This window comes from Periplaneta americana, chromosome 15 (genome assembly GCF_040183065.1).
Source record: "Periplaneta americana isolate PAMFEO1 chromosome 15, P.americana_PAMFEO1_priV1, whole genome shotgun sequence".
NCBI classification, from domain to species: Eukaryota; Metazoa; Arthropoda; class Insecta; order Blattodea; family Blattidae; genus Periplaneta; species Periplaneta americana.
The window spans coordinates 26,020,170-26,092,258 of NC_091131.1; the positions used below are offsets into that span (position 1 = coordinate 26,020,170).

Genomic DNA, 72,089 nt, shown 5'->3' on the forward strand with positions numbered 1-72,089 from the left:
CAGAGTTCTACGACAGAGGTATACAAAAGTTGATCCCACGATACGACAAGTGTCTCAATTCTGATGGTGGCTATGTTGAAAAATAGCTGAAACATTGCTGTACCTGTTGCCAATAAATGTTTTCCTGAAAGTGTGTGTTCTTTTTTTTTTTTTAAATAGGGAAACTTACTTTCTGGTTGAGCCTCGTATATGGATCATATGCGGAGACAAAGAGGAAGGCAGAAAATAGGAAACATTGGAGAATGCTGGGTTTGCAGTGAAATATATGTCCTTGGGCAGAAAACAATGAATGAATGAACTTTATGTTGGTCAACATTTTCATAGTTCCACTCGTTTTGTTATAGCTTACGGAGGATTTTCAGGTGTAAAAGCAAACATCTTGAATCCCTCTTGCACGCAGTACAGATATTCAGTGTTACATGCATGAAACAGAAGGTGAATGTTAGAGAAATGGAAACCACCGAAACGTTTAAGTTGATTTAATGGTTTCCGCGGCGAACAGCTTTCGTGATATTCTGCGACTTCTTGCTCTTATTGCTACAGAACAAGCAAGCCTGACTCAGAGCAGAGTTGTGGTCGTGTCTGTGCCTCAATTAAACTTCCATGAAGCATGTAGCGTTCGTTGTATCTATTTACTTTTCAAGTGTTCAAGCTGTAAACGAAGTCTCGTGTCCTACCCGATACAAAAGGATTGTACAGTACTACATCTTCAATAAAAGCCACGGAGACCTGCAGGGCGCGGAATGTGTAATCATAGCGCAAAAAACAGACGAAGCTTTTTGGCGTGCGTGTGAGGCGTTCACGCCTCTTAAATGGACGTGTTGAATTTATGTGTAATGGTTTGCCCTATAGTTAGGAAATTGAGCTCCAAACAATCTGAAGCTTCTCGTTATAGGCTATTCGTTATTTCGTGAAACCAAATGCATGTCTGCGCCGTAGCTTCTAGTAAGAATCTTATGGTGAGGATAAGTAAGCTAGTGGAAGCGTAGCGAGAGAGGGAAGTTTCCCAGTCCACCTTCTTCTACCCCTCACGCGCAGATAGGTTTCATGATATAACGAATGACTATGCCACTCTAGCAGACACAACACATACAATACTGTTAATATGAATACAATTAAAAACATTTGCAATAATTTTGATCAAAAGAATGGATAATATTTTAGTATATCTAAAGACGATTTCAAAAGTATACATATGTATATGACTGCCCCTTCGAAAGCACGGTGCTACGGGGCAGATTTAATATTACGCCAGAATAACAATAATAATAATAATAATAATAATAATAATAATAATAATAATAATGATACGTAGTAAGAGGGAAATATACAGGGCGATTCACGTGGATTTATCGCCACTTACGGAGCTTATTTCTAAGCAAAAAATGTCACTACGTAAAGATTAATTTTTCGGTCCTGTAGAATATATCTGTTATGGTAACAATGGCTATTAGAGAAGAAAAGTTCGCTCCGGTGTCGGGGATCGAACCCGGGTCCTTTATTCTACGTACCAACTGCTTTAATCACTGAGCTACGCCGATGTTCAATTCATAGCATCGGATGAAATCCCTCTCGTCTAGTGTTTTTCTCTTTGTGGCCTGACTCCAAGTTCGACATACATGTTGACATATATTAAGTCAACAGTTATTATACTTACTGGCTTTTAAGGAACCCGGAGGTTCGTTGCCGCCCTCACACAAGCCCGCCATTGGTCCCTATTCTGACCAAGATTAATCCAGTCTCTACCATCATGTCCCACCTCCCTCAAATCCATTTTAATATTATCTTCCCATCTACGTCTCGGCCTCTCCAAAGATCTTTTTCCCTCCGGCCTCCCAACTAACAATCTATATGCATTTCTGGATTCACCCATACGTGCTACATGTCCTGCCCATCTCAAACGTCTGGATTTTATGTTCCTAATTGTGTCAGGTGAAGTATTCAGCAGTTATTATAGAACCAAAAAATTAATTTAGGTTATTCGCCCAACAGTGCATAATACTGTGGAATCCCAGCCACCAAGTCACTCAATTGAGTGCTTTCCTTGTATAATGAAAACATTTCACATAACATAACATTTCAAATAACACATGTCAAAACTTGATTATCTCATTCCTATGTTTCTTCAGAAACAGCAGCCTTTTGTAATGTTTCTTCTGTTTTCAGCTGTTCGCACTCAGTCACCACTGCCAATTGAATAGTTTTAAAACGTTGCATGTCATTGACTACTGACCAATTAAAACTAATTGTGATTTTAATATGCTTCTAACGACTCAACGAACAATGTTATTGGCCCTCTTTCAAGCAAAAAACGACGAGTTTATCAATGTAGCCTGCTTTCGAAACTACGATAAAAATGAAAATTTAAAAAATCATGACAAAGCCCTTTTAAAAAATTTAATTCAAATGTGTTCTCCAGCTTTCTTTACAGCCTCCTATATATATTTTTTTTTTTTCGTTTAAACTATAACATTAAGGTCTTCTCGTACATTTTCATTCCTTATTTGATCGTTTTTTTTTTTTGCTTCACCCTTCGGAGAAATCTCATTTCTGCCGGTTGTATTTTGTTTTTATCCCTTTCTTTTATTATCCAAGACTCACTTTCAAACATAATAATTGGAAAGAATGAAATATTTTTTAAATATTACTCTCGTGGAGGTCGTGAACCCCTTTGTACCACAGCAACAGTTTCGTATCTCAAGTGCATCGTAAACGGACATTCTGCTGCGATGCACAGAGCAACTCAGCGACTCGGTACCGCTTGGCGTGAGCCGTGAACTTGAGCGTGACACAACTGCAGTTTCTCCTCGCACCAAAAAAACAACAATTGCTTGCGCATCCTTCAATCATGGTCCATTCAGTCACGTCCGCAGCTCTTCTTAGGCACTTAATGGCTGTTCGCAGTCGGTGATACCGTGACATTGCGGTGGAATGCTGTAATTCTACTATAAAGACCTTTTCCAACCAAAGGATAACATGGCGATGATGGAGCAATTGTGTAATGAGACTGGCAGTAGAAACTGACACACTCTTAACAAAACCTATCCTCGATTTACGGGATCTCTAAGGAGAAAGTTATATAGGATATTGTTAGTCAATGATGCAGCACAAAGAGTAAATATTCATTTAGATGAAATACTATTAGAGTCGATATGAAGTAAATATTCATTTAGATGAAATACTGTTAGAGTCGATATGAAGTAAATATTCATTTAGATGAAATACTATTAAAGTCGATATGAAGTAAATATTCATTTAGATGAAATACTATTAAAGTCGATATGAAGTAAATATTCATTTAGATGAAATACTATTAAAGTTGATATGAAGTAAATATTCATTTAGATGAAATACTGTTAGAATCGATATGAAGTAAATATTCATTTGGATGAAATACTGTTAGCGCCGATTTGGAGTAAATAATATCTGTTATTAGCGTATTACTACAAGATTAAAATTATCATGCTTATTCTACAAGAATATATGCCATTTCTCTTCCACTAATTGAACCGAATCTGCTTTGGGACGTAGTTCTGATTTTGGCCAAGACCATAAAATTCTTTTATTAATAATTATCCACAGATGACACTAACGAAAATTTCGGTTTTAAATAAGAAGTGTATAATTATTTTTGCAAACCTTTCTCTAACAGAAAAATAGGTTCTTATAAATACAGAGTGTATCAAAAGGTCGGATCAATTCTTAAAGAGGTGATTCAGGACCTTATTTGCAACAAAAAAATCCTAAGACACTTTTTCAATATTCATTCCCGTTTCCGAGTTACACGAATATCGCGTACCTATCCCCATTTGATTCCACACCTAATGGACCTATCAGCTTGAGAGAAGGTAGGTTAATTGTCAGTTGTCTAAAGCAGATGCTCAAAATGTCCCCCTCTCGCTGCACATTACCCAGGAAATGGGACCACCCCTTCCAATCCATCTACCTGGAAAATCGTGATCTAACCATTGGCGTACTGGAAGTCTGAAATGTGCTGGAGCACTGTCTAGTTGATACCATAGTTGCCTGGCCAGCCCGGTCCCCAGATCTAAAATCATTGGATTTCTTTCTCTGGGGCTGCATGAAGGAGAATGTGTACCAAACGAAGATAGCAAGCAGAGAAGAGCTCGTTGCAAAGATTAACACGGCTGCAATGGAGATACACCAGCACGGATTGGATAATGTGCAGCGAGAGGTCAGACGGCGTGCTATCGTGCAAGAGGGGGATATTGAACATCTGCTCTAGACAACTGACAATTAGCCTATCTTCTCTCAAGTAGACAGGTCTATTAGGTGTGAAATCAAAAGGAGATAGATACGGCACGTGATATTCGTGTAATTCGGAAACGGGGATGAATACTGAAAAAAAGTGTATTAGGATCTTTTGTTGCAAATAAGGTCCTGAATCATCTCCTTAAGGATTGACCTGACCTTTTGATACACCCTGTAATAGCCTTCACTTTTATATTACAATTAATCTTATTTCATTTTGTGATGTACTGTACATAAATCCAATGTCGCGGAGTATCAACCATATCCGTAACAAGCATCGTCCGAACCGAGACGTTAAGGTATCTCAGTTCCATTTATAAAATTTTCCTTCTCAAATTCTTTAAGGGAAGACTCCTATGAAAATCATGAACATTTTTCCAAATTTTTTTAGCTATTTCACTTATTTAGACTTTATATTCTCATACCCCAAATGGATTCAGCTCAATTCTGATTACAAATACTCGTATGTTTACACTTTTTAAATTAAGGCTGGAAGGGGGCGTGGAATTTAAAGAGCTGTCAAAATTGTTTTTCATCGAAGAATTCTTTTTTAAAATTTCTGATTACAAATCTAGTAACTTTTTGTTGGCTCCCTGAAGTTACTAGATGAATGTAGCGGAGGAGAATATTAATTTACATAAATATTCATTTTATTTTCAAATCTATTTTTCTGTGTTCATTTTTGTTGATTCAACACCAACTTTCTTATGCCAAATATTAATCAATCTGGATGAAATTTTTACTGCAAGTATTTATGAGGTAGCTGCAAGTTTCTATGCATTTATTTTGTGAGAAATGCTGCTAGTTTATTTTATAAATATTTTTCTTAAGAAATAAATGCATAGAAACATGCAGCTACCTCATAAATACTTGCAGTAAAATTTCATCCAGATTTATTAATATTTAGCATAAGAAAGTTGGTGTTGAATCAACAAAAATGAACACAGAAAAATAGATTTGAAAATAAAATGAATATTTATGTAAATTAATATTCTCCTCCGCTACATTCATCTAGTAACTTCAGAGAGCCAACAAAAAGTTACTAGATTTGTAATCAGAAATTTTAAAAAAGAATTCTTCGATGAAAAACAATTTTGACAGCTCTTTAAATTCCACGCCCCCTTCCAGCCTTAATTTAAAAAGTGTAAACATACGAGTATTAGTAATCAGAATTGAGCTGAATCCATTTGGGGTACGAAAATATAAATTCTGAATAAGTGAAATAGCTAAAAAAATTTGGAAAAATTTTCATGATTTTCAGTGTAGTCTTCCCTTAAGATTTCAGATAATAGTATGCTAGTACAAGCCCAATGAAACATAATGTAGCATATAGCGAAATACTGAGGCCATCGGAATCTAGGAACCCAAGAGGAAGCAGAATCTGCTGCCTCTCACGCTTTTTGTGCGAGTACTGACCTCTCCACTGGGAACCTCAGCTAAACATCGCAAAACGTGTAATTATTCTAATTCGTGGTGCAACTCTCTAGTAATTACACAGCCGTGACTTTTATGTCTTGTTTCTGTGTCTCTCCTTATACAGGCCGTCCAACCCTGCAGCATCTGTATTCACGCCAAGAAGATGTGCTATGAAATTAGCTTCAATCCAGACTGCACAACGTCTTAGGTTAGAACTGACAGTATTAGAGTATTTGAGGAACAAACTTTCAAAATCTGACATATCTATTTTCAGAAAATGCTACAAATATGTGTCTGTGTAATAGACGAAGATTTTTATATGGTGAAATTTTATTTGACTCTGTAGCAAATAATAATAATAATAATAATAATAATAATAATAATAATAATAATAATAATAATAATAATAATAATAATAATATGGGAAATGCCTGTTATTATTCGGTTGAGAGCTTTTGTCATCTAGTCTGCTGTCAAAAAATCTGAAAGTTATAATATATAAAACAGTTATATTACCGGTTGTTCTGTATGGCTGTGAAACTTGGACTCTCACTTTGAGAGAGGAACAGAGATTAAGGCTGTTTGAGAATAAGGTTCTTAGGAAAATTTTTGGGGCTAAGAGGGATGAGGTTACAGGAGACTGGAGAAAGTTACACAACGCAGAGCTGCAAGCATTGTATTCTTCACCTGACATAATTAGGAACATTAAATCCAGACGTTTGAGATGGGCAGGGCATGTAGCATGTATGGGCGAATCCAGAAATGCATATAGAGTGTTAGTTAGGAGGCCGGAGGGAAAAAGACCTTTGGGGAGGCCGAGACGTAGATGGGAGGATACTATTAAAATGAATGTGAGGGAGGTGGGATATGACGGTAGGGACTGGATTAATCTTGATCTGGTTAGGGACCGATGGCGGCCTTATATGAGAGCGGCAATGAACCTCCGAGTTCTCTAAAAGCCATTTGTAAGTAAGTAATGTTTAATATTTGACCAGAGAAAATAGTTTGTTCAGTGCAGATATGTAAGCGTTTTGTATCTGATGTGAATTTTCTGAAAATGGACATGTCAGGTTTTCAAAGTTTGCTCTTCATTTGTATTACAATGAATTTACATATTATACAATATGATACACGTGCTCCTTTCTTTTCAGTTCTATGTAACCGTGCATTTTACATTACCTGTGTCCTGGATTTAAGACACAGTCGCATTTGTCGCATTGTGCTATTCGACTTCTAAAAATGTTACAAACTTTCAACGTAAATGTGTGCAAAAATGCAACAACCACATAGGACTTAAAAAGTCTTCATAAACAAAGATGATTAAATAGAGAAAATTAAATCAGAGATGTGAATGAACTATGTAATTAGTTCTAGATAATAAAAAAGTAGCTCAGTTGGCTAAGACGCTTGCCTGCCGATCCGGAGTTGTGCTCGGACGCGGGTTCGAGTTCAGCTTGTGTTTTTCTTTCCGAGGTTGTCCCCAACCGTAAGGCGTCAATAAATAAGCAACTAAAAAAAGTGAAGTGAACAATTTCCTCTAAATAATTTAGTTATACAGTATGCTGAAATAATTGCATTGCATATATAATGTAAATTATGAGCATAGTTGTGTGAATTTTGTAAAAATTTAAATTATACTATACACAATTTTTCTATAGTTGAGTTCTGGCGCCTTGTCAGCTCATTTGAGTCGTGTGGATACAAAAGGAAAAGGACGTTGTCGTGTATAGTTCCTGGGGTAGCTCAGTCGGAAGAGCGTTCGAGCGCTAAGCGAAGGGTCCCGGGATCGATACCCGGCCCCGGAACAATTTTTCCTTGAAATTATTCAAACCTGCTTTACAGGGAGCTACTACCTGAAAGCCAGATTTGTATAATAAATTTAATGACTTTGTGGACAGTCGTAAAGGGCCCCACACTCGCACAGACTTACCTGGAGATAAATCGAGGGGAGTCTGTGCAAACCCAAATCCACAAGCAAGTCTCTTTGTATATGGACGAAAAGTATCAAGGCTTTTTGGCCTTGAGACAAGCCTTTCTAGGACTGCTTGAAATTTTCCGACTGTAGCGCTCTCCAAATCAGGCGAGAGAAAAAGTAAACATAGAAACAAATGACACTGCAAGCATCTGGTTGAGATTTAATTGTTACGTTTTGCAGTTCTGTGTAGCGAAATGGCGGCACGCTGTGAAAGCTAAGATTTAAGGAACTATTATCACGCATTTTTTTATAATATACAGAAATTATTAAATCTTTTCCATGCTTATGGAAAATTTAAAAAGTTATAACACTTATATAGCAAAACTATAGCTACTCTATTTGAAAATAGTGCAAAGAAATCGCTAACAAATGAACCATGGAGGAATTGTATTTCTCGAGTGGTCGCATTTCTCCATGGGAAATAATTGACTTCAACCAGGGTGCGAATTAAGATTTCTGATGAGTGAGGGATAGAATCCTGGTTAGAGAATACCATACATAAAATTATTATTATCCTCATTCGATACGGCTCAACGCTTGGTCTCACTTAGTTGCTTGTCTTTCATCTTGATCATAATAATGATTATATCCATGAGCAGGCTTAAGATAAGATGTGCAATTCCTAAGTTATTGATTGTTGTTAACTTGCCAGTGATGATAATACATCAATATTATTTTATTTGTTTACTTTATATTTATAAAGTATACTCGTATTAAAACAATTATATTTTGTGAAGGGGATAGAAGTGATCCCTGGCAGGGATGTTAATATGAATTTATGAGAGGGGGATAACTTTCCAAAAGGGGGGAAATCTCCCATTCCCGCCGTTAATTCGCACCCTGACTTCAACTTAGCTTCAACGCCCTCTTACGTCTTCTTGGTGAACTATAAGTCTAGGAGGTAAGTTTGAGCAAGTATGAGCAATATTCCAATTCAGACATACCTCCTACAAGTTGTGTTTTTCCCTGGTCTGTTCTGTTTTAAAATACTTGCTATACAAAGGCATTGCTTTTAGTGTCGTTCACAGCTTACTTGTTCTCCACGGATGCTACATAATGCATAATTATACATTTTTGTTGGTATTGTAAGTCACAATGTAAAGTAACGACACAATTTCCTCGTTCTGCATGACAATAACTTCCCAGTCCCAGGTGTGAAACGTGAAACAGCAATTCTGAACACTCTACCGCTTCAGTTTCAATGGTAGCGCAATGATTCACACTAAATGTGAGATTGTAAAGTAGGTAACAAGATTTATAGCACGTATGACCTTGATATATGAGAGGTAGTCAAATGAGAAAGGGTCAGATGCCAAAAAGTATAATAGAACATTTATTACTTCAAAAGTAATCTCCAAAACTGTTTATACATTTATTCCACAAGACGATCAATTCCATTGTTGAAAAAGCTTGTGGACTGTCTACTTGGACTACTGTTTACTACTCCACTGTGGACTTGGAGTGAGACAAGTGGCCAACAGGCTTGGAGCCCACATATTCAGTTTTTCCCAGCCCCAAAATTCCCGTGTAAGGACGAATTTTCGGTTACCCTTTTAAGTGTTTCTCCTCCCATTTCTCCCTTGGATTGGTTGATTGATTGCCGTAGACCAGCGGTTCTCAATGTCGTAGCACTATTTTTAATTTAGCACATTATCTGTACCACCAACCAAATTTATAATGAAAAATCGTCGAGTGTCGCTCTCGGTACCACAATAAACGTTCCTATGCTCCAATACCAATAATTGATTGCTTTGTTTAGGCGTGTTTAATTAGAAACACCGAGCGGGGCGGTTCATGCATTAAGCACGGGACTCGCATTCGGAGGGTCCGCGGTTCAAATCCCCGGACCGACCAACATGATTGTGGTTTTCCACAGTTACTTAGGGAAATGTCGGGTTGGAAATTTTATTGCAATGGTCCATTGCCCTTTCACTTCCCTGTAGAGAAAGAATTTAGATTTCATATCATATTATTCATTCCATAAGCATATTCAGGTCATGACGCATATTTTCGTCCGCTTGCTGGAGGGATGTCCTCTTCGAAACTCTCTCTGGCTTCCAAGTCTTTCGCAATATCTCTGCCAGGATTCATTCCTTAAAAGCACTTCCGAGGACGCTTCGACACCTTACAAGGGAAGGGTTTCAGCTCGAACAGGAATTTCGTATCCAAAATTTGTATACAGGCCCATCTTTACATCTCTTTAAAGCTCCCAAAAGCATTCGTTTGTGTAGTGTTTGGTTTGTCTGTTAGAGCACTGTACAAGTTGAGGGATGGGGAGAGCACTGCACGAGTTAAGGGGATGGAACACCTTACCCGTAAGCCTAGCCTAGCCTAGAAGCTAGTGCGAGTGGTAAAATGTTTAAAGCCCATTTAAGAAATTTTATCTCCAACGTTCTTTCTGAAAATATTGCAGCTAATCAAAAGTGTACATTGTTGTGTGAGTCATTGAATGCGCACAAGGACGCAACCTTAACAAATGAATCATTCCAAGGCTAGGACAGGGAATGTGTGATCATTCCACCTAAAAAAACTAAATAGGCTATATCCAGCCTTTGAATGTCTATTTCCTTAGACAATACAAAATATATGCTCGGAGGATAACAGATTACATAAGGACTCTTGCTGAGAATCCAGAACTTAACTTGGGAAATCGAGTGTTTATAATGAAAATGCACTCTGTTATTCATAACCACTTGTCTGCTCCAGTATACTGCCCTATGCTTCAGTATTCCTGACAGTCAGCTGGTTACGTGAATTCTGAACAAGTCTCGGACTTCAAAAGTGTAATTCAAGTGGCATTTGATTTTTCAGCACTGGAGTGTGGTTCAGAAGATTTTTCAGGTGTTGCTTCTGTGTGTGTGCTTATTGCTCTGCTCCATGCATTTTATAGAGAATTCTCTTGTACATTTTTAAAGAAGTGTATTGACCAATACCAACCAAACGGAGAATTACACAAATGAATGCTTTTACGGTATTCATCACCATTGTGAGGTAAGCGCCTGTACAAATTTTTAACTAAAAATTCCTGTTCGAGCCGAAACTCTTTTCTTGTTAGAAGGGCTGTGGGAATAGATCCTGTGCTGCTTGGTCACTTTGGCGGTATGACTTTAAGGTGGGGGGGGGGGTGTAGGGGGCGCGTGGGGTGAACAGAGAAAGGTCTCATGCGGCCGGTAGGCTGGTACACCTCATTCTCATTCATCCCATAATTCGAGGTGCACAATAGACCACTGTCGAGTCGACGTGCTGAAGGGTCGTCCCTAACCACTCAATACTACTACTACTACTACTACTACTACTACTACTACTACTACTACTACTACTACTACTTAATTAGAAAACAGTTACTATTTTCATTGATATACTGGTGTATTCCATAAAATATACAGAAAACAGGTGTATATGTTTATGTTTTATGATAATTTATATTTTTATTTCACAATTTCAGTACCATCCAACAATGGGTGACGTACCACCTGTTGTACGCGTACCGTACGTTGAGAACCGCAGCCGTAGACGAAATTCCAATCCTTGACTGGCTTCAACGCAGCGTTGAATAGACGCCTTGACCATCGACTACACTACGAGTGACATGAAAATTGTGTTAATTGCATCACCATGACAACGACTCGAATTTGAGACTTAAGAAACAAACAAACGAAGCAGAGAACTGCTCAGTGCATCCATCACAGTCTGCCGGAAGTGGGAAATTGAGATCGCGGCAACAATGAACAATTGGGTAGCACAGTGCCAAGATAACTTGGTGGATTACAATGAATGATTAATTACTGCAAGAAGTGCAATTGCTGGCAATAAATTGTTTCCAGCAGACTTTCAATTTGTTTACTTTTGAATACTTTATGAGTGCACACGCTGTTGCAGAAACGTTCTAACATACTTTGTTTGTCGAAAATGACGTAACATCCAAATGAAAAGGATGTCTGCCGACCTGTTTGTCTCTCCTCCCTACCTCATCCTCCCGATATCCTCTGTTTTGGCATATGCAGTAGCTTTTGCGTCTGTAAACACAACGTAGAACTGCACGCATTGTATTCTGCACCTAACATAATGAGGAACACTAAATTCAGACTTTGAGATGGGCAGGGCATGTAGCACGTATGGGTCAATCTAGAAATGCATATAGAGTGTTGGTTGGAAGACCTGAGGAGAAAAGACCTTCTGCAAAGCCGAGACGTAGATGGAAGGATAATATTAACCCTTTGCAGCATAATGGTTGTTCAGAAGAACCACCGTTTTCTTTCTTTCTAAATTATATGGCAAAGATGTTCCACCAAGGAATCATCTCTTGAGTATAGACTACAAAGAGGTGCCATCTATGTTTTGAAATTGTGTGCAGAGTTAAAATGTTGAAAAAAATTGATCGAAGCTTTGTTATGATCTATGAAATGAAAAACAAAAAATTAATTTGTGCTGCAAAGGGTTAAAATGAATTGGAGGGAGGTGAGATATGATGGTAGCGACTGGATTAATCTTGCTCAAGATAGGAACCGATGGCTGATTTTGTGAGGGCGGCAATGAACGTCCGGGTTCTTTAAAAGCCATTTGTAAATAAGTAAGTAAACACAACGAAATCCTAGGGTCAATTTGCTAAGCGTGGGTGAAACAATGAAAGAATATCTGAAAAGTTTATAGCTAAAAAAGAAGGATATGATCGGGTCTTATAATATGGCACTAATATAAAATATATTAAAGGAGATATGTTACAGTTATATGAACACTTTGTAAGTTTTTTGAATTTCAATACACTTATAAAGTGTTCATATAACTGTAACATCTCCTTTAATGTATTTTATGCTCGACCATGCCGAAATGTAGTAATTATACACCTGGTAGCAGTCCTTTAATGCATGTCATTAAAGTACAGGTGTTCAGCCAATGACAAGTCAGATTTGTACCGTTATAAAACCGCAAGTATCGATTATTCTCGGATATGCAATCGAAAGAGAATTAGCGAAAAGTCACGGAGGCTGGAAATCCAATACTGTCGCAGAAGGTTATGTTCTATTACTATAATAATTAGCGTTAATTGTAAATAATATTCAAATAAATTCAATTTGTCATCTTGTTTTTCAATGTCGAATTCAATAATCAAGGTTATATCAAGTTTAACGGGATTACATCAAGGTCAATGACATTATTGTTCCTCGGAAAAAATCAATACTTTCGCGTCTGCGCACATCTCACAATTCACGACCTAGAATAAGGTCACTTCCGATCTTGTCAGATACAAATAAAATGCATTTGTTTTATTTTAGTAGGTTATTTTACGACGCTTTATCAACAGCTTTGGTTATTTAGCGTCTGAATGAGATGAAGGTGATAATGCCGGTGAAATGAGTGCGGGGTTCAACACCGTAAGTTACTCAGCATTTGCTCATATTGGGTTGAGGGAAAACCCCGGAAAAAACCTCAACCATGTAACTTATCCCGACCGGGAATCGAACCCGGGCCAACTGGTTTCGCGGCTAGACGTGCTAACCGTTACTCCACAGGCGTGGACAATATAAAATGTATACATCTGAATAATTTCAAGTTAGAAATATGGTCGAGCATAAAAAGTCGTAAGAAACTTGCCTATAATGATAATTAAGACGCTCGTATGAATATTATGAAACTCGCTTGCGCTCGTTTCATAAATATCCATACTTGCGTCTTAATTACTATCATTATAGGCTCGTTGCATAATGTACTATTATCGATTTTATTAACACTGTAATATTAACCAAAAAATGTGTACTTTATCATTAAGGCACTAATATATTTTTGACATTTAAATGACGGCTTTCGTAAATGGAAAAATAATATTGGAAAGGACTACAATAAATACACAGTATTTTTCCTTGCCTTGCAAGGGAATTTGGAGCTGAAGTTTAAAATCATCGTTTAAAAAATGATACTAAAGCACTAAAAAAGAGAATATTTTACATTTAAATATGTAGTTTGTTACATATAAAAATACTGATAAATTTTTTGACGACCTACACCAAATTAAGAAAGTCTTTCACGAGGAATCACTGTCTGGAAGTTAAGAGTTTAATCGCTATTAGTACATTTGCTGTGAAAAAGTCTTTCTCTTGAGTTAAGTAATCAAAATCCTTTATTCTTTCGTTTCTCAATTCACATACAAAAACAGAATGAGTAAGCAAATTAATTCAAATTGAATAAAAGCACAAGTAAGCAAGAGAGCGGATGCATATGGTAACAATTGAATGAGTGGCCCAATGCTTGAGTAAGTAGACTGTACTTAGAACAAAAGAAAAAGTGTGTGAATGTCTGAGAGGAAATTGAAACACTGTAACAGTGGCGGAAGCTGCCGTTATGTAAGTCTACCGTCCCCATAAAAAAAACGATATATTAAATGTATTAGAAACATTACAGCATCATCTGAAAGGAAAGAAGTCAGTCAAGTTATTACTTATTCTGTGATGTAGTTTTTTTACGAAGCAAACAGTGTGATTTCTTCTAGCAATAAAAGGTTACAGTCCACACCTGTGGACTAACGGTTAGCGCGTCTGGCCGCGAAACCAGATGGCCCGGGCTCGATTCCCGGTCTGGGCAAGTTACCTGGTTGAGGTTTTTTCCGGGGTTTTCCCTCAACCCAATATGTGCAAATGCTGGATAACTTTCGGTGCTGGACTCCGGACTCATTTCACCGGCATTATCACCTTCATCTCATTCAGACGCTAAATAACCTAAGATATTGATAAAGCGTCGTAAAATAACCTACTAAAAAAAAATGAAAAAGGTTACAGAAAAAGATAACATTTAAAATGTGGCAAATCTTATATAGAATGAAAAGTAAGAGTATCTGACACATGAATAAGAGATTGTCACATGAATTTAGTGGTCCCGGATTCGAATTAGATACAGGAATTACTATTTTTTCTCTCCCATAAGGAATGGCCGAGTTTTCCTCGTCTTGCTTACTGGCACTGCATCATGCTAACCCAAAAATCGTCGATGAAGTAACCAAAGAATGCAATCATTGAAAAATGATTGCTAGGGGATGGATATTGATGACTTAAAAATAACTGAAAAATGACCAATAAATTGCCTTTACATTTATATAAAAATGCCCTAAAAGTTTAAGAAAATTATAAGTTAATAAATTGAAGACAGAGGACTGTAGATGGACAGATAATAACAACAAAAGAGCGGATAGCCTTCCAAAGAAATCAGAATTAATCTCTTGTTTCTGCTTTTCTTGTATTAGAAAATTAATTTTTAATTAATACAAATTCACGTATGACTATAGGCCTGCATTTTATATACATCTTAATACACATGTAATAGATAAATATAGGTACACCAACATACAGTACACATGCATATACTCATATACATATTAATTTAGCTCATTTAATTCTGCATTGTATGGTAAGATGTACAGCATTAGACACAAAAAATGACCGATCTCCTGTAGCGTGAGTTCGTCTTAAGTCGACTTCGGGAAGCGCTTGGTTCACACGACTAGAGAAAGGATGTTTATTTTGGACCCAATTTATTACTTGAATACATCAGATTATTCATAACACTTGACCTGTAAACACACAGAAAAAGCAACAAACAAACAAAATAAAGAGAAAACAGCGGAGTCGTGTATAAGAAATTCCTTCACTTATAAACCTAAGCTCTCACGGAATCAACCGAAGTCTTCCGACGGGGACTCAGCGTATAGCAGCTGGTAATTTTTTTGTCAAAGACTGTACATTATTATTATTATTATTATTATTATTATTATTATTATTATTATTATTATTATTACTTAGCGTATAGCAGCTGGTAATTTTTTGTCTAAGATTGTACATTATTATTATTATTATTATTATTATTATTATTATTATTATTATTATTGTCCCGCGCCGTAGCGTCGTGGTCTAAGGCATGCTGCCTGGGACTCGCGTTACGGAATGCGCGCTGGTTCGAGTCCTCATGGGGGAAGAAATTTTTTCTCATGAAATTTCTGCCAGTGTATGGGACCGGTGCCCACCCAGCATCGTGATGAACTTGGGGAGCTACGATAGGTAGCGAAATCCGGTTACGCAAACCAGCTATAACGGCTGGGGGGGCTCATCGTGCTAACCACACGATACCTGCATTCTGGTTGGTTGACCGTTCATCTCTGCTTCGGCATGTGGCCGTGAGGCCAGCAGCCGGCTGGTCGGTCTTGGCCCTTCATGGGCTGTAGCGCCACGGATTATTATTGTTATTATTATTATTATTATTATTATTATTATTATTATTATTATTATTATTATTTAGCGTATAGCAGCTGGTAATTTTTCTGTCTAAACGTGTACATTATTATTATTATTATTATTATTATTATTATTATTATTATTATTATTATTGGTTTATTTTATGACTCTTTATCAACTGCGACGTTTATGTAACTTCTGAGTGATATGAAGCGAAATGAGTTCAAGAACCAGAGCTCTTAATACTCTTCATTGGTTGAGAAAAAACGTCAACCAGGTAACTTGGCCGAACCAGAATTTGAATCTAGGCTCGCCGGTTTCACGGTCAGAAATGCTAACCGTTACTCCACAGCTGTGGATTCTAACTCTTTATATTTTGAGAGATATATAGCAAATAAATTATTTCTAATGCATCACAGATTTGATAATGAAACCCCTGAAGAATCTCCCTTACTTATTGCGAGTCATATTTTCTACCTATATAGGCGGAATGATAAAATACAATATATTTAAAAAAAAACTTTCGAATATCTATATTCCTTGATTTTCAAAGCAATATTTCTTCAGAACAAAATTATCATAGTCGAATATATTTATCAATTATTACACGTGTATTTCCTTTTCTCAGACGCAGAACAACGTGTTAAAAATATTACGTCTTTTTTCTAGCTATATCCTAGAGCAAATCTATGGTGTTTGGTCAAAACATAATAACTCCAAAACTGGCCTTATTTAGCTGAAAGCGCATCCCGCTATAAAACCAGTCTTCTTTCGTTTGGTAAAGTCGTGATATATCCATCTAATCGTATGTTATTTTAATTCACATTTGTATGTAAACTGAAATTATGATTGAAATAGGAAAAGTTAAAATGAAAATGGTTATATCTCAAAACAGGGTTTTTGGAGTTATCATGTTTTGATCAAATACTACAAAAAATTTCATTGAGAGAGAAATGTCTGGGTGTGAATTGCATTCTTTCTCTCACTAATTGAACGAATATTTTACGACTAGAAATCGATCTGTAAAAGCCGTGGAATAAGTTAATGCCTCGGTACCTAATAGAAAAGTCAAGAAGCATTAAAATTTCGTCTTTTTAATCCAAGTTGTTGAGACTTATGGATACTGCGTTATGTTTTCTTCCATAAAAATTAATGATGTCATATTTTAGACTTTTACAGTGATTGTGCTATGAAAAATAATTCGAGATCATCAACCGTATCTTGAGATTAGTTGCATCTGGCTATCAAAAACAAATTATGTCGATAATAAAACCCGGATCTGATGAATTTCTAGCAGAAACGTGTACTACTTTAGCTATTCGGAGCACATTAAAATAACAGTAATGTTTTTTGGCGTTTAATTGTATATTGAAGCAGGTTGAACATCAACAGCTTAATTATCACAGAATCGCATCTCACACTGTTTGCAGCGGTCTGTATTCACCACTGATGGTTGCAAATGAATTGAGGTAGAACAAATATTTGCACAAATCTAGGAGCAAAGCATGAAATGGGATTATCGAACTGTGGCGTGAGGCAGAAACGGAAGGAAGTGTGTATGCAGTCATAACTACGTATCTTTGAAACAGGAGTTACTAGTAGCAGTATAGTGGTAGTTAGTAGTAGTAATGGTGATAGTAGTAGTAGTAGTAGTAGTAGTAGTAGTAGTAGTAGTAGTAGTAGTAGTAGGAATATCAGAAATATTGTAGTAGTAACAGTAAAGTAGTATTAGTAGTAGTAGAAGTACCGGGTCATCATTTTGTTTTTACTAACATGTCTAATATTAACCTGGCTATATCTTTGGATTAACGGTTGAGAACCACAAACACTATGTTACCCCCTTCCACGACCGGAGTTTGAAGATACTAGAGTAAAATACAAACAAATAAATTTACCAAGTAGCCTATAGGAGGGAAGAAAAGTAGTGCATCCATTTACGTAAACTAAGAACCATTACGATTTTCGGTTTGATAATTTTCATTAGGTTTTTATTTACTCAAAATACAGTACAGTATTAACAATAAGTGTTTTTACTCACTAACTGAACTATCCAGGTGGACGTTTGAAAATGATGACCGTTCATTCCTATACGGGCTTCAGTTCTTTTGTGTGCATACTATCAAAAACGTTTTAGTTCTGAAAATGAATGTATTGTTTCTGGAATTCAATTCTTTAATTCCTCTATTGTTGTAGGATGTTTAACAAACACAACTGTTTTACAGTAACTCCAAAAGAAATAATGCAAAGCATCAGTCGACATGGGGGGGGGTATAAACCTCTGCCTCTTGAAATAATAATTCTGTACCTACTCTATAACAAAGTACCTTACTTACGTATTGTAATCACTTCAATTCTGCCCGATTCGCATAGATAAATTTAGTCAGATTGCTGTCTACTGTCCGTCCAAGTAGTTAAATCTCAGGGTCGTAGAAAGGGGAGAAATCACGTGACAGTTACTTAACGAGGCCCTTTCATTTAAATGATTTTAAGCAGTTGTATAATATTAGACGTCCAATTCCTGACAGCAAATGTTTTCAGAAAAGAGCTAAGACAGTCAGCCACTAGTCTTAACAGAGGGGCCAGTAGAAACGGATGTTGGAAACAGGGAAGCGAATAACCAAACGGATACAGTACCTGTGCGAAAATATGATTCAATAATGAATGCACTTTATTCACTGGGAAATACGACCACATTTCTGGAACACACTATACTCACTCAGTACTGTATACTGTGGCCGTAAGACGACTTTGCATATGCGGCCTTGGATGGAAGTTGACTAATAGAAGAGTGAAGTACATTTAAAAATTGAAGTAAAAATAAAGTGATGTCCCTGTAGTAGTAAATGTACAGTAAAATCTGTCTATGACGGAATCTTTATAAGAAGGAAACCTGTCGATCCGGAAAGAAAATCTGAGAACGAAACGATTTTATACATGAAAACGACTTCTATAATATACCGTTTAATACGAGAAAAATTCGTACTGGCACCGGGGATCGAACCCAGGACCTCTCAGCTCTGCGCGCTGAGCGCTCTTTCCAACTGACCTATGCCGGGACACGATACACGGCGCCGGCCGAACCCCTCTCGTAATGCTACTTCAGAGTAGTCGTGTAATATTCAATGAGGTGGGCGAGACCTCATACATAATGAATATGTGATGTATTCTATAATATAATCTGGACATCCCCGTGAATCTTCTCAATACATCCCTATTTCCCTTGTTTGTATCAGAAAAAAACTGCCCCATTCGTACAAATGTCAGAAGGTATACCCACCCAGCACTTATGTACTATGAATTCCACTTTCTCGCAGAAATTCGAACCCGATTCACAGGCGCGCCAACATGCTATTCCGAATTCCAGTACACGCGAAGAGAATTTCACCTACATCGACGTGCCATACTGCCAAGTCGGGTATTTCCCCCTGTTTGTCATTCCGAGCCATGCAAATCTCTTTATACGTGCGCACAACCTTTCTCTCGTCCTCTGTCACTCCCCCGTTTCAACAGTCGATTAGCTACAATTTCTCCAGCAGTCGTCGCCGCGTGTGAATTTGTGATGGTCATCACGGTGGGAGTCAAGATGCAGACGAGATCGTGACGATCGTCGAGTCACCCTTTTCTCTTCACAAGGCTTTCTCTTGGACACAATATGACTTTCAAGATCCTATTCAACAATAACGGAAACGCATATCAAATGAGTTGGTGTATTCCTCAATCCAGGACTGTGTAAACAGTTGTCTTCAGACTGTACATCTGTTTGCATAAAACAATTTGCCTTCCATTAGACATTCCTGTCATGTTCTTGGTGCTCGAGTCAGCGGTCTTCCTTGGCTACTAGCCATTCTTTATGATGGAGTACTAACCATGCGGGCCATTAAATCTCAGGATCGCCACTTCAAACCCTTTCGAGAGCGATGCTTATACTGAATGTTAGCGAAAGTTCAAATAATAATAATAATAATAATAATAATAATAATAATAATAATAATAATGTATTTTATTTATTTATTTATTATTAATATTTGTGTGCTGAACAACAGCCAGAGGCCAATTATAGTTCAGCACAATACACAAACAGAAGATACAAAGGTGCAAAAACAAATAAATAATATCTTAAATAAACAAAAACATACATAAATAAAATTGAGAACAAGAACAGTAAATACTAATAATCAAAAGGAAACTATACTTTAAAAGGATCTAAATTGTGCCCATGCAAATTGGCATATTTTATGCATCTACAGACTGGAGAAAGTGATTTTGAATTTCTGTTACAAACATTTTTTTGAAATCTTAAACCTTTTGTAGGAATACGAAGGCTAATATTGTTTATGATAGATTCACAATCAATATCACCCTTGATAACTTTGCAAAAAAATTGATAATCAAGATTTTGACGTCTAGAATAAAGGCTACAACAGTTAAAATATTTACAGGTAATCTCATAGCTAAAGTCAGAGGAATTGGGTATAAATCGAAAAGCACATAAGGAAATCAATTTTTTTTAAATATTTTCCAATTTAACCGAATCAGTTGAAGTAATGGAATTCCAGGCTACAGATGTATATTCAAGTTTAGATCGAACCAAAGTGAAGTATAGAATTAATAGTGACTCTGGAGTAGAAAAAGAATAAGTTATAGACCTTATTAAACCAAGCATTCTTATTGAATGATTATAAATATATTGAACATGATCGTGAAAGTATAATTTAGAATCGAGTAATACACCAAGATCTTTAATAGAATTTTTCCTAATAATACAGACGTTATTAAGAGAATAATTAAATTTTATGGAAGTAGTTTTTCGTGAGTACGAAATGACAAAAGTTTTTGTTTAATAATAATAATAATAATAATAATAATAATAATAATAATAATAATAATAATAATAATAATAACAATACTAATTAATCAGAGTTCGGATTTCTAGAGGATATTTTGTAGGAAAAAAGATGCTAAAATAAGACAAAAAAAAGGAACAAAAAAGTGCTGAACTATTTCGGAAAATGCTCTTTCTCTTATTTTATCTAATTCAAATAAACTTACTCGAAAAACGGAAATCTCTACAATACAAAATGAACCGTAATTAATGTCATTAATTTCAGGGGTTATTCATTGAGATCCATGTGTTGTGGGTCCCTATAACCACGGCATGGCGCGTCCTCAGGTTGCGGATCGAGGAGACGGCCTCCAGATATGGAGGGTAGCTTTGAATATATTGAATAAGCAGTCGCGGACAGCCGATGAGGGGTGGTCCTCCAGCTTGGGGGTTGGGCGAAGGGCTAACAACCCATCATCGTAAAAAGCAGCTTGTTACGAATCCTTCAAATAAGCCTCGGAATGGGACTGATTCTCTGGCACGACCACAGCAAAGGAATAAGGTTTAGAGATTTGGTACTTGGAGCACGTATGGGCGAATCCAGAAATGTATATAGAGTGTTAGTTGGGAGGCCGGAGGGAAAAAGACCTCTAGGGAGGCCGAGACGTAGATGGGAAGATAATATAAAATGGATTTAAGGGAGGTGGGATATGATGATAGAGAATGGATTAATCTTGCTCAGGATAGGGACCGATGGCGGGCTTATGTGAGGGCGGCAATGAACCTCCGGTTCCTTAAAAGCCAGTGAGTAAGTAAATATTCATTGAGATATTTCAAACAAAAAAGTTTAATACAATTTTACTCATTTTTTGCTTCCTTTTCGAGTTAAAAATTGTTTTACATGAAACATTTCATAGCGTGATTCGGGAAAGCTATTGATTAGATTCTCGACAGCTCAGTCAATTTAAGAGAGCAATGTATTATGATAATAAATGATTGAAAGAATTTCAGTTTTGTCTTTCAAATATGCAGAAATTTGATCCAACAAATGTATCTTTTCGTTCTGAAAAGGAATTTAAAATGAATTTGAGGTTCGAACCTGTCTTGGAATAGTTGACTAAACAACATGTTAATCAGTTCTTCTATCCAAATTGTCTTATTTAACACTTGAAAATTCCGTGTAAAGACATCAACATTTTGCTGTTATTATTATTATTATTATTATTATTATTATTATTATTATTATTACATTTTTTGTGTTGCTGTTAAATGTGCTATGTATTTTTATACTGGTTGAGTGAAAGAGAGGCCTCTTGATCTTAAGTCTGCTAGCAAAAATAAATTAATTAAATAAATGAACAAATAATTTAAATTGTAGGAAAGATCACCGTAGTATCAGTCTTTATCACTAGAATGCATTGCAAACAGTCTATGAGAACTAGTTTTGAATCATGAATAGAACGTCAACTGCATCACAAACAGGACGCAAGTGTTCCCTGGTAGTACCTGTGGTACGCCGCAAACATGACGTCAATAACCTTATTTCCGTATGTCCTGGGCCAAAATACGGTCCCCAATTATGAGTAATAAAGAATCCGTTAAGTGAAAACAGGGGATATGAGTCCTATAGTTCCTAAACGTTTCATCCCGAAAAATCGAAAATTCTACTCACTCTATGATCAATACACGATATACTGTCGTAAAATGATGTTCCAAAAAAAATCTTCTTCAACTCAATTTAATAGGAGAAATATGGTTGATGTTCCAAAAAATGTCTTATCTTCCAAAAATGTGTTCCATAACTTGCTAACTTAGCTACTCCATACTCCATAGCAGTGTTGTCAAAAAGGGGACAATATATTTTTTTTTATATTGAGCTTCAAATTATTCACAAAGGGAACATCATTATAGAAACAAAATTAAATTATGTTAACAACCTTCCAACAAAACATTTCGGCGATGGACGGAAAAACCAGGCCGGATTACCTTTCTACATGAACCTCCTGAATGCAAATCGTGCTGAAACAGATTTTGCTTGTTGTGGTGAACTCGACTCTATCAGTTCATTGTACTTAAGAACATTTGAAAGCTTTTTCATTATGATATTATTTTGAATTTTTTTAGTAAGCTGTCAGTTTCGTACCAATCATTGACCTTAAACTACTTCATTAGCAATGTATAACTTTTGATTTCAAGCCTTGTTATACAAAATTTTATTTACATTGATTTTCTAATTATGACTATTTTGAGTTTTTTTTAGTAAGCGTTCAGTTTTTTTTACTAATAGACATTAAACTACTTCTTTAACACTGTATAACTTTTGATTGGCCAGACCTATACTCTGTTTTGGTAGTGAAGCCTGGACGATTCCTAATATTGATTCACAAAGATTAACGGCGGCAGAAATGAGATTTATGTGTCGTACTGCAGGATACACGAGAATGGATCACATTAAAAATTTTGACTTTATGAAAGAACTGCAGATTGAACCGATTACGGAATACCTACAGAAATACAGGAAAAACTGTAGATCACATGTCATCAGAATGCCTCTTTCTAGAATTCCACGCCAAATTTTTAATTACCATCCTGTGGGCAAGAGATCCTTGGGCAGACCGTTCAAGCGTTGGCAAGAGACCGTAACGGGCTACTAGGCCCAATACATGCAAGGATGATGATAATGATGAACTTTTGATTTGAAGTCTTCCAATACAAAATTTAATTTACATTGAAGATTTTTGTGTTTTTCCAAATCATGCCTTATCCAACTATGTTGTTTCCAAAACTTGCCTTCTACCAGGTATAGTTCCAAAACTTGCCTTCTCCAACTTTTACCTTAAAAACCTTACTGAATAAAGTAACCTAATGAGCTTCTATTACCGATCTATATACTATAAAATATTTATTTTAAAGGGTGAAAAAATTCTTATTTTAACATAACAAACGAGATAAATGTTTTTCCTGATTTGTGAAAAAACATAAAAAGTGGATAAGACATATTTTGGAACTATAGGTCTCATATTTAAATTTGAGTAAAGCTGTCCTAACACCGTGTTCATTCACCGTGTTAAGTTCCAATTATACTTGCAGGGATTTTAATCCCAATTACCGGGATAGAAAGGAGACGTGCTGTCTAACGTTGAACACTGTTCACTAGTGACATGCACTTGTTACCCTGACACTTTTACTTTAGAAACATCGCAGTCGTGTGAAGGTAGCCGAGGTTTATGTAGCATTACCCATGCAAAATATGAGTGCATCTGTAATATAATTACGTCCGGAATGAATATTGTTTCGAGAACAATGGAAGCTGCGTTTCTCTCCATGCTACTGTCGCAGCATGTTAGAATGTTTTCCATCTCAGCGACTCACAAATGTCTCTGTTTAATAGAGCGAAATTAATAAGATTTAATTAAGCACTTGTCGCATCCTTGGTTATCAGACATTGAAAGTGAAAACGCGATTCTGAAAGCACTAAGATGAAACACATCTTGAATCTGTGTGAAGCAATCCATGAGCCATTCCTTCTGCGGAACATATTTACAATAATATTGAGATTTGAGATTCCTCTACGGAATTTGAGTATTCTGTAGTGATTATGTTCTGGTACAAGTATTGGGGTCTGTTAGAAATTTTTTAAAACAGACAACACTGAAAAGATGATGATGTTGTTGATGATGATGAAGATAATAATAATAATAATAATAATAATAATAATAATAATAATACTCATCATCATCCCTGAATATTTATAACATATACGTATTTGTGTACATTTCTAATTAGGACAAACAATTGATCTAACAAACAAATAAACCAGTGGGCACGATGGACCAAGAAGGATGTCCTTTCTGAGGTAACAAACAGATGACTTCTATGTGGCACGCAATGAAATCTGTATTCACGTGAAGTTAGAACGATAAAATTTATAAATTCCTGTCTTTCCATAACAGTGTAAAAAAAAAAATAAAAAAATATAGCACAACCCCAATTTCTTGTTCAAGGATAATCTATATTTTTATGAACGAGACGCAAACCTATGCATATCAAGATGTGGTACTTCTCGACAGAATATTGCATTCCTCCCGACTATTATAAAAAGTGGTAGTATAAAAATTGAAGACACGTGTAACTATTTTCATGATACGTTTAGAAGCAATTACTTCTGGGTAAGCAGTTTGAAATATTGTATGGTGTTAATTTATATTTCCAACAAGCTACCTTTGCAATGAATTCAATATGTGGGCTATAATGTCAAGGATTTGGTTTGTTAGGCTGTGTCAGAAGATCACTGATTAGCCGAAGTTCCCGTACTGGTAATACTGAGGCAAATATTGGTATAAATATTCACCGGAATTTATAGAAACATCTGTACTACGGAGACGACGAAAATATATTTGATATCACGAGATTGCATCAACTGAAAGTGAAATGAGATATATTTTTAAATGCTTAAAGATTCAATGAAAAAATACATTTTTGTTGTATAATTTTAATTTGTACTCACTTTGCCTACTAGCTAAATAAAAAAAATAAAAATAAATAATAATTTTGAAAGAAAAAATGAAAGTTGATTGCTAGATATAGAGGACAATGTAATAACGTAGACAAGGAGACCAATAAAATGAGTATATTGACAGGATAAATTGCTTCCTCCCTGGTATTTGAAACTACTTGCAATTGAAAGCAAAGAGAAGGTATTTATATCAAAATGTTCACGACATTCGAGAGTATTTGCAAAAACGTCGAGACTGCATTTGAGGGTTAAGAGCCAAATATCACAGAGTTATTGTATGAACTCCTGTTTTACTTTATTATTTGAGCTAAAAAAACTGAAAAACAATATGGCAGAATGCTTTGTAAAGCAGAGGAATAATGTGGTAAATTCTTATACAGAAAATCGTTAAGATAAAACACTAACACAACATAAAGATAGACTGCAATAGAATAAAGGATGGATTTAAAGGAATCATTGAGAGAAGGGAAAAATTAAGAGACGATATTATAAAAATACATTTATTGCCACCGTTTTCTTGCAAAAAATATCACTAGATAAAAAATATATTACAAAATATAAAAAAGGTTCGTATACATAGAAATATACGTTCCGCAAGGGACACATTTGCAAAAGCAAAGGTGTGTGAGGCACGAGGATGTTGTATCGTGCAGAATTAGCCGTTATACGCATAGGCCAAGTTCGCATCCATCAGTATCGTCAAAAATTCCGTTGAGAACTCGCAAGTACCCGTAATATTGTTCTTAAGAAGCCATAAATGCTTGTTTTCACCTTCCACTAGTACCCTGTCCTTCCAGTTCCATAAATGAGCAGGTCTTTCCAAGTTGAAGTTCGAACTTTGGACCACCTTATAATATCACGTGGTACTCTGATGAAACAGAATGGTCTCTCTCTTCATTAAATATTTCAGACTTGCCAGATTACTGCATTGCTTGTGGGACGCAAGAAACCACAAGCAATCCAAAGATGATAACAGAGAAAGAGACAATTCTGTGTGGAGGTGTTAGGCTTCCCTGGTCCCCATGGAGACCGTGCGTGCTGGTTGCCCAGGAAACGAACCAGCCACGGTTGCGATTGGCCAGTGTCGTTTCCCCGTATCGCCGTTTAGTAAGGTCCGCCGCCGCTGACGGGAGGCGCGCCGTAGCTGGAAGACACTCCGCCGCCTCCGTGACCACCGCCGCCACCGCCACCGCCATGGCCGCCACCAATGCCTCCACCGATGCCACCTCCAATACCGCCGCCATGACCGCCTCCGATGCCTCCGCCGATTCCGCCTCCGATTCCACCTCCGATGCCGCCTCCGATACCGCCGCCATGACCGCCTCCGATACCGCCGCCGCCGCCTGCTTCTTTCTGTGTCTTGTACCTGATGAAATAGACCTCGGGTTTGCTTGGGGCGGTGGGTACGGGTGCAGGGATGTTGATTTCTGGTGCTTCCTCGGGCTTCTTGACCAAGACGTAAATGAGAGTCTTCTGTTCGTCTTGGGCGAACTGAGGTATGACGGGTGCAGTAGGAGTGGGCGGCGTGGGCGCCTTGATGAAGATGATCTTGTAGTGCTTCTGTGGGGGCGGCAGAGGCGCGATGGGTCTGCTAGGTCTATCAAACTGAGGCTCTGGGGGAGGCACGTGGACGTAGATGTGCTTCTGGACCAGAGTGCCTCCGCCTCCGAATCCTCCTCCTCCGCCGCCTCCAAATCCACCTCCGCCTCCGAAACCGCCGCCGCCTCCAAATCCGCCACCGCCTCCGAATCCACCGCCGCCTCCGTGGCCACCTCCGAAACCGCCGCCGCCTCCGCCGCCGAATCCGCCACCGCCTCCGAATCCGCCGCCGCCTCCGTGGCCACCTCCGAATCCGCCACCGCCGCCTCCATGGCCACCTCCAAATCCGCCACCGCCGCCCCCGAAGCCACCGCCTCCTCCTGAAGGAGCGCCGTAGCTCGAGGACGGGGGACTATACGAGTAGCCGGCTTCAGGCTTGGCCTGTGCCAGCACTCCCAGGGAAGCCACCAGCTGCAACGAAGAAAATACAAGTGTGGAGCTGTAATTTTCTGAATTGCTACTCACTACCAAACGGGTATTTTGAAACTAATGTTTGGGTCTTACGGCAAACTCGATTTTTGTTTTTTCTAACCTGGCATAGAGAGAACTTCATCGGCATGTATCCACGTTTTCTAATGAACACAATATTGGATATTATTTTGACAAATATCCATGACTTGAAGAGATTCTAAATTACAAATTTGTGGCTGCGATTTGAAGTAATTTTTTCACCTTTTCTCCATTTCTTTCCCACACTATCTATTCAATTTTTATTTTTTTATTTTTATTGGATTATTTTACGACGCTGTATTAACATCTGAGGTTATTTAGCATCTGAGTGATATGAAGGTGATAATGCCGGTGAAATGAGTCCGGGGTCCAACACCGATAGTTACCCAGCATTTGCTCGTATTGGGTTGAGGGAAACCCCCGGAAAAAACCTCAACCAGGTAACTTAAGTATCTGCAGAATTGGAAATACTGAAGCAATAGCAATAGAAATGAAAGGCAGTGAATTTAGAAAAATAAATAAGACATTATGGCAATCAGTGATGTTTCGCAGAATATAATGAACTAATCAAGTTCTTTAAATTATTATTATTACTAATATTTATAATAGGTACATAAATTATCAGTAAATTTATAGTGTTGTAATTATAAATAATTTTTATGGAGGTTGCGCTTGGGAGAGTTTAGAATTTCCGCTTGGATCGATTACCTGGTTTTTTTTTCCGAGTTTTCCTCAACTGTGAGGCCAATATCAGATAATCTTACTGTGAGTCATCCATTTCATCTCGCCAAATACGCCACATAATCAAGTAATTGATACAGCATCGATGAATAACAGTATATTACTGCCCAAATTACATCTGAGAGTTTGAACAGTAATTTCAATTATTTATTTATTTTTTTTTTTATTTTTTTTTTTTTTTTTTTTAGAAAATATACTGAGGCTAGAATTCCTATCGGATCTGGCATGTAGACAAAAAGACTTACAAGAAGCAAACATTTAAGATTTCCTCAAAACGCTTCTTCTGATAATCTGAATTCTGAACTAGTTGAAGTATGTGGGTTTGTAATGTTAAACTGTTCATTACAATACGAATACTTGTTTATTGTATCATATCGTAATGCAGCAGTCTCCGTAGAATGTTAATGTAATTTCTACTTTCTTTTAATTACGAGAAATGTCGCCTACTTTCATTGACAAAACGAAGTTACGCTGCACACATACAAACTAATTTGCTCATGTCAGTCTTCTGTCCTCTTTATAGATTGTCAAATTTTTATGCAGTACCAAAGTTACTGTTCTAATAAATACACACTTTATAATATGACCTTTAAATTGCAAAGGCTATTTAAGAGTCCGTAAGTTAATGATATCGTGTTAATGGACTGAAGGTGGCAAAGAAAATATTCTAATAAAATCAGTTACATAGTCCCAGCGGAAAAAATTCATGACATTGATAGCATTAATTATACAATTTGTATTTAATAAAAATTTTAAAAAATTGTTTTTGTTTACACGATGAAACAGGAATTGTAATGATGTCTTACCGACTGTGCAATCCATAATTAATTTTGCAATGCATATTAATGAAGATCCGTTATCTAAGTGCTTATTAACTCGTAAAACTGAAAACGAAATCTGCTACCTGTCTTCACTGCAGAGAATTCAATTATAAATACCGGTTGCGTTCCGGTTGAAAGAGCCAGGAAGTGTTGATTTTTGTCTACCTTTAATTATTCTATTAAATATACTTCAGCTGTGTTAAAACTAATAAGGTGAAATTAACTCCTATTGCAATGGAAATTGACTCATGTATATTAAATACACTTCTGATTTAAAAACAAACAATAGAAAGAAAAGAAAGTTGAAGTCTACATAATCTCATTTCTTACTCAGTATCTATATTAGCAGTTATTTATACTTCAATAAAGTATCAGACTAACGTCAGGAAACTATTTTAATGAATATTGTTATTATAGACAGGTCTACATGTTTATTAAAAATTAGGATACTTTGTAATCTTTGAAAATGTTAAAAATTATATCCATATAAAAATAACACGACCATATTTCAATGACAAAAGAATGGAGTATAACTTCTAAATATTCCCTTTCCTTTGTTTAATTTCATTTGGTTTGGAAATGTTTATTTCAAAACGTAACCAAAGATACCAAAGCAGATATTATGTAGTTACTGATTTTTGCCTAAAATTTATTACTCCAAGAAATATTTTTTTTCTATACCTATCTGAATTAACCTTATTTAGTAGTTTTAGAATTGCAATGGAAAATAGCTCTAAAAGTTTATAGATGTGACCTCAACATCTAACTTCTGTTAATATCTGAAGAACAAAATAGCGGTACTATTTAGTTTTGTATTAATCACTTCTTATTTGATTAAATCCACTCTTTTATGAATAGAATAGTTATTATGAATCTTGATTTTAGCATGTTTTCAGCGATTTAAAAAGTATCCTGGCTTTATTTTAACAACCATATACATTTCGAAAGAGAAACCAATAATACGAGTAATTCAATTGTAAGTATATTTTATATTCTTAAGAACATAAATAGATATATCCATACTGCGTTTATAAAGAGGAAAAAAATTTACATTCGGATTACTAAAATTTCCAAAAATAGTAACTGCGCTGCCATTATAAATACAATGGGTATTTAAATATGTCCTCAAGGGAATTTTAACCTATTAACTAATATCTTAAACTACAAAACACTAGAATTATTTTCTTAACTTTTTTTCCAAACTAGATGACAACAACGAAGAAATAATGGATTGAGAATGGAAAGCCAAACCGAAATATTGGCCGGAAAGTGAACCGAGGCCACATTTCTCAGTACAAATCCCATAATATCTGCCGTAATTCGAACCCAGTATCTTTGGATCAAGTCAGCGCCTGTATGGAATAAGTGTAGTTTATATGGAAAGCACTTGTACTATATTATTATTTGAGGTTCTCCAGCTTTTAATTTGCAACAAATATCAAAGGATCGACCGGGAATCGAACCCCAATCTCATTTCTATGAATGTGTCGGCTGAGTGAACTAGGACTGACATAAGCAGTAGGCCTACAGAAGTTAATTTTATCATTTACGTTTTGTCCTTTAGTGACGCTTTTCAAATAAAAAAGGTTATTCTAACAATTTTCTACAATAAATTTCACATAATTCACTAGGAATCGTTTGACTAGCTTAAATTTTATGCAAAATACTGGAAAAAATTAATTGTAACCGGCAGTGAATTGCATATAAGGCGAAATTTATAATTCAGGTATGATTCTGTAGCTTTTCAACTAGACCTACTAAGACTATTGGCTAACAATAACTCTGAGAGCAGATAACAGAAGGTTTATACATTCATTTTTATGTAAAAGTAGCAGTTTATGAATCACAGTCTGACATAAATTAAATATGACGTAAAATTTATGTTATAGTTATTCTTTCAGCAACATTTTTCAACTACCTACTCAATTAAAAAAAGAAAGTCAGAAATAAGGAGAATCGAACGCCTGTCTCTTTAATAGCAAGTGGGTTCTGGAGTAAATGGAATTTATTTACTGTTCTTTAGCGATATTTTCCAACTTCCGAATGCAAAACACATCATCACAACATCCGCCGGAGATTTAAATCAAGTTCCTTTAGTGTATTTCTTAGGTTATCAAGAGAACTGTTATTTAACATCGATGAAATTGCTGGTATCAAGATGGTATTGCTGTGATAGCAACCTGAGGTTTCGTCATGAAATTATCTGATATTCTCTTTACAGTTATGGAAAACCTCGAAAAAAAAAAATTAATTACCGATACCTCAATTTGGATTCGAACTCAGCCTTGGAGCAAATAATGCTCGCTAGTTTCTAGACAGTACTAGTGCCGTTCCTCGATGTAAACCATGGAATTACCTGATGTTCAACTTACAGTTATGGAAAACCACGGAAAAAATAAACAAAAAAGTTAATTATCAGTACCTCAATTTGGATTCGAACTCAGTCTCAGAGCTAGTAATGCTCGCTAGTTTTCAGACAATGCTGGTGCCTTCCCTAAACCTAAATACTAAATTCAATAGGTCCCTGTTTAAAAATTATAAAAGATGAAGATGTTTCTGTGCTTATGGTTCCTTAGCAACCCTTTTCAACTACCATGTCTATTCAGTCGCTTCGTTCACCAAAAATCTGATACAACTTGCCGGGAATTGAACCCTTGTAGCTCTAGTAGAAATATCGTATTAGAACTGAGGCCTGCAGAGTATTAAATTATCCGAACAGGCAGACTTCTCTCGGTAAAGGTGTTTAGCAGTGTGGAAAATGTAAAATATGTCGTGACATAAGGCTCCATCTCTTCACGCCACCTGACTCCTGGCGGAAAGGACCCTGACCGTCATCTACTGTTCGCGGAGGATTCGAACCGAACACGCGGAGGCCGAAGCTACTCAGGACCTCTTCTTCTGCACTTACCACGAAAAGCTTCATGGCTGATGTGTGTTCACTGCCAACTGTTAGATCCTCTGAAAGGTGCTCTTCGGAGGTCCGATGGATGCAAACTGATGCTCTAACTGTGAATCCAGAGGGTTTATATGGGTCCCCCCTTCGCGATGAGAGAGTCGACAGTGGGATGGAGGAGATAGCAGTCACTCGGTCTCAATAGCCCGCCACTCTCCCACTCTTTCTTCTGTATGTACTGGTTTTACTTAAGGCAATACCTATAACAAGCAGTATTGAAATGAAGTCTTCAAGACTCTCTTTCTATGCTATTTTTTCTCTTTCTCTCTCGCTCTCAACAGCCATTCTTCTAGAATTGCAATCGTTATGCAGTGGCTATGGTTTTCTATTTCCCATGGACACGGTTCGAACCTATTTTAGGTCAGTTTATTTCCGTCTTATTTGAAGTCGTCTTCAACTTGTAATTTAATGATGCAGTTTGAAATTGCCTCTCGCTCTGTTATTTTTGTTATGTCATAAAAGTGAATGACTTTTCTTTTTCTCCATTATTTTATGCTGAATACTCGTATGCGAGTCTCAGAATCGGACTAGATAGCTTCCTTACGGAACGCCGATCTATAATCAAAGATGTTATCGAAGAAAACTGTTGAATTGTTTAATCAAAAATTAAAATTCATTTTCATTCTATTATACATTCACTTCATACGAAGTATTTGCTTCAACCAGCTTCATATATTTATGTACATCTATTTCTCTACACATAATAACTTAACACAAAGGCGTTGCATTTATTTCATTTGTTTATTTACTTATTAAAATTTGTTTACGTAATTACTTTACGACATAAGTTCGTATGCATTTAATTTATTCGGTAACTTACGTAGGTCTATACATTACTTTCATCCATATTGTTTAGGCCTATACATTGTCTTAATAACAGCTATTTTATGTTTTATTAATGTGTGTATTTATTTACCTATTTGTTGAATTCTTTATCTATTTATGTAGCCTGCCTGAGTGACGCAGTCGGTATAGTGCTGGCCTTCAGTTGTGCCCGAGATTGCGGGTTCGATCCCGGTCTAGGTTGATGGCATTTAAGTGTGCTTAAATACGACAGACTCATGTCAGTAGATTTATTGGTATGTAAAAGAACTCCTGTGGAGTAACGGTCAGCGCGTCTGGCCGCAAAACCAGGTGGCCCGGGTTCGATTTCCGGTCGGGGCAAGTTGCCTGGTTGAGGTTTTTTCCGGGGTTTTCCCTCAACCCAAGATGAGCAAATGCTGGGTAACTTTCGGTGCTGGACCCCGGACTCATTTCACCGGCATTATCACCTTCATCTCATTCAGACGCTAAATAACCTAAGCTGTTGATAAAGCGTCGTAAAATAACCTACTAAAATAAAATAAAAACTCCTGTGGAACAAAATTCCGGCACACCGGCAACTCTGATGTAACCTCGGCATTCGCGAGAGTTGTTAAATAAGACATAATTTATTATTATTGTTATTATTATTATTCTATTTATGTGTCTATTTATTCATCTATTCGTTTGTCTGTTTATTTATCTATTTATTTAATCACTTATCTGTTTGTTTATTTCTTTACTTATTCTATTATTAATTCCTTTATTCCTTTTTTATTTACTTATGTACTTATTCACTTATTTATTTATTTATTTATCTATCTATTTCTTTATTTATCTATTTATTGATCCAGGTATTTATGAATCTATTTATTCGTCTACTCGTGTGTTTCTATATTTATCAAATTTACTTATGTACTTATTCACTTTTTATATACTTACCTACTTATTTATATTCTTATTTATTTATTTACTTATTTATTTACTTCTTTATTTATTTTACTTACTTACTTACCTACTTACTTACTTACTTGCCTACTTATTTATTTATTTACTTACCTATTTATTTATTTATGTATTTATTTATTTATGTATTTATTTATTTATGTATTTATGTATTTATTTATTTATTTATTTATTTATTTATTTATTTATTTATTTATTTATTTATTTATTTATTTATTTATTTATTTATTTATTTATTTATTTATTTATACGTCTGATAGAGTTAAGACTTTCATGCCTTCTCTTCCACTGAACCAGAACCAAGCACTATGAACAATACAGAATGTTTTATTTTTATTTATTTTTCCATATTTATTTAACGACACCATTTTTTGGATAGCTCAGTTGGTTTGGCTTGATTTTCGAGAACCGGACTCGTGACGGATCCTTACAATCAGGCTTCCTTTGGTACATTGTGAGCCCAAAAGGCCTACATGCGAAGACTAAATTTCAACGGAAGGTCCGGGTGATACCCGTAAATCCTACGCTGACAGGTGAGCCATCTTGTCTCAGTCGTGAGACAGCCAGGTCCCATCTTTGACAAGTACTAAATATCCCCCAAGCCAGGAACCTGAAGTCCTGCCTATATCAGTATCGGAAACCCGTACTACTCTCAAAATTTTACCCCAGCTAATTTTTAACTATTGCAGATGATAGATGAAACGAGGGGATGGTGGAGGATGTTGGCAAGATGAAAGAAGGAAATGGAAGTACCCTAAGAAAAAACTGTCTCCAACATCTGCTTTATCCACTATAAATTTCATTACGACTGGCCTGAGATCCAATTCGGACCTCCTGGATGAGAACCCAGACACTTCAGTCACAGACGCTGTAGACCAGTTGGTAGAACAACAACAGTTGTGTTACGGCCTGAAAAACTTCCAGAACGGCCCCGAAGTTCATTCAGCCTCCCGTCAAACTGACTACTGGATCCTTCCCGGGAGTAAAAGGCGATCGGAACGACCACACCACTTCATTTGAGTGCCGAAATCATGAAAATACGGAGCTCTAATTCCATGCCACGACGCTCCCCATGGAGTGCAAGGGATACCAGCGAATAGGGATTATAAAGAATGGACACTGAGCGAATTTTCCTGTGTTTTGTTTCTCTGTGCACCAGCGTATAGTTCCACTTTCAAGCGCTAGAGGTAGTGTAATCGAGCATATGCTTAGATAATAATTGATAATAGAGTTGAGACACAGGATCCAAATATCGCCTACCTTATTGCATAATCCAGTAACGCTTTGCTTCAAATAAATTCAAGTTAACAGCTTTTCCTTATTTCTCAGTGACAAACTAGTTGTAATAATAATATTTTATATTTCAGATATCATAAATTATATTATAAAATAATATAATGCATTATAAAATTAAGTATCGAATTCGTTTAATATTTGTATATAATGTAATATAGGTATATGGTTTTACTTCTCGTAAGAGTTTTGTTTTTCCATTTTCAGCGCTATCAAATCATTACATATTTTAATTGTTGTTGGGGTCAACGTCTGAACTCTCATTATAAAGGAACTCTAGAGTCTAGAAATTGCAGTTAATGAAGGATTTATTATTTTATGGATCCAATTTATTTTATTTGAGTACATAATGTACCTAGATGTATTAATTGTATGTGTTATATTTCCGCTGTGTCAACTGCTAGCTGGTGTGATGTCAGCGCCAACTTTAGGGAGAATGCAGAATCTGACGCCTTAGCTGGCTTAAAGGTCATTGAAATCAGTCCGGCTACATCAAAGGTACCGACGCGAAGTGTCCATTCTTTATAATCCCTATTCGCTGGGGATACCTTTTATTTACTTATTTAGGTAAGGAAAAAGATGTGTAATACATTATTTACTTATATTCAGTAGTAATAAATAAATAAATTTATTCCAACATGTATTTTATATATGATATAGGCCTAATATGGTGTGGTAATGGTATGGAATGGTGTTAAAATCGGGAAAATATTTTTGTGCTAATGATTGGAAAATATGTGACAAAAAAGCAAAAATATTTAATTATGTTCAATTATTTTATGTGAATATAAACAATATGCAGTACTCACCAGTATAAATTATGCTGTCTCTCCAACTGCTGAAGAATTACAATGAGATTCATCCTCAAGTTGTCCATCACAAATAACTGACGATTATCGCGGAACTCTGCCTTGTACTGGGAAAAAGAGTGCTCTGGCCATTGAGAAACAACATGCACAGATAGATGATTCTGAGAAACAGTTGCCAGCTGTCACGTCTAAGCAACTGCACTGAACATTCGGGTGAACATTAATCTGAAATAGGGCTTCTGTGGAAAAATATTCGATGAAAACTGTTTTTTTTTTTTTGTATTCTTATGTGAATATTTAAAAATATGTATTTATATAAACATTTCAAAACATTATGTTTTTCATGTAAAATAAAATTGAAAATACGAGTATATGGTCAGATGACCTTGTCTGAAACTTAAAACACAATTGAAGTGGTGACATCAAGTCCACTTCTGGTCATTCATTTTTTACAAATTTGAAATTAATTTTGAATATTTCCACAAGTGTTACAACTTTAAAAGTTGGTATACTACTTTTGTCTTGATCTCTAAAACAACCAGAAATATTACGTGCAAAAAATAATAATTAGGTAAGAAATAATAAAAAAAAGGTTTTGCATTTTTCTCGAAACTTGTGTAAATGGACTTGAATTGTTATTGATCTCACCGCTTCAATTACAAGTTTGTATTACAGTGCAAATAAAATATTTATTTACCTAAGAATCCTAGCCCTAGATATGATATAGTATGTTATGGTATGGAATGGTAAGGTATTGTATGGTCTAGTATGGTGTGGTGTGATGTGATGTGGTATGGTATATGATATGATATGATATGATATGATATGATATGATATGATATGATATGATATGATATGATATGATATGATATGATATGATCTATGATATACCTATATTTATTTATTTTTTTATTTTTTTATTTTTATTTTGCTAATAATTGTAACATAAAATATAATATATACAGAAAAACTTTAGCTCGCCCCTGAAAGAGTACAACTCGTGCTCAGGGGCAGATTCCTGAATTGAAATACAATACAATATAATTTGTCTTATGTTTACTATGCAATTATAATATATAAATTTAAATTTACAATTTTTCAAATTTTAGAAAATCCATACATAACTTTTTAAATTTAATACTAGAATATTAGAATTGACAAGATTAGGATATTTAAATATAAATTTGTTATGTATACTTGGGCCTAAATTACTACCACGATTAAATACTGTTATATGACATGATATATAAATAATAATAATAATAATAATAATAATAATAATAATAATAATAATTTTATTTGAACGATAATAATAATGGTACATTTTTGGTTGGGACTGCCGATGAAGCAAAATCTTGTGGCCGGGAGTGGAGTTTACATTGAATAATTAAAAAGTAATATTATAAGTTTAAGCCTACACTAAAATAATTATTTTATTGTTTAATTTAAATAATCAAATATATTTAAGCAAAAGTAAAGTAATGAATATCAAAATAATAATATGAGAAGTACAATGAAATTATATCAAATATATGTAAGCAAAATTAAGTGATGAATATCAAAATAATAATACAAGAAATACAATGAAATTTATATGATATGATATGATATGATATGATATGATATGATATGATATGATATGATATGATATGATACGATACGATACGATACGATACGATACGATACGATACGATACGATACGATACGATACGATATGATATGATATGATATGATATGATATGATATGATATGATATGATATGATATGATATGATATGATATGATGTATGCTGCAATCATTTTCAATTCTCAGTGATGTCGCGGTCCTCAAGCTAGCCGTTGGATCAGAGATTCGCGGTTCAAATCCGGCCAAAAGAATGATAAAATCCTTAGCTTATAGCCCAATCCTCTTATACCTAGTCGGGTTATTAAAAATGAACTACATTAGAAGTGAGATGGTGGATTGATAGCGGACTAAGAATTGAAAGTAAAAATCTTTCGATCTTTGCTCCACTCGAAAATTTCTATGTAGGCTTACTTACTTCTTTTTAAACATCAATACCTTCTCCGACAATAAAATTCTCAGACGCCTGTATTCATTGCTACGGTTAAGTTATATTTTAACCGATTTATTAAATCTGTAAGAGCTTTAAAGCAGCATCTGAAGTTTTGGTGATTTATTGAATGTAGTTTCAGCCAATAATTTTAGAAAGTGAGAAATTAAAATAAAGAACAGAAAAACAAAGCAAATGCATACATAATTTTCTGACCAAAAGCAGGTATTTCACTGCAAACCCAACATTCTCCAATCTTTCCTATTTTCCACCTTCCTCTAAATCTCGGCATACGATCTGTATATCTTAATGTTGTCTATAATCAGATATCTTCTTCTGCCCAGAACTTTCCCGTTCATTCCTTCCAGTGTAACCTTCAGAAGGCAGTTCCTTTCAGCCAGGACTTCGTCATAATGTCCATGTTTCTGCCCCATAAAATACCACACTCCACACAAAGCACTTCACTAGTCTCTTCTTCAGCTCTTTTTCCAGAGGTCCCCAGAAGGAAAGGAAATTAATATGACTATTTCGTTTATATGACGTCATTCCATTTTCGACCAATGAAGTGTAATGAAATTTTGAATTCCAACCAATCACAGTCACACTTTGCGATAATTTTTGCAGCTAGATTTATCGCTATCAATTTATCGCATGGTCGTTCTTTTGTTTAGTCATTGTCGCCAACTGTTCCCGTAAATCGATGATCATGAATACATTAAGATGCAACTACACGGTTAAACTTTTCTTTCAACTTTAAAGCAATGATTGCAAGATTAATATTTAATATTAATTAATATATTTTCCAGTGAAGACGACGTTCAAAACGGCGCTCCATGTAGACATAAAATCTTCATGCATCTTAATTTAACGTACGTTTTAAACTTGATTCTTTCAATATTCTTCCCAGATTGCATGCATACGCGATTGGAATATTGGACTGTGTAGATGCAGCCTTAGTTCCGTTACACACTACAGCGAGAATGCGTTTGTCGAGCTATAAAAAATGCTTTCCTGTAGCACGTAGTAACGGTCGAAATAAGGCACAGCTGACACTGGTCCTGCTCACACAGGTAATCTAAGCTATAACTGTAGCCTATAAAATACATTTTCATCTTCCAATTCCATGTCCATTGTAGGCTATCTGAAAAAAATTACATTCCTTCATTCAGATTATATAACTGCGTTTTCAACAATTCTTCATTTAATTGATGTAATAATCAGGTTACTGTAATTATATTATAAAATTTTTAATTAAATCATGATTTCAGCAGATAATGTATTTATATTATAATAATAAGAGAGAAGTGCATTACATGTAATTAACATTGTTAAACCTGTATTTCGCTTTTCGCAATTGGCATTACTGAATAATAACACCGAATTTCTTTATTGCAGTAATCGATATTCATCTATTTCAACTTCACAATGTCTGAATAGGTTAAGTATTCGTAAATATACAATTATTAACATTTTGTGATCGAATTTTAGGGATATATTATTTACATTTTTATTTTATTCACGAAATAGTCCTAATAAATGTCACTCGAGGTCTGAGATTTCCCAGATAAATCCACTCGCTTCGCTCGTGGATTTATTGACAGATCTCAGACCTCTCGTGACATTACTACAGATAAATAGAATATGCTCAACTTCTTCTTTGAGAATTAACAGAGCCGACATTTGTCACTGAACTCATTGCTGAAAATGACAGGAAACTAGAATTCAAGTATAGAATAATTTAGAAAACTTCAAAGTTCCGTGAATTTATATTATTATTATTATTATTATTATTATTATTATTATTATTATTATTATTATTATTATTAAAAATTCACGATATAAAACGATACATCGATGCATTATTGTTACTTTTCGTTTATAACTTGAATATTCTGGCACTGCTCAGACAAAATAGTTTCAGCCGCCACTGGTCTAAGCCACGATCAGTGCGACAATTTCTCTATATCAGGTTCCATTACCTATGTCTGAGCTTCGATACTCAGTACTACAACAATTTAACTATGCATAAAAATAGGTCTATTATCTAGGTAGCTTTGGTTTGAGATTTTTATCCAGGCCATTATCCTTTACGAGATCAGATAACTGAGGGCGAATAATAATTTGTAAATTTTATTATCTGTTATTTTTCATCTCTTCAATAGTGTATGACCGAATTACATACACTTTGTTTTCCAAGTGCCCCCACAGGAAATAATAACACGCTGTTAAGTTAGGGGATCTGGGGGGGTCAATCAATGTCACCATTCCTGAGATGACGCTTCTGGAAAATTTGGCGCCCTCCTGAGTCCTTAGACATTTGTTGTTTTGTTTTTAAAATTCAATATAGTTCTACACTTTAAAAACAGTCACCGACATGAGGAAAAATGCTGAAAAAATTCTGCAGATTACAGTTAGGGCACAAATTCAGGTATATTATACTATACTTCGGATCTCTGCACATACAGTACATCTTGCATCATATTCATGTATGAAGTATGATACAGTATACTATACTCTGAGGACTCAGGAGGATATAAATTCTCTCTGAATGCTACGTAGCCCCGTCTTGCTGGAACCAATATGGCTTCTGTGTAGGGAATCTAGCATGTTCCCGTACGAAAAATATGTTGATACCATGTTGGCATACCTGACGGAAGTTACCGTGGGATAGGACCTTTTCTTTTGATATTTAAATAATGCCGATATTCCCTTCAAACAGCAGCCGAACTATTACCGTTTTTATAAAACGGTTTAACAGTTATTGCTCGTTGAGATCCATTCCATTGATCCATGTTTCTGGCGTAGTATTGTTAAACAGGTGACAATCAAACATTGTTTCTGCAAATGGCGTAGTAGTGTTAAACAAATAACGGTCAAAAATTGTTGGCAACATCAAAAGAAAAATTAAAAAAAAAAAAAATTTAAAAGCCCGCTTAGTTGAGACTCCTTGTATTTTAAGACAATGAAGTGACACATTTTTCACAATGAAAGCAGCGAAGGAAATTTACTGTAATTGCCCGACAAGATCTATACATATTTTACACAAATTTATTTCAACCTTCAATCTTTATACATAATATCATTTCCAATTAAATTAAATTAATAATAACCTTTATTCAGAATTACAAAGACTACAGACTACAGAATATAATTACAACAGTAGAAATAGAAATAAAATAATAGATAAATATGAAAAATATAATACAATAATATTAATAAAATTTGAGGACCGAATGAGCAGCTCTCGTATTCAGTTGGAGTTCACATATTATATTTTCAATATAAGAGAAATATATAAATAAAATAAAATAGGAACTAAAAGTAAAATTACAGCTACAATGAAATTACATAATACAGAGTGATTTATATGCAACTAATACATTTCTTTTTTTATTTATTTCAAAACGAATGAAACTAGCCACAATTTGTTGTACCTAAAATTTAGAGTATCTTTGGGAGATTAGCAACCTCTATAGCAAATGTTGAAATTGCTTTATTTATTCGGCTGGAAATTCACTTAATGACCAGATTTTAACGTCAAGTTAAGCAGGAGTTTTTATTCCCTGTCACGAGATGAGCAGATGTTTACTCTTTATTCTGTATATTTACTGTCATCAAATTAATATTATTCTTTTAGAGATCCAATTGTTTTCAATTTGTTTACCGGTTCCAGTATTGTGTTTCTTTGGGGTGGGTTACGAACAACAAATTCTCTCTGGTATGCCCTTTGAGTAGCTATAATTGAATTCGTAATCCAGTATTGCTTCACAAGGAAGAGTCGTTGATTTAATGTGTACTGCATTTTAGTGGCTAAAACAAAATGTCGAAAACAGCTGCCAACAAAAGGAATAAAGAATAAACATCTGCGCATCTCGTGACAGGGAATCAAAACTCCTGCTTAGTTTGACGTTAAAAACTGGTCATTAAGTGAATTTCAACATTTCCTATAGAGATTAGTAATCTCCCAAAGATAATCTACATTTGGGGTATAACAAATTGTGGCTAGCATCATTCGTTTTGAACTGAATAAAGAAAGAAATGTGTTAGTTCTATATAAATCACTCTGTAGAATATTAACATAGAGAAGAATAATAACGTACGTGAATCAGGTAGATCTATGACATTGTTCAAAGTTAATCTTAGAGGATCGAATTTTGGTGTTCTCTGGTATCATCAGCTGACTTTACTATAGCTTTCTTGGCAGACGTTAAAAAACCACAAAAGAGAAAGGATTTTGCATACGATTATGTTGAAATTTGCATCGTTTTCGCTTTGTTGTCGTTTAATAATCCAGTACAAAAGAAGAGTAAAAAAACAAAGAAACAAAAGCAGATCGTGGTCTCATACTCGTAGGCAGGATGTCTCTCGGGATATAGCTTAACAAAAACAATTGAATAATACAGAATGCACTAAAAGCTACCGAGATGTGGAATAGAGTCAACACAAGGTTGTTAGTATTCACGTTCATTGTAAAAATAGTTAGAAACACTTTCTCCTGCTGCATCGTGCGATCGAATTAATTCAGCTGCAGCACAGTGGATAATTCGAGAGCGTGCTTAGCAATGATCTATTCCGTAGACGTTTATGCAGTTCATGTGATGTCTTCCTGCAACGACTTGGCTATCACTACCACTTTGACAACGCATCTTGAGAGCAAGGCAGATGTTACAAAAGTTTCTGCTGCACTGGTCAGCTTTGAGACAATACTATTCTGAGACAGGAAAGTCATTTCAGATTTTTCTTGGTGAAGAGGCAAGATTTTTTTTTATATTTTAGTAGGTTTTTTACGACGCTTTATCAACAGCTTAAGTTATTTAGCGTCTGAATGATATGAAGGTGATAATGCCGGTGAAATGAGTCCGAGGTCCAGCACCGAAAGTTACCCAGCATTTGCTCATATTGGGTTGAGGGAAAACCCCGGAAAAACCTCATCCAGGTAACTTGCCCAGACCGGGCCACCTGGTTACGCGGCTAGACGTGCTAACCGTTACTCCACAGGTGTGGACGAGAGGCAAGATTTTTTTAGAGAAGGCCTTATGGGGTATATCTTTCCTCTATTGACTATTGACCGCTGGGGTTAACTTGATCATAAAAAGAAAGGATTTAATTTAAATCCAGTGAAATTGTTGCTTAGAAACATGAAATTTATTTCTTGTGATTGGTTATGCAGCAAGATTGTAGAAATTGGTCTGTCTAAAATGTTCGACTCCATTTTCCCAAATTCTATTGCAGACAAAGCCTAAATATTTCAATTTCCACGAGTGACGCCTGAATATTACACGAAACAAATACATCATGCACTATTTGAGAGTATTTTTAAGTATGGATTACTGTTGTATGATAAAAGTAATAAATTAAAAACTGAGATTCTACTGTTTCAAAAGAAATCTACTCGAATTTTAACCAACTTCTATTCTAGGAAATCCTATAAGCCTATCTTTAGACAGGGAGGAATTTTAACAGTGGAAAATTATTAGATTTCAAGTTTTATTATATGCACATAAACATATTATTATTGAATTTCCAAGTTTATAGAACCCTATTTTACCCGAAGGTATATTAGGGCTGTAATTAAATCATACATATTATAGCCCTGTACAAATACTTACATAAATGTTTATGACTATAAAAATCATATTTATATTATACAAATACATAGATATAAGATCAAATAGATATAATATAGAGAACTAGATACACAATATATGAAATGCAGACATATTACATACAGTACTTTGCCAGGACATATCACACACAGACTTGTTACTTAAAAAATTAAGTAAGCATTTCGTAGAAATATACATATTACTCTTAAGGACGTATATGACATAAAAATTACGTGAAATAGACATGACATACAAATGCATGTTCAACACATAAGACATAGTACATAAAAATATTAACAACTTAGTGTTGATAGACGATATATACGATTATAACAGTAGAAACAGTGATCAATTGAAAATATCGTATACATTAATAGATAAAGTTAAAACCAGTCACTTCATTATTAGTAGGCCTATTAGACTTTTAAACAAATTGTTAACTGAAATTAACGAAATAAATGGAAGTAGTTTTAAATTGCAGGTTAGGTCATGGTTACGTAATAACCAATTTTGCAACCAGACCAGAAAGTAAGATTACCTGGGTCCGTTAACAGAAGGAAAACACAATTTCATGGAAAGACTTAATGGAACAGATGCAACAACTGTTGAGCTATTTTTAAACATACTCCCCACCGGAATTGAGACATATGTTATACCGTGGAATCAACTTTTGTATCCCTGCGTCGTAGAAGTCTACTACCTGGAATCGGAAACCAGTGTGTGACAGCCGTCTGCACCTCTCTGCTAATCTCACGGTATGACAAATGTTTCAATTTTGATGGGGAATATGTTGAAAAATAGCTCAACAATTGCTGTATCTGTTCCAATAAATTTTTCCAATGAAATTGTGTTTTCCTTCTGTAAACTAAACCAGGGAAACTTATTTTTTACGGGCCTTGTAATTGCGCTCGAGGGCCTAAATTTGTGTAAGTACTTTTTTTCACATTATTGACATGTATTTAAAAATTGGCTTAAGGACTTTACTAATAGACGGTAATTATACACAGTATTTAAAGGATGTAAATGATATTTTGTTTTTGAAGTGTTGTATCAGTGAAGAATTATGTTGTGTCAGTGAAGTGTGTTGTGTAAGTGAAACTTGTTCCTGTCAGTGAAGCTTTATAGTTTATAGTGGTAGTGCAATGTTTTTGAAGTGTTAGTGTTATATTCATATGTATTCATTCTTTTTTTATTCTTTTAAGTTAATACTTGTATACTAGAATGTATTTTTCTGTTTGTGATTATGTATTCAGTCTCTTCTTTTTATTACATATATATTTTTTTATTATTGTTATTTAAAAGTTAATACTGATTGTGTATATGTATTCAATCTCTCTTTTTTAGTTAATTATGTTTATTATTATTTTTAAGTTCATATTTGTATACCGGTATGTATTTTTTCTGTATGTGATTTGATCCTGGTTGAGTGAAGAGAAGGCCTGATGGCCTTAACTCTGCCAGGGAAAATAAAACTATTATTATTATTATTATTATTATTATTATTATTATTATTATTATTAGTGAAATCAGGATAGAATCAGTGAAATGTGTCGTAGTTCCAGTGCAGTGAGTGAGTTGACAGAGAAATGAGTGTAGTGTTGAAAGGTACTTGTGCAGATATGAACATATCATACTCGTGGGTCTTAGTTCGAACTTAGGTTTAAGATACAAATTAGATTGACTTTAAATGTTATTTTAAGTGATAGTGCTTCATTTAATTTAGGATGTTCCCTGTTATTAATATTATTATTTATTATTATTATTATTATTATTATTATTATTATTAATTATTGTTAGTATTAATTATTACTATTATTATTAATTGTATTTTTAATTAATAAGTTTATTATTGTCATTATTGAGTGTAATTAGTTACCACTGCCACCGGGTATATACCCATTGCAGTGTGAATAAATACATACATACATACAACATGGTGAAAAAAAAAAAAAAAACTTTTTTTTATCTGCCTCCATCAGAATGTTTGCTTGTAAGGTACAGAAACATATTCATATAGAAACAAAAATAACGTTGCATCAATTACTATTTCGTTTATTAAATAAAATATTCCATGAACAGAAATGAAAACAGTAACAAAATCTAGAAAAAATTATAAAATCTAACAAAACATGACTGTGAAGACGCAACCTGACGTTACTGAAAGAAAGATTCAATCACGTTCAGGTGCATATTGCAACATCTCATATAATCACTTGCCAAACCAGTAACATGTTAACGAATAAGATTTCTGTGGAATGTTGGGCAGTTGCAGATGCAAGCATTTACACACGCTACATTCTGGGAAGGGGAGTGACGACGGCGCCCAAGGGATGCTAGGCTGATGCGTGCGACCCAGAAATCAAAACATCTCTACAGACGCAAATGCCCTCTATCGAGTTTCGAAATTCGGAACTTAATCCGTAGGCAATATCTTTAGAAACAATAATGGGTTTTCCACGAGGCAGAGAAATAAGATTGCTTCAGTTATTTTATTTCATAACTTGTCCCACGAGTACAGACGTAAATTCTATTACAACTTAGAAATGAGCATACAGATTGACATGAGATTTGAGGAAATCCTATGATTGCTTGTAAAGTCTTTATAGGATTTAGGGCATGGAATTACGATAAATAGCTAAGTACACTTTCCTGCAAGATTTAAGTGATCTAATGAACGAACTGAAATAAGTTATGAGTAACAGCGAATCCTCGAATAATAATAATAATAATAATAATAATAATAATAATAATAATAATAATAACAACAATAATAATACTTACTTATGGCTTTTAAGGAACCCGAAAGTTCATTGTCGCCCTCACATAAGCCCGCAATCGTTCCCTGTCCTGAGCAAGATTAATCCAGTCTCTACCATCATATCCCACTTCTCTCAAATTCATTTTAATATTATCCTCACGTCTACGTTTCGGCCTCCCCAAAGGTATTTTCCACTCCGGCCTCCCAACTAACACTCTATATGTATTTCTGGATTCTCCCATACGTGCTACATGCCCTGCCCATCTCAAACGTTTGGATTTAATGTTCCTAATTATGTCAGGTGAAGGATGCAATGCGTGTAGTTCTACTTTGTGTAACTTTCTCCATTCTCCTGTAACTTCATCCCTCTTAGCCCCAAATATTTTCCTAAGCACCTTATTCTCAAACACCCTTAAGCTATGTTCCTCTCTCAGAGTGAGAGTCCAAGTTTCACAACCATACAGAACACCCGGTAATATAACTGTTTTATAAATTCTAACTTTCAGATTTTTTGACAGCAGACTAGAGGACAAAAGCTTCTCAACCGAATAATAACAGGCATTTCCCATATTTATTCTGCGTTTAGTTTCCTCCCGAGTGTCATTTATATTTGTTACTGTTGCTCCAAGATATTTGAATTTTTCCACCCCTTCGAAGGATAAATCTGCAATTTTTATAATTCCATTTCGTACAATATTCTGGTCACGAGACATAATCATATACTTTGTCTTTTCGGGATTTACTTCCAAACCGATCGCTTTACTTGCTTTACTTTAAAATTTCCGTGTTTTCCCTAATCGTTTGTGGATTTTCTCCTAACATATTCACGTCATCAGCATAGACAAGAAGCTGATGTAACCCGTTCAATTCCAAACCCTGCCTGTTATGCTGAACTTTCCTAATGGAATATTCCTACACTTTGCTGCAAGATTTAAGTGATCTAATGAACGGACTGAAACAAGCTATGAGTAACAGCCAATCCTCGAATAATAATAATAATAATAATAATAATAATAATAATAATAATAATAATAATAATAATAATAATACTTACTTATGGCTTTTAAGGAACCCGAAGGTTCATTGCCGCCCTCACATAAGCCTGCCATTGGTCCCTATCCTGTGCAAGATTAATCCAGGCTCTACCATCATATCCCACCTCCCTCAAATCCATTTTAATATTATCCTCACATCTACGTTTCGGCCTCCCCAAAGGTCTTTTCCACTCCGGCCTCCCAACTAACACTCTATATGCATTTCTGGATTCGCCCATACGTGCTACATGCCCTGCCCATCTCAAAAGTCTGGATTTAATGTTCCTAATTATATCAGGTGAAGGATACAATGCGTGTAGTTATACTTTGTGTAACTTTCTCCATTCTCCTGTAACTTCATCCCTCTTAGCCCCAAATATTTTCCTAAGCACTTTATTCTCAAACATCCTTAATTTCTGTTCTTCTCTCAAAGTCAGAGTCTAAGTTCCACACCCATACAGAACAACCGGTAATAATAATAATAATAATAATAATAATAATAATAATAATAATAATAATAATAATAATAATAATAATGTCTGCCGCAGTAGTAGACGAAACGTCTGGGAACATCACCACCAGTAGACAACGGCATCTTAGCCCGAAAGCTCCGTTTCAACTAGACACCGGCCGGAAAAGCCTGCATGCTAATAATAATAATAATAATAATAATAATAATAATAATAATAATAATAATAATAATAATAATAATAACAACAATAATAATAATAATAATAATAATAATAATAATAATAATAATAATAATATGCGTTTTATAATTTTACAATCAAACCATAGTTGCTGCTTTTTCACTGAATATATTTTACTTTGCTAAGAAAACTAATCTTCATTCGGTGGTTATAATGATCCAATAAGCTGACAAAGAATATAATATATTTTGTGCGAGATCGTGCGTATTTGCTTGGTTTCCGCACAAAACCAATCCGCGGAAAGTCTAAAATTCCACATTAAGTATTCCCAACTAACATACACAACAATTTCCCTCTTCTTACCGCTTAAATGACATATTCATTTTACTGCTTTAGGCTTTTAACATATTATTTTTAGAGACGTTCAATATAGTAATAATTATAAATTGGAAACTTACCACTGCAATTTCACCTAAATTGCACTGTTAATTATCGTTTTTAAATATTTGCAAAAATTAAGTAAACTCTACAACTCCACTAAAGTTACTGCATTCGTGATGCAAGTAACATTAAGGAAGCCGTGAAAAAATCAACAAATCAACTTGCCGATATTATTACTGCAATATGTTATATAAATAATATTGTTAAAATATTAAAATGAAAAATAAATCATTACATAACTTTACCGTTTCTTTTAAGTTCGCATTTATAGACTGGGGGAAAAAAAAGACAGACGTATATCACGGCCTGCTGGAGTATAGTAAACACAGAAAACATTTGAAGAATGTTGAAGATAGATATTTTTGTTTTGCAAATTTGCAGTCATTGAACAGAAACCAAGATGGAGATTTCATTGCAACTAATTAGAAATTCCTCTTTCAGGTATGTAATAAACGATCTTCGCACAAAATAATGTACGATACACGAGCGGTATGTTTTCTTTCAATTCTCGGAAATTAAAAAAGCTCAACTACGTTTCGCTTTTTCAAACTTTTCCTGGAACATGAAAACTTCAACATACCGCTGTTGTAACGCATATTACTAGCTGGAAGTACAGAGTTCACTAGACCCTCCCACTATTTTTCAGCTCTCGGCCCGTAAGCACGTACAAACCCAGCGATGGAAGTTTCTTAAAATTTCCTTATATCAAGAGTGGGGAACAGGATGTATGGGTATTGGAGGACAGTGAGAAAAGAAAAGAGTTTAAAATTTTTAACTTCTTATCAATTAAAAAAAATCCTGTTTTAGGATGATGTTAAACTGTACAGCGTTATAAAATATAACTTCATTGGTGATTTTAATAATTATTTTCTTCTGAATATAAATTGCATTGCATAAATGCAAGTACGCCATATTATTGCCACGCATTACGTAATTCATTAATGTTTCTATTACTTAAAATTTTAACGGGCAAATTTTCAATTAGTGATATAAATAATTAACATACATATTTTATATTTTTAATACTTACTTTGTTTGTGAATTTGTTTTAGTTGAGAATTATGTTTTAATAAAAGAAAAACAGAGTGTAATTTCGATTTCTTTTAAACACCTCTATTTAATATCTGATAATATTTGATTATTATTTGATACCATTCAAATTTATAAAAATGTCTTATTGCATTTCGTACATAAAAACCCAAATATATTTAATCTGTATTCACATAAATATAAAATTAAAACATTAGACAACATATTGTGCTTTACAGAACCTAAATGTACCACAATTGTAGCCTTTAATCAAAGTCACAACTTCGGCCCAAGGCTCTATAACAAGATAACATCTAAATTCTCAAATATTCAATTTTAAAAAATAAATTAAACATTTTTGTTTATGAAGGAAATATAAAGTTTCAATATTATAGTAATATCTGTGTTTTTTTCTCTTTTTACTTTTTATTCTACTGATTAATAAAATACTTCTCTTAAAATTTTGTGGAATGCCTCCTGTGCACGAGTAGCCCCATGTACTCTTTCTGGAGATGCTAGAGTGATTTTTATAAAAAAAAATACTGTACCTTCCTCCTAGCAATAATTTTTTTCTTAAGCTGATTATTATTTTATTATTATATACATCCTCTGCTTTCAATTTATTAACTTCTAAGACTATTTAAAGGGGTTAAGTACAGCTTGCAACAGTAAAATTTTGGAAATATTCAACATTTTTTTCCTCTATTACTGTATCTTGTACAATAATGAAAATTAGTATGTGTAAAACACTGTCCTTCTGCTATATGAAAAAAAAATATTTTTACAGTTAAAAAAAAAATATATATTTTTTTTTTTTTTCAAAATTCAGTTCACTGTGCAGTGAGGATGCGTTACTCACATAACTCAAAAACTATCCAACATTCTGTAATGAAATTTTCGTGTGTATTTATGTATGTCATATCTACAATATTTATTTATTTATTTACTTATTTACTTATTTATTTATTTATTTGTTTATTTGTTTATTTATTTATTTATTTATTTATTTATTTATTTATTTATTTATTTATTTGTTTGTTTGTTTGTTTGTTTGTTTATTTGTTTGTTTATTTGTTTGTTTATTTGTTTATTTATTTGTTTATTTATTTGTTTATTTATTTATTTATTTATTTTTGCAGTGTAGGCTTTCACGGCCGGAAAGCCTACACTGCAAGATTAACCGCCTCTACGGGGAGGATAAATATTTATTTATTTATTTATTTGTTTATTTATTTATTTATTTATTTATTTATTTATTCATTTATTTATTTATTTATTTATTTATTTACTTATTTATTTATTTATTTATTTATTTATATATTTATTATTTTCCTAACAATTGAAACATAAAATATAAAATGTACAAAGAAACTTAGCTCGCCCCTGAAAGAGTAGAACTCGTGCTCAGGGGCGGATTCCTGAATTGAAATTAATAATTAATATGATGCAAGATCACTCCTCTACCTTTGATAGATTGTCTGATAAAAAATAAATTCATTTAAAAAAAATGGTTAAATATCAGTATTTCCTTATAACACAAAATAAAAAAAATATATTAAGGAATGCAGTTGAAAGAGCATGATATTTTAAACAACTACGAGTAAAATAAAAGAGAGAAAACATAAAAAAGTTTTAAAAAATTTGAGTTATGATAGAAACGCTTCATGAATGCACAGTGAACTGCCTACATTTTGAATTTTGAAAAAATAAAATGTAAATATTTTTTTTTTAATTGTAAACATATTTTTTTCATACTCGTATAGCAGAAGGACAGTATTTTACACATACCAGTTTTCATTATTGTACAAGATACAGTAATGGAGGAAAAAAATGTTGAATATTTCCAAAAATTATACTGCTGTAAGCTGTATCTAACCCCTTAACTTTCAGGACATTCTATTTGTCATTTTTTCAGCCATTTTTAAGTCATCAACATCCGTCCCCTACTCATTACACACGACAGTGTGATTTGCATTCATTTTACATTTATGGGCACATTATCTTCGTGACAGAGCATTGCTTTCCCTCAAGCACTCTAGAATGCTGTCTGGCTGTACCCAGGAGAGGGGAAAAGCGCTCTTCGACGTTGTAATATGTCGAGTGGGAAATCACTGCTCCAGTTAAACCAACAGAGTAGTTCCTAACTTGTACGTGTGAGCAAGTGCCCAGACAAATGTTCTCTCGCGAGTGCGACCACCCTCAAGTAGTGCAGCTCAAACACGGTCGTTGAAATATCCTATCGCTCATCTGTCGATGTACCACAATTACTGACGGTGACGAATCCATTTGCTCCGTGAATGACACAGCAAATCTTTAATGAATGTGTAACAAAGCGCGACGTGCACTTCACACCTGAGATGCAAGGCTCGCATTCTTTGTTTATGTATTATTTATGTCGATAAACAAATAAACCAACCTTTTCTACAGCAGACTGTGACACTTATGGGATTAAGCCGACCGAGGAATATGTTTGTGAGCTAGGTAATTCAATAATAAAGAGGCATATCAAAATAATTCAGTAGGCCTATATAATTAATTTAAAAGCCTGTAACTTTATTCACTTTCAATACACATCCTCTTTACAAGCAAATATTACTTGTCCTATCTCTTTACAAGCTTTCTAATTTCTACAGATAAGAATATTTGCCCTATTGACGTAGCTTCTTTCGCTTTTGTTTTCACCTGACCATTGTCGTCTAATTTAATTCTTCTGAGGACATAATATTTCATGGGATCAAATATGTGATAATATGAAATCTCGACTTTAGGGGTTTGTGGCAGAATATACAATCTAAAAGTTCAATATACAAGGTGAAACGTAAGTAATACCATTAATTTCATGGGGTTATTCTTTGAGATACGAGGGGGATCCAGGAAATAACGACCGTTCGCGCATACCCGCAGCGCAGCTGACTCCCCTTCCTTGTTTGAAGGTCAACTGGCTTCCTTAACATGTGTTCTCATAATGTTGTGAGTACTGGTTGCAACAAGTCGCCATTGTGCATTTTGTGTTACTTCAAAATGAACGACGTGATTGATAATCCCGCCGACTGTGAGGTGAGGAGTGTGATTCGATTTTTGAATTCCCGACATTTGAAACCTGCAGAAATTTACCGGCAATTGAAAGAAGTGTATGGTGATACTGTAATGAATGAAAGAAATGTGAGAAAATGGTGCGAAATGTTCAACAATGGACGAACAAATGTCCACGATGAAACTCGACCCGGACGCCCATCACTCATCACAGAAGACCTGAAGACTAAAGTGAACGACAGAATCTTGCAAGACAGGCGCACATCACTCGACGAATTGCATATTGCCTTTCCTGACATTTCTCGTTCTTTGCTTGGTGAAATTGTGTCGCAACATCTTGGCTACCACAAAATCTGTGCCCGCCCGCACACTGCTGCTTCAACTCGAGAATTGCTGGATCAATTCGGTTGGGAAATCTTTGATCATCCGCCCTATAGTCCAGACCTTGCTCCTAGCGATTTTCACCTTTTCACTAAGCTGAAAGACTTTCTGGGTGGTACGCGTTTTGGAAGTGATGAAGAGTTGAAGAAGACAGTGAACACCTGGCTTAATGAACTGGCGGCAGAGGAGTATAACACGGGAATTCTAAAGCTAGTGAACAGATACGACAAATGTTTAAATGTAGGTGGTGATTATGTAGAGAAGTAAAGGAAGCTTCAGTTATGTAACAGACTTTGTTTTTTCAAATAAATATATATTTTTTTAATTATTACAACAAAACAGTCGTTATTTCCTGGATCCCCCTCGTATTATTTACTTACTTACTTAATGGCTTTTAAGGAATCCGGAGGTTCATTGCCGCCCTCATATAAGCCCGCCATCCGTCCCTATCCTAAGCAAGATTAATCCAGTCTCTACCATCATATCCCACCTCCCTCAAATCCATTTTAATATTATCTTCCCATCTACGTCTCGGCCTCCCCAAAGACCTTTTTCCTTCCGGCCTCCCAACTAACACTCTATATGCATTTCTGGATTCACCCATACGTGCTACATGCCCTGCTCATCTCAAATGTCTGGATTTAAAATTCCTAATTATGTCAGGTGAAGAATACAATGCGTGCAGTTCTGTGTTGTGTAACTTTGTCCATTCTCCTATAACTTCATCCCTCTCAGCCCCAAATATTTTCCTAAGCACCTTATTCTCAAACACCCTTAACCTATGTTCCTCTTTCAAAGTGAGAGTCCAAGTTTCACACCCATAAAGAACAACCGGTAATATAACTGTTTTATAAATTTTAACTTTCAGATTTTTTGACAAGCAGACTGGATGATAAAAGCTCCTCAACCGAATAATAGCAGGCATTTTCCATATTTATTCCGTGTTTAATTTTTCTCCCGAGTATCATTTATATTTGTTACTGTTGTCCCCAGGTATTTGAATTTTTCCACCTCTTCAAAGGATAAATTTCCAGCTTTTATATTTCCATTTCGTCCAATATTCTGGTCACGAGACATATTCATATACTTTGTCTTTTCGGCATTTACTTCCAAACGTATCTCTTTGCTTGCTTCAAGTAAAATTCCCGTATTTTTCCTAATCGTTTGTGGATTTTCTCCTAACATATTCATGTCAACCGCATAGACAAGCAGATGATGTAACCCGTTCAATTCCAAACCCTCTCGACAAACAAAAAAGTTTAATTTTTGCTCGTTTTTGCTTCCTTTTCGAGATAAAAATTGTTTTATATAAAACATTTCACAGCGTGTTTTGAGAAAGCCATTGATTTAATTCCCAACATCAATCAATTTACTCGTAAGAGAACAGTGTACTATGATTGTAGATTCAGAGATGATTTCTTGTTGAGAAGCGGCTATAATTTAGTGAGTCTTGAGTAGGCCAGTTTAAGTTTGTTGTTAATATGTTTTCATGACAGACGACGATCTAAATGCAGTCCAAGATATTTTACAGCTTCATCCTTTGGTTTCCACGGTATTGTATTGGTAGCAAGATTTATGCATGAAGGATTAGCAGAACGACACAGAGTAAATATCATTGCTTCGCATTTGTTGTAGTTTATAAATATACGTAAATTGTCCCATAAGACGAAATTTTCAGGAGAAACAAAAAAGCTACAGATATATTTCCTTTCTTTCTCTTTATGTATTTAATCTTGATTAAGAAGTGTTTGGTCACCCTCGGTGACCTTCTGGTCATTGTGTTCACAAGTGAGATGGTTGAGAGTTCAAGCTCGGCAGAAGTAGTAGGTTATTTTACGACGCCTTATCAACATCTTAGGTTATTTAGCGTCTGAATGAGATGAAGGTGATAATGCCGGTGAGATGAGTCTGGGGTCCAGCACTGAAAGTTACCTAGCATTTTCTCATATTTGGTTGAGGGAAAACCTCGGAAAAAATCTCAACCAGGTAACTTACCCCGACCGGAATCGAACCCGGGCCACCTGGTTTCGAGGCTAGACGCGTTAACTGTTACTCCACAAATATGGACTCGGCAGAAGTAGATATGTTAGGCTTTAAGTAGCGATAAAATCCTTAGAGATAGAAGTAAAACTGTGAGTCCCGTGTCGTAGATTTACGGCAAATTGACTGTGTCTGATACAGGGCTCCAGGAAAAATTTGCCGGTCATTTCCTCTCATGCTACATTTTGACGCTGAGTAACCCCTGCAGATGAAAACGTCGTTAAATAAAATTCTACTACTTTAGGCACTACAACATTATCGTTCATGTTTTGATCTCATTGAACTAACATTAGACCCTCCACATGCCAGGGCCTCCCTACTGCTACTGCTACATTACAACATCTATATATATATATATATATATATATATATATATATATATAATTTGAACTGGTAATGGAAATTACGGGAAAACGGCTGAACGGATTTTAATGAGTGACCCCTCATTTTCATGCCTGGCATCCAAAGTTTTTCGGAAAAGTAGTAGTTTTCAGTGAAATGTCAATTTTCCTACATAATTTTCCTATTTTCCAAAATCCATCTGTTGTCAGTTTTGAGAACTAATTTTATTGAATCACGGCCGACTTGATTGAATTTCAGAACAAAACACACACTACAATAAACAATAGGCTATTACACGAAGGCCATGACCTGCAGGATTGCCGACATATTTAGAGCTCAGTTCAATTTATTATTAAAAACTGATTCTGCAGTGTTCAATTTTCTGAGTAGGCCTACAGCTGTGTATTGGATATTCAAATCTACGAAACTTGAGGTGGTTTGATGACATTATTACCATTATAAATTAAATATTATTATAGTTAATATCATGATCCGTCTATTCTTCATTAATTGTACATAATATTTATGCTATATTGATGACATGAAAGTGAAACGTTTTGAGGTTATGTAAATAAATGTAGAGAATATCTTAATTTAGATCTTCATTTCTATAATTTACTAAGTGACTGCTATATATAACTACAAAACTTAAGTAAGATAATAATATTGTTATTAAAAATCAAATATTTTTATACTTATTAAACCAGTGGGGTTGGGTCTTTTTCATATACTTAATGGCGGTGTAGTGTAGATATTGATATGTGTCATTGTCTTCAGTATTGGATCGAGAGAGCGCAAAAATTACAGTTCCTAAGGAAAAATAAAAAGGTAGGTACTGATAAAATAAGAGGCCTAGAAAATTTTGTAGTCTCCAGATCATTTCAGCAAGATCTCTTAGGAGGAGAAAATGATTTTACGCTCTACATTTCAAGTTCTACATGCAGCAACTATACGAAAATGCTATTGTTCGAAAGCTTAGCAAACCTGACATTTTTTTAACTTTTGCCTACAATCCACAATGACCTGAAATAGCTACTGCTATCGTCCTGACATTGATACTTGCGTTTTCGCGTTGAAACTCAAACTGAAGTTGGATAGGTTCAAGAAAAAGTATTTGGCCTAAAAAAAAATCCATTCAGAGGGAGTATGTTTCATTATTATGGAAGCAAATAACTATCAAAAAACAAGTATTCTTCATTGAAAATAAATCTGAAAAATTTTTATTTGAACGTCTAACGAACTTAGTCTGCAGCAGCATTTACTGCACAAGCCACTAGTTTATATTTATTATTTACAGATACGTGAATACAAACACGGTGGAAACCACAAGGAGTGTAACTTTCTAGAACGCCGTGATTGTTTTCTAACCAACTTGTTTAAGAGCTTATCTGTATTTTCACATCACAAAAGAAACAGAATCGACTTTGTTACAGAATGGACGTTAAAATACTTATAGCAACTCCTGCAAACATTCATAACACAAAACAGTATGTGGTTTTTAGAGAGTCTGCTTCAGAACTTCCTGTGCGGAAATCGCAGACTTTGAATCGACGATCTTAAATGAAATTACAGCAGTGGAAGAGGCAACAACAGGCGGTCACGCTCGGTTAGCTGCTCAATGTTGTGTTTCCTCATCTACTCTTAAGGGCTCCTCGGAACTTTGAACTTCTAAACTGAAGAGGCCGTCCCTAGAAGTCAAACTTATGTAACACAGTGGAGTAGAACAAAGGGATCTGTGCTTCTGCTAATAAATTTAACCAAGAATTCATTCACTTACTTATCCTGTTCTGTTTCCAAAATATAAATTACATGAATGGCATAAGATAAATCACAAGTACACAGTCAGTTAAAGCGGGAGTGAGCCATTAAGGCTGGTTCACAATAAACCGGGAACGGAAACGATAACGATAACGAGAACGGAAATATTGTAAAATAAATGTATTTAAATGTGAGCATTCACAATTAACTATTGTGAATGCTCATATTTAAATACAGTTATTTTAACATTATTTCCGTTCTCGTTCCTGTTATCGTTTTCGTTCCCGGTTTATTGTGAACAGGCCTTTACTTTTCTGCCCGTAATTCGAAGTTTCATCGATAAGGAATGCATTCCGAAGCGTTCTCATAGACATTAGATCCAGAATGTTTGGAAAAATGTCATTTATTACTGGGTTCATATACTACAGCGGTGACCAAAGCGGGTATCGTGATTACATCGTGTAATCACAGACATTCAAACGGGTACGACGAGCTTCCTGTACATTGCTGTGTGTTTCATTCACGTACTAAAGGCAAGCAGTGGCGATATCATGTCGCTCTACAAACTTTGTCTCTTCAAGCAGTAAGAGATGGTTTCGTAAAGAATGAGAAGGAGCAATTTTTTATTGTTCTGTCGGACAAAATGTAATATGTTTACTTTGCTCAACGGTTCAATTAGGAGTATATAGAAACATTAATTGCCACCCTGAATAATGTATTAATATTAATATTCATATTATTATTATTATTATTATTATTATTATTATTATTATTATTATTATTATTATTATTACTGATCACTAAGTATGTGTTTCTATAATTTGTCTGTAGGCGCACGAATATTGATATTTTTAGATCTTCTCCCCAGAAGGATATAATTATTAGGTTTCATCTCAATTTTAATCTTCTTAATCTTTAGATGAGGGTAACTCTTTATTAGTTATTTATTTAATAATAATATTGTAGAACAACTGATTCAATCTTATGTGCTAACGAACTGTTAAACGCTAGGAATTGACATGTCTTAAATCATAGCCAGGAAGAGAAAGATGAGATAAATAAATGTAAGGAAATCAGCTACCTAACAGTGTTTGAAATATCTCGTGCTCTAAAACCTTTTAATAGAATAGAATTTCTTAAAAGAGTAATGATTAAAATAGCTTAAATAAATTGTCCATAAGAAGTTTTTAATTTTGAAAAACTACGAATTTCTCGACCAAGTATTTAGAGAAGAATTTAGAAAATTCCTGATTATATTCAAGAGAAAGGTTAAGAAAAGAAGCAAGAGAAATCGTATATTATTCACTGGCTCTTGATGACAGTAGTGACATTACTGATACAGCAAAGCTTGAGATTTTTATCCGCGGGATTGATCAAGATGTTAGTACAGGAACCACCACTGGTTGTAGTTTTCATGCCAAGTACCTTTCCTCCGTCTCCTTACTTCATAGGCTGTCTGTCGCATGTAATCACTGCAGCTCGACTTTTGGTCACCGCTGGTATACTATGTCCAATTTATACAGATTTAAATTAATTTCGAGTTATTTATGAGTGATGACTAAAGATGAGGGGTTTGTGCGCGGCACGAAAAACACGTTGACTCGACAGGGAGCATAGGTGGACAGACAGGTGAACAATTACGACCAGTGCAACCAAAAGAAATGCAACTACACGCTATCCATTTGCCTACTTGCCGTCTTTTCATAACAACACGGAAGGAACACAGACCTTCATAGTCCAATGCACTGCAGTGGTGAGCGGACGTAGTGAGCAGTGGTCACCTACAATGACGGAAACTAAGCAAACAATTGTATGCATCGTATGTGAGTATGAAATTACAATATTATGTAGGAAGTATTACGTAGAAAGACGTTGTAACAGCAGAAAATATAAAGACAATATTTCACGCGCTTTAAAGGTGATGATTCCCTCAACATCATAATCAGTATCAAACGCAAAATTAGAATTTGCTAAGGATTATGTGCGATGAAGATTAAAGCAAATATTCCGTTCGAGCTGATTTGGTTATGAAATTTCTAAAATTAATATTGGTAATAAACTATTATCTATTAAATTTTATGAAAACATTTAAAACCACGGACCAAAAAAAAAAAACTGAAACATTAACCTCAACCTATAATAAAATTCTCATTTTTGGAAAAATATACCAAGCAGCGCGTTCCGAATCAGACATCTCTCCGTAAAGACTATGTATCTGATTGCATAGCAATAATAAAAGAAATGTCAGAAAAAATCAAGGAAGGACCTCCAGGACCTTGCACATGGAGAATAAAGAATAAATAACAGAAAAATAAGAGCTATTTAACAATTTGTAACATGCTGAATAATGCAAAACATCAGACGATAGGATAGTATACTTGACATATGCACCGTTAACGTCCTGTGACATTAAAAGAAGCTTTTCGCAGTTCAAAAACTAGTCCACACCTGTGGAGTAACGGTCAGCGCGTCTGACTGCGAAACCAGGTGGCCCGGGTTCAAATCCCGGTCGGAGCAAGTTACCTGGTTGAGGTTTTTTCCGGCGTTTTCCCTCAACCCAATACGAGCAAATGCTGGGTAACTTTCGGTGCTGGACCCCGGACTCATTTCACCGGCATTATCACCTTCATATCATTCAGACGCTAAATAACCTAGATGTTGATACAGCGTCGTAAAATAACCCAATAAAATAAAAAAAAATAAAATAAAGTTCAAAAACTATGTGAGTGATCGATGAAGACGTTTGACATTCGATAATTTAAGAATGTTAGTAGTGCAGTGCAGTTCGGCTTGTGAGGGCTCTGAAGCTATGGATGAATCATAAAGGCAAGTTTCTTCTTCTAACTATATTAATGTTTCTACATATTCCTCATATTTGTATATTGTCATCTGCTAGACCTTAACGGAGTGTTGCATTTGTCATTTTTAGACTGTACTCTTCGCGTGATTTGTTTATGTCGGAAGTCAACACAGGCACTGGGCATGCATCTGTATAACGGTTATGCACACGCAACCTGACGACAAACCGCACAAATCCCTCATCTTTAGTGATGACGTTTTTAGTAATAAATGTCTATTTCTATCTTTTAAAAATAAATTGCAAACCTAATTATTTATATATTTGCTTACTTACTTATATTTATGTTGCGATGACGAAAAAAATCGCTACGAACTTATACATCAGCCTAATATTTTACTCCTTATTCAATCTTATCCCTTGAAACTTTTTTTTTTTTTCCTTGGTTAAAATTTTCATTCTTTTACTATACTTCTATTAACTTATCCAGTTTGTATATTGCTAACTGTAAATTGTTTTGTTGTTCCATATAACTATGGTCCGTCTCAGGAATCTGTAGAGTAGAAAGACGAAACAAGACCTCTGCGCAAGTGGTATGTGGGAAAGCCAGGGCCAATGACCGCTCTGGGGGGAGGTGTTGTTTGAACGAAGTTACAAATAGCTTGCAGGATCATTTCTATTTGAACTCTACTCTACCTTCTACCACGAGCATCTTACCTCTTAGCGGCCTCGAGCTGATGGTGCCCCCAATACACTCCGGCTCAGATAGACTCCGCCTCCATAAGCGTGAAGTTACTGCACAGATACCTGAGACGGACCATATGCATAGCCACCGGCGTGGCTCAGTGGCGCTTACCTGCCGGTCTGAAGTTGCGCTCGGTGGCGGGTTCGATCCCCGCATGGACTGATTACCTGGTTGGGTTTTTATCGAGGCTTTCCCCAACCGTAAGGTGAATGCCAGGTAATCTATGGCGAATCCTCGGCCTCATCTCGCCAAATATCATCTCGCTATCACCAATATCATCGACGCTAAATAACCTCGTAGTTGATACAGCGTCGTTAAATAACCAACTAAAAAAACCATAGGCATACTTGAACACCTACTACAAATAATCTGTCAGTAGTACAACCTGGCAGTATAACCTTTCCACCTGTTGAGGAGAAAATTCCAAGCACAAAGCGAGTCCAGAAGTTTTAAGTTTGCAACCCTACCGCCGGACCTACCCTGCTTTGCGTCAGTAAACCATTTAGGGGACATTGAAATACTGGTATGTTTAAAAATTATATTATTATCATTATTATTATTATTATTATTATTATTATTACTACTATTATTATTATTATTACTATTATTATTATTATTATTATTATTATTATTATTATTATTATTGTTGTTGTTGTTGTCTTCTTGGAAACAACAAAGCAACAAATTACAGGGAATTAGTGGACAATATGCTGATGGCACACAATAGAATGGGGTGCAACATGTTTCTTAAAATGCATTTCCTCCATTTCCACCTGGACTTCTTCCCTGAAAATCTCGGAAAAATAAGTGATGAACATGGGGAACGTTTTCACCAAGCTATCGCTACTGAAGAAGGAAGATATCAGGGTAAATGGAGCAATACAGTGATTGCTGATTATTGCTGGTCAATAATAAGAGATGCCCCAGAAGTAAAATACAGAAGACAGCCTAAAAAAACTATGTCTGTAAAGTATGTACTTAATATGACATAATATTTAAAGTGTCTAGAATTTTGGTTTTTATTCAATATATTCTCTTGAATATCATTTGAACTCGGCCCGATAGAAAAAATCCAATGACATTTTCGGAATCAGCACATCAATTTCCATAAGAATCAGCTACCTTGACCTTGGAAGTATGAAAAAAACATTTACTTTTTATTTGGTGGCGAATGAGAAAATCATTTATAATATATTATAAAGTATAAAATATCTTGAAAACAAGAACAAAGTAAGCATTTTCGTTATCATTTTCGAATTTAGGAGGTCATATTACACTGTAATTGATTGCTTTTACTTCCGATACATGCAACTTGTTAAAACTTGTTGACCAGTGTAATTGACCTCTGGCTCTTGTTCAGCACACAAATATAAATTAATTAATTAATTAATTAATTAATGAAGGAATGAATGAATGAATGAATGAATAAATTAATTAAATTAATAAATTAAATAAATAAATGAATCAATTAAATAAATAAATTAAATAAATTAATTAATAAAATAAATAAAATAAATTAATTAAATAAACAAATAAATTACTTAAATAAGCAAACAAATAAACAAAAATAAACAAACAAACAAATAAACAAACAAATAAATAAATAAATAAATAAATAAATTAATTAATTAATTAATTAAAGTAAATTATTATTATTATAATTATAATTATTATTATGTAACAGTTTACCTCGAGTATTACCTACTCGTTTTTACAGTGGATTGTCAATGTTGAGGAACAATTATTTAGAACTAAGTCAATGAAAACTGTGTTTCTCGAAGTACACGTGTCCTATAGCCTCTTTTACATTACAAACATGAATTTATCCCAAATCGAATCCCTTCTTCGTTTGTTCACCTGATTGAATTATCTGTAAACTGTGGCGAAGAGGTAGCCAACAAAATCATGATACTGCAATCACGTTTCAAAAGATTGAAACCAGGAACACACACATACACACAAAGATTGATTTCTTTGAAGCATGTTTAGGGTATTAAGGTCAAACTCAAATTGATGTGTTTATTATATAAAATATAGTTAGAAGAGAAGTGAGATATATTTTATAGCATTAATTTGGAACCGTCCGCGTGACTGCGTCGTTCCGAGCCGGAATCACAAGACAGGAACAAGCTGCAGATCTCTCACGATCCGGTAACGGGCACAAATAGCATCTTAATCCTCGTGATTCATAACCAGCCGTATCTCCTGAACGCATGAAAATGCTGTGAATCAAATGAAATAGGAGGTAACTTCCGGATGTCATTTTTAATAACTTGAAATCTTGGTCTTTTTTACTTTCTTCTACGGCGAATATTCGTCTCAGTGGCTATTTGTTTCGTAGAAAATTATCTGTATCGATTTCCTGGTCTTACCATCGGATTGATCCCTAGAAGTTGCTTTTTATTTGCTTCAGAACTTTGAATTTTCGATGAGATATCACTGGCAAGAAAACATCAATCATTTAACATGATGGCCACCGCTGTGGAATAACGGTTACCATGTCTGGTCGTGAAAAGAGCGGATCGGGCTCCAAATCCTGGTTGAGATTTTTTTTTTAGAGTTTTCTTTCAACCCATTAAAAGCAAATACTGGATAAGGTTCGACGACGGAGCCTGTACTCATTTTGCTGGCATTATGACCTTCATCTCACTTAGACACTAGAGATGACCATCGCAGTTGAAAAAGCATCTTAAAACAAAGCAATTAAAAAGCATGATATGCTAACTCACACTGTACCAACCTGTCAAAATTCTATCTATATCCAACATTTTTTGTGGTATATGGTACCGGTAGGCCTACTGTAAAAATCCTTGATAGCTGATGCTGATTTGAGATCTTGTCTATGAGAAATTTCGAGAGACAGAGAAAAGTGGAAAGACATAATTTTAGATTTAGAATAAGTTACAGTAGAACACAAACAGTGAAGTGAAGTAAAGTGAAGTGAAGTGAAGTGAAGTGAAGTGAAGTGAAGTGAAGTGAAGTGAAGTGAAGTGAAGTGACTCAACTTTGAGTAAGGCCCACAGGGACTAGCTCACCCCGTGAGCAAAAGTAGAGCTGCCCTACCGATGGTAGGAGGCCCTTGCCTGCTAAGGATGTAATGGGCTTTTCTAATTCTAAAATTCTAATTCTAATTCTATGAGAAAGTGTCCAAAATATTTACGCATAACTTAAAAATACTTCACTAATCAAACTTCATTTCACTTGAAGAATATAGGCCTAGACTAATATCTGTAGTGGTATGTATTCATTAAATGTAAATGAATTTTCAAGAATTTTAAATTTATTTCAAACGATTATAACCATAATGTGAAAAAAATCATCAAAGTCATACTACTGACGTCACACCACTAACACGTTTGGTAGGTAATTGTGTTCCAATTTCTGTATATTTTCAAAAACTAATAATTCAGTAAGATAGAAGAAGAAGTCGGCTTCGGTAGCTACTTGGTATAGCGCTGGCCTTCTATGCTCGATATGCTCGAGGTTGTGAGTTCGATCCCACAGGTCGATGGCATTTAAGTGTGTTTAAATGCGACAAGCTCATGTCAGTAGATTTACTGGCATGTAAAAGAACTCCTGTGGGACAAAATTCTGGCACCCCGGCAATGCTGATATAACCTCTGCAGTTGCGAGCGTCGTTAAATAAACCATTTTTTTTCATTGCATATTAATGTGGTACTATAATGTTTTAGTTTAAGAGAACAACAAAATATAAGCATGTTGCATGTTTAAATGTTCCAGATTTTGTCACTGACATGTATACAAACTCATATACAAGGTGATTCACGAAGATTGTGCCATGCTCTAGGATCTGACTTCTGACGTCATTGTGATGAAAAAAGTTCATATAAACATAATTATGTTTATTATTTATGTTAATTATTTTTATTATAAACTCTTCTCTTGTTCACCATTCCTTCCAGTGCATCCTTCAGCAGACAGTTTCTTCTCAGCCAGTGGCTTAACCAATTCCTTTTTCACTTCCTGATCAGTTTCAGCATCTCATCAAACCATATTTGCAGTTTTTCTTGTGAAAGATAAGTGTTATATCTTCCCGTTGCTTTTGCACACCACTCTCTCTCTCTCCCTCTCTCTCGCATCTTTAAAGATCCCAGGGGGCCTCATCATGGAGGTGAGGAGAGTGGATTTGACTAATTAGGCCCTCCGGACTTCACCGAAATACACAGCATGGGTTAAATATCAGTTTTATCAGGTTTTGACCCGATCAGAGACTAGGAAATCCAAATTAGTCTCCTCCCCCCCCCAATCACGACATAAGCTTATGTAACTGAATTTGCCAAGATTGTGGGTAACAGACCTACTTCTCTTTTGTGTGACAAATGGCAGTTTGTAAAGTTGAATTGAGTAACCTATTTTATTTTATAGTTATCAGAATTACTTATAGTCTCACAGGTTATTTTATATTTGATTCATCTAACGAAATCTTTTAAACATCGAACTCATATCTCTTTGATGAGGAATCGTGCTTGGTCCTGCTATAAGAGAACACAAGCGTAAAAGTTAATACAAATTACAAGCTTGTGTTACACATAACGTACACAGGTCATAAATAGCCTGAAGAATTGTTTCCAGCGATATTAATAACTGCAAATGAAACAGACGAGTGCGTGCTCCATTTCCTGTAGTCTTCACGGGACCTCCTCCTGTGCAACCCATCCCATTAATTCTATTTAATCATCGGCAATGAATGCAGACACATACATCACGGTCGGTATCAGGGCGAGCTGCAATAAATCCTTTAGGATAATTATGGGTGTCTGAATGAGTAAATCAAGAAACTATCCAGCGGGAAGCGGATCCACTACTGACGGAACTCCTACCTCACTGCATTGCTGCCATGTTTTTCACTTGGTTATTTAACAACGCTGTATCAACTACCGGCACTCGATTATTTAGCGTCAATGGGATTGATGGTAGCGAGAAGGTATTTGGCGAGAGGATTCGCCATACATTACCTGACATTTTCCTCACGATTGGGAAAAATCTAAGAAAAAAACCAATCAGCTAATCAGTCCAATCGGGAATAGAACCCACGCCCGAGCGCAACTCATGATCGACAGGCAAGATTCTCAGCCGACTGAGCTACTGTCTTATTGTCAAATGCAAAAAGAAAATTATCAACGTGTCGACAGTTTTGAAAATGGAAAGGAGAAAACTCTTTCTGTTTGGTCGGGAATTTTCAGATACGACATCTTAAGAATGAAAAGAGTACATTATGCAACGAGCCTATAATGGTAGTAATTAAGACGCGAGTATGTTTGTTTATGAAACGAGCGCAAGCGAGTTTCATAATTTTCATACGAGCGTCTTAATTACCATTATAGGCAAGTTTCATACGACTTTTTATGCTATACCATATTTCTAACTTGAAATTATTCATAACTATTCATGTTATAGTTATGTAAGTGAGGAGCGCAACTGACCTGAATTGTGAGATGTGCGCAGACGCGAAAGTATTGATTTTTTCCGAGGCACGAATGTCATTGACCTTGATATAATCTAGAGAATAACATGAACATTAGGCTTGCTATAACCTGGAAATTGATTTAGAAATGAAAAACGAGATGACAAATTGAATTTATTTGAATATTATTTACAATTAACGCTAATTATTATAGTAACAGAACATAACATTCTGCGACAGTATTGGATTTCCAGCCTCCGTGACTCTTCGCTAATTGTCTTTCGATTGCATATCCGAGAATAATCGATACTTACGGTTTCATAATGGTACAATAATGATTTCTCATTGGCTGAACAACTGAATTATAATGAATAGGTGTACTTTAATGAGGTGCATTAAAGGGCTACTACCAGGTGTATAATTACTACATTTCGGCATGGTCGAGCATAAAGATATTTATGGAAACCACTATACCTATCTCATACTTAAATGATGCCTCTGAATCACACACTTACTTATAGCACGCTATTTACAAAAGAAAACTCATTACACTGTGTTTGTGGATAATGTAAAGTATAAATGGAGGAGTTTCACAGCGTTCAGTTCTAAACCTTATTTGTACTTTATTTATTCTTCGAATATACTGATATTCTGAAATTACAATCATCTGCAATACACTCTCTCAACCTAATCATGTAAAACAGTCATTTAGAGACCTATACAGGTATTAAAAAAGTATCCAATATTTTAGGAGGTGATAGTAGGGGAGAGTCGGGTAGTATCGGACATCGGATAATATCGGACAGTGAGTTTCTTTCATCTACCACACGATGATAGTACCTGATTGATATGGTTACGTTTCATGTGATGTCGCATAGAGAAACGTAACCATGTCATTCAGGTACTACCATATGGTGATAGATGAAAAAAAAACGCAATGTCCGATACTACCCGATGTCCGATACTACCCGACTCTCCCCTATGCATCAAAACAAGAAAAAAAGTCTAATAAACATGGGTCCTACAACACATACTTTCTGAGATCTGAATACTTGTTCATAGGAGGTGCTCAATAAATAAATAAATAAAAATAAAATAAGTAATCATCGTATATACTGTACCGGTATTACAAGAAAATGAGACAATTTTATCCGTATATGGTAGGCCTACTGCCTAAACGTTTCACATAAAAATTATTTTCTTCAAGTCAACTCTATAATTTATACGTAGGTCTACCTAGGTGTTGAGGCGTAGCGTAGAAACTATAATCTTAAGCATAAAATCTTGTTCAGATAACGAGTACGGTATTTGTTTGTTGTCAATGTGATTTCCTGTGTTTTTCAGGCTGAGGCGAGATGTCATGTTGTCCCCAGGCCACGTGAGAAAAAACAATTTCGACTTGGATAAAACTCCAGTTATGGACATAGAGAAAGTATCGATATTGTTGTTAAACTACAATTAAAGGTATGTAATAAAGAAGCAAAGCTATTTGCCTACACAGTGCAAAGCGAGAACTGTCAATCATCTGATTAAGAAATAAAAATTATGGTAGTTTACATGAGGAAGAAGGCGGCAAGATTCCGCCTTGTGCGATCTTGCTGAGAATTCAATTAAAATTTTATATTTTCCTTTGGGAAATGCACTTCATATATCTCCTTCAGCAGTGAAATTCTTGTAATGATAGGATTGAAGGCTAGAACCGGTCTTATGTGTGCATAAAATACAGATCACAAGGCAAAAGAGATTATTAATCGCTCTGTTTTGATTTCTCCTTATTGCTGCGACTGTTAATTTCAATGTTTTCTCTAACCGGGTCACACCAAGTTCAGCCAAGAGACCTAAAATTATCTATAGGTCAATCACACTTTCAGATTATCGCCCAAATCTGCAAAGAAATTTCAGAACTGCTTCTCTACGTAGATTCAATTAGCTACAGTTAGATGTAGTCAATCTGGAGTCTGATTAGTGTGGTAATATGTTACTTTATTACTATTTTGGCTATGAACCACTGTAATTTGTGTGACCTCGCCCAATGAAGTTGCCTTCCCTTGCTACAGGCATGAAGGCACCAAAGTTGCGTATAAAATTAGCAATGATTTTACTTGTTGGTCTATTTTAATTTGATTAGTAACTAGGCCACAATCGATTATTACAAAATAAAATATAATCTAGACAATTTTACAGTTAAGGGGGTTGATGGTTGAAGCAGGGAAACCATTCCAAAGATTTTTTTTTATTTCTTTATATTAATGACATTAGATAAAACACTCCTTCTTAGATTGGCCATTATCGATTAAGTGATCCGTTTAAAATTTTGAAAAACTATCTTTAGTGATGTAATCATTAATTTCTTTTATTTAAGAAATGTTTGAAGATTGTGATAATATGTATGATGTTAAAAGGTTAGATTAGGTTAGGTTAGGTTAGCTCACGGTAGCTACGGACGGATTAGGACGACCCTTTGCACGTCGGCCATACTGAGGCCTATTGTGCACTCCGAAGTGTATGGGATGAATGAGGATTAGGGTGTACCAGCCCACCGGCTGCATGTGACTCCTCATTCGCTAACCCAATGGGGGCCTCCTACTCTCCCCCGCTCTAAGTTGACCAAGCAGCACAGGACCCATTCCAACGGCCCTTCCAAGGTGTCGAAGCGCCCTTGGAAATGCTCTTAAGGAATGAATCCTATGTATGTTAAAAAAATTGTAAACCTGTTATTTTAGTTTGTAAAGGAAACTTTTCATATTCTCCAAATTTAATAGTTGTAAGATTGCCTCCTTTATGGCAACCTTCAATAAAGATAATTTGTAGCAATAAACTACTTTATACAGAGTGAGCCGTTAGCAATGTCATTAATTTCAGGGGGTTATGCTTCGAGATATTTCAAACAAAAACATATACCACAGTTTTGCTCGCTTTGTTTCCTTTTCGAGATAAAAATTGTTTTATAATTAAATATTTCAGAGCGTGTTTTGGAAAAGCCAATGATTTAATTCTCAGTGTGCTCAGTTGTGTATTATGATAATAAATTATTGAAAGAATTTTAGTTTTGTCCTTTAAATGTGCAGAAATTTGGCCCGGACGAATGTAATATTCGTTCTGGAAAGGAATTTCACGATGTTAAATTTATTCGGATCAAATTTCTACACATTTGAAGGACAAGACTAAAATTCTGTAAATAATTTCTTATCATAATAGACTACTCTATAAAATGAACTGAGCATATTGGAAATTAAATTAACGGCTTTCCCTAAACACGCTATGAAATGTTTCGTATAAAACAATTTTTATCCCGAAAAGGATTGAAAAAAAATAGTTTTGTCCTTTAAATGCGCAGAAATTTGACCCGGACGAATGTAATATTCGTTCTGGAAAGGAATTTCACAATGTTAAATTTATTCGGATCAAATTTCTACACATTTGAAGGACAAAACTAAAATTGTGTAAATAATTTCTTATCATAATAGACTACTCTATAAAATGAACTGAGCATATTGGAAATTAAATTAACGGCTTTCCCTAAACACGCTATGAAATGTTTCATATAAAACAATTTTTATCCCGAAAAGGATTGAAAAAAAATTAGTTTTGTCCTTTAAATGCGCAGAAATTTGGCCCGGACGAATGTAATATTCGTTCTGGAAAGGAATTTCACAATGTTAAATTTATTCGGATCAAATTTCTATACATTTGAAGGACAAAACTAAAATTCTGTAAATAATTTCTTATCATAATAGACTACTCTATAAAATGAACTGAGCATATTGGAAATTAAATCAACGGCTTTCCCAAAACACGCTATGAAATGTTTCACACAAAAAATTTTTATCCCGAAAAGGAAGCAAAAATGAGCAAAATTGTATTAAACTTCTTTGTTTGAAATATCTCAAAGAATAACCCCCTAAAATTAATTACATTACTTACGGTTCAACCTATATACTACTAACTTCATCAGGTTAGAGCACGTGTCTCGTTTCTAGCCCAGGCAGTTCGCTTTGAAATACTTCTACGAGTGCTGTATTTTCAATTGTGAACTGATAGAGAAACATTACATTCGGTTTGCATTGTTGGTTATAAAATTAATAATAAAAGTATCATACGTCTTACCTCCACCTCTATAAAGGGTGGGAGGAGTATACGTGCAAATATTTTTAGAGGTAATCGGAGACAGTATATTGAACCACATTATGTAACAAATTTCTCAGTCTTCGAGGTTATTTTTTTGGACATGAAAAAATATCATGTTTTTTGGTTCTTAATACATACTTCCAGGCGATTGTTTTCTTCACGGACGCCTCACTATTTACGTGAAGGTCTAAGTTTGTAGGGGTTGTCTACTGTCCAGGCTTACCATGAAGGTATTTGTGGTGATTTATTTTGTACTGCAATACCTCCGAATTTCACTCTTAACTATTTATCGTCGTTATGTGCAAAATATAAAATTTTTCAGTAGGAAGAAAAAACACATTTATTTATTCTATGGCAGCTGTACATAGGAGTTTGTGAATTCATACATTTTCGAAAGAAAGAAATATAATAACATATAGGAGATTTTATTATTCGCTGTATCACTATTTAAGTTATTTAATAGAGCAAAAATCTGAAAATCGATAAATATGTCATATAGTTATTGCAGGATCAACGACATTACGCTGGAGTATAATCACAGTCTAGTATATACAGTCACGAAGCTTGAGTTGTGAGGGTGCTTGAAACAATAGACTGTGCCGGTACAATTTCGCATTGTCTGTAATGAGGCGATATTAGCGATCCTAGTGGTTAGCAACTATCTATGGATGCATATTTACTACGTATTGAGATTCGTGACTGTAGCCTATATACTAACCCCCATTTCAGTTTGGTTGATAGGCTTTCCCCTCTACTCACACTCTTTACCATCCGTGAAGGGGAAGATGCTACTGTCTATCTTACTAACGTTCGACTAATTGACTTTGAACATAGTGAAAATTCTTAGTATTGAAAATGTTTACCGGTAATCTGTATTTCGAAAATCTATACTAAGAGTTTATATTTCATTTTGTTGTTGTTTATATCAACTGACACATTAAAAAGCTACTGGCAGCAGAAGATAAATGTTTTCTTCACTGCTAGTTGCTACTCTACAGCATAAACGACGGAACAATCTGCACTGTGTCACTCCCCCCTGACTTCATAATACAAACTAGCATCCCTTTATTTAATTTATTATTAGTTGAAAATATTGTAAGAACGACACTAAAATATACTGAAACATGTAACTGTCAAACATCTGTGTCACTGTATTTTATATCCACTTATGTACTTTATTTAATATTTTATTTTCTTGTGTGTACAACTTGGGGGGGGTGCAGGTATAAGAGGTAACAGCTACCGGTCCGTTATATTGACGGACTCAGAGCAAGTAGAAGGGGAAAGAAATGCCTTAGGATCCTCTCAACTTGTATGAAATGTCGTTTAGACTGTGGTATAATAATGAAATCGAAAGACGTACGTATAGTCTAAACTGACAGGCGTCCCATATTACTATAATTCATAAAACATCATATCACAAAATACATGACACATTTATAGATAAATTATAAGGGCAAGGGAAAAAGTGAGTAAGGCGTTATTTCACTTGCGTTTTTCTTAAACAAATATCAAAATATACCTCTCCCTCTCCATATACGAAATTGGACAAAATTGGATGACGCAATGGATGTGTCACATACACTGAATAATATTCTATAAAATTAGTTTTATTTTCAATAAATTAGAATGAACTCGAGAAAAGTACTCCAGGTTTTAGGAAGCATTAAGTTTGAAACGAAAAAGACTACATCCATATTAGTGAAACAGCATTTCAAGATAAAGTAGCGTAAATAACAATGTTTACCAGCTCTTTGCAAACGTCTTTATGAATCATTCAAAGCAGATAAGGAAATATCTCTGAAACTCGAAAGCAATTTAGTTCTAGCCATTGCCTTGCAAAACCTGCGTTGTAGTCGCCACATCCATCCGGACGGTTGATGTATGAGCACATTAAGCGAAAAATATAGAAGGTCCTTACTGTTACGAAAGATGTGGTTACTTAACATACAAACTTCGAGCGTCTACTGTAGGTACGAGTCATTGGCCCCGAATACGTATAGAACTCACAGCCTCTTCGTATATATGAGTTCAAGCCCTTGTTTAGAATGAAGTATAGCATTAGACTATTTCGTTTATATGACGTCATTCCATTTTCGACCAATGAAATGTAGTAAAATTTTGAATTCCAACCAATCACAGTCACACTTTGCGATAATTTTTGCAGCTAGATTTATCGCTATCAATTTATCGCATGGACGTACTTTTGTTTAGTCGTT

General features: G+C 35.0%; 1 protein-coding gene across 1 annotated transcript; it reads right to left on the minus strand.

Moving 5' to 3' along the window:
• Positions 1 to 26,175: 26,175 nt before the first annotated feature.
• Positions 26,176 to 31,895, minus strand: LOC138714738 (uncharacterized). Its single transcript, XM_069846841.1, has 2 exons — positions 31,737 to 31,895; positions 26,176 to 27,227 (listed from the first exon to the last, which is right to left on the minus strand). Exons 1-2 carry the CDS (start codon positions 31,749 to 31,751, stop codon positions 26,322 to 26,324), a joined length of 921 nt encoding a protein of 306 aa, XP_069702942.1. The 5' UTR covers positions 31,752 to 31,895; the 3' UTR covers positions 26,176 to 26,321.
• Positions 31,896 to 72,089: the final 40,194 nt, after the last annotated feature.